Source organism: Dermacentor silvarum, chromosome 1, assembly GCF_013339745.2.
Source record: "Dermacentor silvarum isolate Dsil-2018 chromosome 1, BIME_Dsil_1.4, whole genome shotgun sequence".
NCBI classification, from domain to species: domain Eukaryota; kingdom Metazoa; phylum Arthropoda; class Arachnida; order Ixodida; family Ixodidae; genus Dermacentor; species Dermacentor silvarum.
Window position 1 is genome coordinate 343,032,080 of NC_051154.1, and position 72,089 is coordinate 343,104,168.

The 72,089-nt window shown below is 47.7% G+C and overlaps 4 protein-coding genes across 4 annotated transcripts; 2 read left to right on the plus strand and 2 right to left on the minus strand.

The window, feature by feature from the left end:
- Positions 1-27,341: 27,341 nt before the first annotated feature.
- On the minus strand, positions 27,342-27,911 carry LOC119444284 (CLIP-associating protein 2-like). The gene has a single exon (XM_037708710.1). It carries the CDS (start codon positions 27,909-27,911, stop codon positions 27,342-27,344), a length of 570 nt encoding a protein of 189 aa, XP_037564638.1.
- A 15-nt stretch (positions 27,912-27,926) lies between these two features.
- On the minus strand, positions 27,927-28,457 carry LOC119444295 (sex-determining region Y protein-like). Its single transcript, XM_037708719.1, has one exon. The coding sequence runs from the start codon at positions 28,455-28,457 to the stop codon at positions 27,927-27,929; it is 531 nt and encodes a 176-aa protein (XP_037564647.1).
- Positions 28,458-40,225: 11,768 nt separating this feature from the next.
- LOC119444301 (transcription factor SOX-18-like) lies at positions 40,226-40,996 on the plus strand. The gene has a single exon (XM_037708721.1). The coding sequence runs from the start codon at positions 40,226-40,228 to the stop codon at positions 40,994-40,996; it is 771 nt and encodes a 256-aa protein (XP_037564649.1).
- Positions 40,997-41,011: 15 nt separating this feature from the next.
- LOC119444309 (CLIP-associating protein 2-like) lies at positions 41,012-41,581 on the plus strand. The gene has a single exon (XM_037708728.1). The coding sequence runs from the start codon at positions 41,012-41,014 to the stop codon at positions 41,579-41,581; it is 570 nt and encodes a 189-aa protein (XP_037564656.1).
- The last annotated feature ends 30,508 nt before the right edge of the window (positions 41,582-72,089 follow it).

Genomic DNA, 72,089 nt, shown 5'->3' on the forward strand with positions numbered 1-72,089 from the left:
GCAGCAGCCTATAAATATTGTCTCTACCGAGTACTTGTGAATCCCCGTGACAATATTTCGGCTTTGATCTGCGTTATGCTAGACTGGGAACTGTAATTATAGAATGAAACGACTTGGGGCCCCTATTCTGAATTATTTCCAATGCGTCAATTAGGTATTTCTGATGTGGTGACCAAATGGGAGATGCGTACTCAAGCTGGGGTCGCACGAATGTCAAATAAGCCAGTTTACGCAAGGCAGATGGAACACTGCGCAAGTTCCGGCGCAAGAACTCCAATGATTTGGATGCATTGGCGGAGAAACACGTAATGTGCTCAGACCATGTTAGGTTAGGTGTAAGGTGCACACTAAGATACTTATAGTGTGCAGTCGGCGACATAATAATATTGTTAATGTGGTAGATAAACAGCGAATTAACAGGTTTACGGGTGAAAGACATTGTTTTACACTTTGACACGTTTAGTGTCATGAACATGTGTTACACCACTGGTTCACGATATCTAGGTCTCGTTGCAGTGCAATATCATCACTGTTGGTTATTTGGCGGTAGATTGTGCAATCATCGGCGAATATTCGTATGCAAGACGATACGTGGTTAGGCAGATCATTATATATTAAAAAAACAACAGAGGCCCAAGGACGCCTCCTTGCGGCACACCAGAAACGTTAGATTTGGGGAAATGGCAGTCATTACCAGATGTAAATTGCTCTCGATTAGACAAAAAGTTACGTAGCCATGACAATGTATAGGAGTCCAATTTTATCGCAGAAGTTTTGATATGAGGCGGCAATGTGCAACACGATCAAAAGCTTTGGAAAAGTCAAGGAATTAGCAGTCGGTCTGTAAGTAGTGATTCATGTTAAGGTGGATATCGGTTGTAAATTCGAATAACTGTAAAATATCATAAATAATAGTTTTGCTTGTATTGTTTTGTCTTTTAGCCCGTTTGTATTACTATTAACCTATTTAATCATTTTTAATCCAAAAGTAGCATGAAACAAATTTTGTGCACAGCTTTTTTTTTTCGCAACTGCCATGCCACCTGTCACCTCTTTCGAGTATAAACACCGATAAGTATGGATGTACTGCTAACCGGTCGGTGCTACTGGTATGTAGGTCACTTTTTTTTCTCGCTTTGATGTGCAATTATTGAATTGTGTTCGTCTTTGGTGAAAGCTTGGACGCCACCTTTCGTTGCGCGAGGGAGGCCGGCGGCACGAGTTAGCGAGCGAAGCGAAGTTCTAACCTCGCCACCGCGGGCGATGCGGCTGGTACGTGCCCACCTCTCGTGCCCACCAGGCAAGATGCTCGTCTCTGAAAAACGAAATGAGTCCTCGTGCTTCGGTGCCTACGCGCTTGTCCTACGACGTTGAGACAGAATGAGAGATCAAGCAATGGTGAAGAGAGCGCATTCCAGGCCACGTTATCGCTATCTCAAGAAACTCAAGTGATTTGCGCGCAATTCAGCTTGCAGAGGAATGGCCAAAATATCGACGTAGCGACAAGCATGTCTATGTGGATGCCTGCACAGCGCGAGTGTCGGCGCCAGCATCTCTCGTTGACGTTGTTCTTCAGGCGCATCACGTGATTAAAACTGCCTGGCGCCGCTTTGCGCGCATTTTAAATACATTTTGAAGGTGCTGCTTCATAGCTTCTGATGGTACCAATAGTCATTCATTTCAATCACAATACAAACGCCACAGTCAAAGGCGTGAAAAGTCGCTAAATGTTTCTAATCGTCAACCGCAACAAATATTGACTTAAAACGCAAATACCAACGCCACCCGATAGCGATGCGACCGTTATTAGCATCAATCTTGAAAAAAAAGGAATTTCATGGCCAGAAACAACAGCGAAAATGCGGCGTTACGCATCGCTCTCGGTCGCCATTGAAGATGACCGCTGATAAATTATTTCGCGCGGCTCGTTGAATCACCAGTTATGGCGGAAAATCGTAAAGTAGCGTTAAAGGTCGCTGAAGGTCGCCCTATACTTGTGACATTACTTACCTGATAATTCTTCGGCCAAACAACAAGCTAACATGCATATATTTCGGAATGTCACAAAGGGTTTTGGACATTTTAATTTCGTTGCAGGGTATTTTTTAGAACCATTCACTTTTTTTAAGCGCTAACATCGCAGTACAGCCAAGGTACAGCTGCCAAGGCCTAGAAAATGTTTTCTTTCGAGACGATGTGCAGCTCCACGAGCCTTGTAGTGATCTTGACGAAATCGCAAAAACTCTTTTGCCAAAGCAATCATTTCCCGGTACGAATTTGAAAAAAAGACTTATCGGCAGCCATTCAGAAATCCAACATGGTGGATAATGGCGGCCTTGCAGGCCCTATGCTCTTGTGAGCATCGAGCCTGCAAGGCCTATGCGATATGGCAAAAAATTGCCATATCGCAATTTTTTCCAATGACCCCATTTCAGCCAATCATAGTGGCCGTGGGAGTCCTCTGAGCGAATCAGAGCTAAGACGACGTCGAACTCGACAATATGGCGGACTTTGACAATGTCCCGAATACACGGAGAAGGAAAAAAAGAGCTAGGAGGGAGCATTACGAAACAAAACTCAAATCAAGGAAAGTCGACCCAACCCGGGGATCGTGTAGCGGTAAACGTGAGAGTCTTCCACCGCCGCGCTCTCTGCACGCTCTTCTGAAAAAGAATCAACGTGAGCCAGGAACGTGTGGCTGCCGCACTCGCACGTTGCAAGGCTACGATAAATGTGTACGCTGCAACATGAACGACTCAAGTTGCGTGAACTCGTCGGTAGAACATGCGCACAGAGTGTTTGGCAAGGCACCCAAACAAGTGCGCGTCGATTACAACCAAGCGCACAGTGCTGCGAGTCCGCCAAGCGAGGTGAGGCGACCTTTCCGAGGGAGAAACAATGCATATCCAACGCACCTGGCTGAATCTATGTGAAGTGAGACTTTGCAGACTGGTGATGCCCCTCTATGCGATGGCATACACAGATCGCTGTGGTTTGCTTTTGTTTGAGGAGTTTTATGAAGCGCGTAGGAAGTTTGCCCCATGTTCTATTATTTTGCCCCATTTCTTAGGCAAGAGCTTGAAAGTGTTATACGGCCGTTGAACGCCGTTTCACGGGCTCCAGGGTTTGACACTGAGTTTACGTTCATTGGAAGTGGGGGCCATGTTAGTGGGCACCGGTGGGTAAAAATTAACGTTTATGACTTAATTATAACTTTTGGGAATAAATACTGAACCCTCGCTTCCTACCTATTTTGATGCGTTGCACGAAGTTCATAGTAAGTTTTCCCGGTGTCCTCGGTGTACTAAACGAGCCACTTTGATGACAATCAATTCACTTCAGTTTATTCAACATCATCTTGATGAATAGTTGAACATAGGGGGCATGGTATGGGTAATGTGTATAGGCGAAGTTCATATTGTGTGAGTTAATTTCGACCTTTGCAGTACATTCCGTATGGAATGTCCCGGGAGATTATGAGCATGTTTTTTTTTGTAGTGAATTGTGTGCAACTTTTTTAAAGGTTCATGCCTGCGCAAAGGAAACGGTTCGCTGTAGTTCTAACCCAAGCGAACTTGTCTCTCAAATGCACCGCGCGTTTTTGTAGAAAGCAGAGGCACGCGAATGTACTTTTTTCTTCAAGCCCGTTTGAACCCGAATGAACCGGTTCACAAAGCTCCGAACCGGCTTTAACCGCTATAAGTTTCGATCCGGAGCTGAACCTCAACCGAACCGAAAAGCCTGAACGAGAACCCTAACCGAATCCGAAAAAGTTTCGGTTAGACATCCTGGTTGTAGCGCCGGCGGGCACAGCATATTGAGCGCAGTAAATCATCCACCGTTTCGTGTGGTATCGGCTGGAGTAAACATCAACCATGCGTGGGTAGAACCTCACGTCGAAACGATTAAAGTTCATTCACTGCAGAGGCTGCGCTTTCAGTGATTATAAGTGAGAGACATGGTATCTTTTCGTTCGTTTTCTATCCCGTCTTTGGTAATTTTAAGGCTGGCTTCATAGAGTGGTTTCTCCTCGGTGATGGTTTACAGATAGGCTACAGAGCCTGACGTCAGCCATTCATAGCAGCTGGCAGCGTGACCGCGCTCTCCAGGCGAAATATTTGTCAACAGTATAATTGGCGGAGTGTCTTACAGTAATACATTCATTGCCTTTTGCCTGTCGCATACTTGGGATACTTGCTGACTGAATACTATGTATGAAAAACAAATTCACCGACGATTACGATACTCACTAATGAGAAATTTGAGCGCAGCTGTATAGATGCTTTCATATTGGCTGGAGGAAGCGCGTGAGTGACGCGTGGGCGCGATTCACAGCAGCCGCCGCAGGCAACCTCCGCTCATGCAGCGCTTTGTTTCCGTATACAGACGACTCGCGCTACTCTGTCGCCATCTCGTAGCCATCGCCGCAATGCCCCTCGTGCGCGGCGCTATGCTTTTCTTCTCATGCTTTCGCCATATGTATGCAGTGTTCTTTCCAATGTATTGATGATCAGTGGTTTAACGGCCATGTAACAAATCGCTGTGTACTCGTTATCAATGTATTTCGTAGATTATTTTTTCTATGCTATTCTGGACACCTTGGTTCAAGTTAACTTGCTGTTTCTTTTTTCTTGTTTTCTTGTGTGTATTGTTGTCTTTTATATATTGTTTATATTTATGTGCTCACCTGAAATCCCCCCCTATGTAATGCCCTCTAGGGCCTTTAGGATATTTATATAAATAAAATGAATAAATAAAAATACCCTCCTCCGCTTTCCGCCTCGTGGTTCCGCTGCACCCTCCTCCTCGCACTCTCTTCGCTCTCGATGCTTTTTTCGTGCATCGCTGCGCTCCGCGTTCGCTCTCATCTTTCGCTGTCTTCGTTCGCTCGTTTACGCCGATGGTCGCCGCAGGAACGGCGCCTAGAAGATGCGCTCTAAAAAAGTGGCTTACAGTGGAGACGATCGCCTGAAAATCTGTGGGAGAGCACATCGAATTCACTTGGGACTCTGATCTGCAGGTTTAAAGCGAAACGCTTTCTCAATGAAGTTCCCTTTTCATTTGATGTTTTTCAGAAAACTCTAGTACTGTTTTTCGTGTAAACTAAAACTGCTCTTTACGTGAAGTTCCAGCAAATGATGACAATAAAAATAACGAGACATGGTGAAGACTTCTTTGTGCGGTTTTACGTGGCAAAATCAGTTCTGATTATGAGGCACGCCGTAGTGGAGGGTTCCGGATTACTTTTGACAACCTGGGGTTCTTTAACGTGCACTCCAACGCAAGTACACGGGCGTTTTTTGCATTTCACCTCCATCGAAGTGCGGCCGCCGCGCCGGAATTCGATCCCGCGATCTCGTGCTGCAGCAGCGCAACGCGTTAGCTGACTGAGCCACCACGGCGAGAATGGTGAAGACGTGTGTGTACCTTGAAAACGAACTCTGTTGACAAAACGAGCTGGTGATGTTACAAAATACCTAACGATAGTTTATGCTTCTCATTTCTTGCTACTTCTTTAAAAGGGCATCTCATCAGGTTGGGGTAATGCAAGCAGAAAATCTTGCTGTATACCCCGCACTGACGTTCGTGTCAGCAAAATATGAAACCGATGCTCAGCCCAATATCAGCTGCAACTTCATACGAACACCCGTGAATTCTTTCTCTCGAGGGAGCCCGTCTTTGTGTCGGTAAATGACGTCACACGCATAAACACCTCTGCGGTAAATGAAGTCACAGGCATAAACACCTCTACGTCAGACGCACTGCCTGCAACGTCACCGGTTATAGCAACTGATTATAGACATAAGTAATCACCCAATGCAGAACGCGCAAAACCGCCACAGCAATGCACATGTAGCGAAGAAGGGAGACGCTAGTGGGTCGAGCGCTCTTGATCGGCAACGGCTCTCGTGCTTGAAAGCTGTTACTGCGCTGACCGTTGACGTTGCGCTGCTCCAAGCTCTGCCGAATAGATGGAATCCTCCCCGATCCAGCCAAACTTCGTGCCGTTGCCGAATTCCCGAAAACGACGTCCGTCAAAGAACTGCGCAGTTTCGTAGGCTTGTGTTCCTACTTCAGGCGCTTCATTCGTAATTTCGCCACCGTCATATCGCCCCTGACCAAGCTCCTTGGAAGCAACGGACCCCTTCATTTGTGGTCATCCGAGTGCGACGAAGTTCGCAAAGCTCCGTCGTTTGCTGACGTCTTCTCCCATTTTGCGCCACTATGACCCAACGGCACCTATTGAGTTACACACGGACGCCAGCGGTGTTGGCCTCGGCGCTGTCCTAGCGCAGCGCCAACAAGGGTTTCCTGAGTATGTTGTGGCATATGCAAGCCGTACGCTTACTAAGGCCGAGACCAATTACACCGTCACAGAACAAGAATGCCTGGCAATCATCTGGGCACTTACTAAGTTCCGGACCTATTTGTATGGTCGCCAATTGATGTCGTCACGGACCACATGCATTATGCTGGCTGTCGTCATTGAAGGATCCCTCAGGCCGTCTCGCCCGCTGGGCACTTCGCTTGCAGGATTACGACATCCACTGTACCGCAACGGACGCCAGCATGCTGACGCTGACGCCCTCTCACGTTCGGCCCTGCCTGACGACAATGCATGCTGCTCACTATCCCAGCTTGACGTTTTCTTCCATCAACATCGGGACCATCGCTTCCGAGCAGCGCAAGGACCCCTGGATTGCCTCCATCATAGACTTCCTTGCTGATCCGTCATCGCAGCCAACCACTCGTGTGTTGCGCCGTCAAGTTCACCATTTCGCCATTCGCGGCAACCTGCTTCACCGACGCAATTACACCTCTGACGGCCGCCAGTGGTTATTAGTAGTACCTCGAAGCCTCCGTTCTGAGATCTGCGCATCGTTCCAATCTGATCCACAGTGTGCACACTCGGGACTTTTCAAAACCTATCAGTGCCTCCGACAACGCTACTGGCGAGGAATGTACAACTACGTTCTAAGTTCATTCGCTCATGCCCCGACTGCCAGCGCCGGAAATCTTCACCCCAGCTCTCGCCAGCTGGTCTGCAGCCTCTACCCTGCCCGAACCGGCCGTTCGGCCAGCGCTGGAATCGATCTGTAGGGACCACTTCCTTTGACATCAGCTGGTAACCGCTGGGCCATTTTTGCAGGCGATCACCTCACACGATACGCCGAAACGGCCGCCCTTCCGGCAGCTACAGCGTGCGACGTTGCCACATCCTGCTTCGCGATTCATTCTGCGGCATGGTCCACCTCAAGAACTGCTCAGCGATCGCGGACGAGTCTTCCTGTCGGAAGTAGTTGAAGCATTCTCAAACAGTGCCACGTTTGTTTATCGCACAACTACGGCGTATACCACCCTCAAACAATGGCCTCACGGAACGCTTCAACCGTACGCTCGGTGATATGCTTTCAATGTACGTCGCCTCCGACCACACGAACTGGGACGCCATCGTACCCTTCGTCACCTACGCGTATAACACCTCTACGCAGACCACCACGGGTTTCACCCTATTTCTTACTGTATGGTCGGCACCCTTCTCACACCATCGACACAATTCTGCCGTACCGGCCGGATGCATCCGAGTTCGTGCCTATTTCTGCCACGTCAGACATGCAGAAGAGTTCGGCGACCTCGCTCGGGCCTTTACTACCGAAGATCAAGAGCGCCAGAGGAGCACTCGCAGTGACGCCACTTCCACGGTCACCTCGATCCGGAGCGCTCGTGGGGCTCTCAGTCCCTCTCACTGCCCCTGGCCTCTCATCAAAACTGGTTCCGAAATATGAAGGCCCTTATCGTGTCATCGAACGTGCATCTCCTGTGAACTATGTAATAGAACCAGTAGAGCCATCTTCAGACATGCGCCGCCGTGGACAAGACATTGTCCATGTCGACCGTCTAAAAGCCTTATTATGACCCGCTCATCGTGACGAACTGTTAGGTCGCCGTACGGCTCCCTTATCGCTCCCGGGGGTGATTGTAGCGAGAAGAGAGACGCTAGGGGTCGAGCGCTCTTGATCGGCAACGGCTCTCGTACTTGAAGCTGTTACTGCGCTGACCGTTGACGTTGCTGCTGCTCCAAGCTTCTGCCGAATAAACACCTTTAGAATGAAAACAAAAAGAAGGGCCAGGGCTTGTGACGTAAGGATTAACGCGTCCATCGGCTGCGGTATAGTAGATAGCAGGAAACCTAATGTCGCTTGCGGACGCTTGTGGAGCCCAAGAAAAAGAATGCCTATGTTCGCAGCGAAGCATATCACCATGACAGCATGGTGATATGGATGCTGACGTGACATCCACACCTTGAACTTTTCAATCCAAAATTCCGTTGGGGTCTGGTTATGGTGCCCTTAAGATACCTCGGGAAAATGATGTTTTTCAGCAATTCCCAACTTTTGCTCAGAAGGTTGTCGATTGGAAGTGTGATGCTTGCAAAAAGAATGGAGACTATTGTGTGTATTAATCGTTGTGTGCTTTTACTTTCCCAAAATTCAGAATATTTTTCTTTTATTGCCTTGTTTGGGACAGTAATGTCCCTATCTATTATTCCAACTAAAATCTCGGTTTCCTTCAGCGCAGTGTCTCTTCTAGATAGGCTTGCTCCGATTTTTCGGGGCTGCTAGTTTTGCTCGGGTGAAGGCTTATTTCTGGGTGACTATCTGCTTAACTGAATTTGTCAAAGCTAAAATGCGCCGTATGATTTGAGTATTGCGTTCTTCAACACTCTGATTGCATCCAGTGCACATAAATTAATTGAGAATCAGTCATTCACATGGGCACTACGCCGTATACGGCGATATCACACTAGAGTGCACATGATATTCGATGAAAAAAATGGGACGGAACATAATTCCTGACATTTGCGTCTAAAGAGCTCCAATGAATAATGAAGAAAAAGCACCAAGTTAAATACGAACCATGATAACCATTCGGTAATTTGCCCAGATCTGAACTTGTTTATCAATCACCTTGCGCAGAACTTGCCCATCGGAGTAGCCGCAGCGCGACCACTGCAAGAACCCGGGCCAGGGCTCCCTCAAATTTGACCCTTTTGTGTCTTTCCCCTTACCGGCTTGTTTTCATCGCAGTGATAGACAAACGCAAGCAGATAAAACGTTGCAGTTTCGTCCGAAAGGCGAAGCATCGATTGCGATAGTGTGACGGAGGGAAGAAGCAAGACGGGAAAATATATTACAATATTTACACGATTGACAATGATCGACACAACCAGTCAGTAACTGAAGCGTCGTCTTCTTCGGCCCTCAAGCTCGTGCTCCTCTTCCTCGATATTGTGCAGAGCAGTGTAACATATACCCGCCCGGCGTGGGAGCGCCGTCCCGGTGCTTCCTAGGTAGAAGAGGACTGGTAGTTTCAGGCGGCTGACATGAACGATGTCATGGGAAGTCTGGAGGGAGCGAGTAGTAGGTGTGACCGGAGAGATCTCGTAGGTCACGTCAGTCAACTGGCGAAGGACCCGTAAGGACCGGAGTAGCGATACATTAGTTTTTCAGAGAGGCCGACGCGGCGGGTCGGAGACCATAGAAGGACAAGATCCCCGGGAGCATAGTCAGCGTGACGGTGACGACTGTCATAAATGCGTTTCTGTTTGATCCGGGAAGCACAAAGGCAATGGTGAGCAACTTGGCGTGCTTCTTCGGCTGGGGCAATGACGTCGCGGGCATACTCAGACACGGGCTCTTGAGGGATAGGTAGTATTGTGTCAAAGGCAATACGGGATCGCGGCCGTACACAAATAAAATGGCGAGTAACATGCAGTGTCGTGGCGCGATGAATTGTACGCGAATGTGACAAAAGGGAGAGCAGTATCCCAGTCACGATGGTCATCAGACACATACATGGAGAGCATGTCCGTTATTGTTCGATTAAGCCGCTCAGTAAGACCGTTCGTCTACGGATGGTATGCAGTAGTAAGTTTGTGTTTGGTAGAATAGGAGCGGAGCAAGTCGTCCACAACTGTAGAGAGGAAGTAGCGACCCCGGTCGGTAAGAAGTTGACGAGGAGCGCCGTGGTGAAGAATGATGTTGTGCAGCAGGAAGTCGGCGACGTCCGTTGCACAGGAGGTTGGAAGGGCTCTGGTGATCGCAAACCGAGTTGTATAATCGGTTGCGACGGCAATCCACTTGTTGCCGGAGGTAGATGTGGGGAAAGGTCCAGGAGGTCTACACCAACGCGAGAGAAGGGTTCGGCAGGAACGTCAAGAGGTTGGAGTCGACCGCAGGGAGCGCAGACGGCTTCTTCCGGCGCTGACATAACTCACACGAAGCGACATAGTGGCGGACAGATCGGTATAGACCAGGCCAAAAGAATCGTCGCCGGACACGGTCGTGCGTACGAGATTCCCCAAGGTGACCAGAAGTTGGTACATCGTGCAGCTGGGACAGAACAGTGGTACAAAGTGGACAGCGATTACGAAGTAAGGATAGTAGTTTTATCGGCCGTATGAACTAGCAAACATAAGCATACCAACTAAATTAACAAGGATGGTGTCGAGCGCGCCCAAGCAAACATGAACGCATCTCACTCGATGACCGCGGGAACTCGCTGTCAAAACGCTGTAGTGAGTAAGCGTGGCTGCCGCAGCGAGCAAATTGACCTTCATCCCGCCTCTTGCATCAACGCAACGAAGCAGCGAAAACACAGCGCAGGGAGGAAGGACTCTGCCCTAGTGACGCAAAACTAACGGTAAATTGGCTATCAATAGCAGCGATAGTTTTTTTGGAACTATCGATAATGTAAAAAAACTATCGCATAAACTATCGATAGTATACTATCAATAGTGTTACCATCGATAGTGCAATCGGTGTTACTATCGATAGTACCATCGGTAGTCCTATACGTCTTTGTGTGTAGGTATGTACATTCGTGAGCAGACTTGTCTAGAGCACTGGAGTGGTGTGCTGCGGAACAAATCATAGTGCGCAACTGCTGTGGCAAGGCAACGCGCTCGTTCCTTACTTTATGTCTATGCAGCTTCGATTCAGTTCAAGCACTGACCTTGAAACCCAGCAAGAATACGTTCTGAAGTAATAATTCGACTTGGAAACCAGCTCAGAAGCAGGCGCGCCAAACCTTGCGTCTCGTGTCGCTGTTGCCAGCACAAGGACATTTGGGACACTAACACTTTATCCAGCAACATGTGCGTACATCTGCCGAGCTCGGTGACGGGTAGAGTGCGATAACGAAGAGTGCTGTCATAGTTAGCACCACATACCACGCACTCGGGAAACCAAGTTTATGTTGCAATGAGTTCGCGCGGTTGATTTCATGGTGTCGGTAGTACTATAGAAATTACTATCGATAGCGCTATCGACAGTTTTTTTAGCATCTATAGAGGTGCTATTCTCGACACGCATGGCGGTTGCACGGCCGCCATTATCCGCCATGTCGACTCCTCATTGGGTGTCGAGAAGTCACGTGTTTTGAAATTTGTGCCGGGAAACGGTAGTTTTGCAAAATGCAATTTTGCGTTTTCATCAGAATGACGAAACGAGACGTGGAGCTGCAAATTTATCGATTAATACTTTTTCGTGGTCGTTGAACCTATATTGCGACTTTAGCGCTTTAAAGAGAAAGTGGACGGTAGCGTGCAGAAGCCCGTGCAATGCATCTGCAATTTCGCGAATATGTGGTGGCGTTCCAAGATAGCCGGCATGTCAGTTGTTGATTGGCTGAAGGAATATCCCGTGAAGAGAGCCACAGGAAGGGCCGTTTCGTAAACGTCAATTTGACGTTGCGTGACGTTGCGCTGGGCTGCCATTGCAGGGAGTTTCCGCCATAATTTGTGGTGCGACGAGCCGCAGGAATTATGGTAATGAGCGGCCATATGCCAAGGTCGGTCGAGAGGCATGCCTATCGCCGCATTTTCCCTGTCATTTGGGGCCATAGAAATCTTTTGTTAACAACGCGTGCTCATAGCATTTGCATCGCTCTCGGGAGGTGTTGGCATTTGTGTTTTGAACCATCATTTTATTAAAAACACGCTTATTTGAAATAATATTGGTTGAACATTACAAACGTTCTGCGACTTTTTGCAATTTTCACTGCTGCGTTTGTATTGTAATCAAAATTAATGACTTTTCGCATCATCACAGGCTATGACAATGGCGACTTTTTAATTTATAAAAAGAAATGTACGCAAGACGGCGGCTTTAAGTTTCCTCACGTGGTGCGAGTAAGTAGCGAAGTGAACGAGAGATGGCAGCGCCGGCGCTTGCGTCGCGCAAGCGGATGCCTGTGGCGCGCGCAACGTTATCGATGATATTCGGCCGCTTCTCAGCCAGACGAGTCGGGCTGAGTGACTTGCGTTTCACGAGATAGCGATAACGCGGCCTAGAGAGAGCGCTCATCCTCACTGGTAGGTCGCTTATGTTGTCTCAAGGAAGAAAACAAGCACGTGGGCGCCAATATACGTTGACTTATTCCGTTTCCCGAGGACACGCATCCTAGCTAATGAAGCAGACGACAGCATGTGCGCACGCAGACAACGGAAGCGAGAAACGATTTTGATGGAATAATCGTGTGCTTTGAGCTAGCTACTTTATTTTTAGTGGGGAGGAAAACTGTTTTGCTTTACCAAGAAGGCTAGGTTAATGCCTACATTACAGTTTCTTAGGTGAAACATCAAATTTGCGTCACGTTACGAAAGCAAATCGGGGCCATCAGCGCCATTTTGTATAAGCGTCGATCCTACGTCACGCCTCGAAGAAAATGGCGGAATGTCCTAAATAGCAGCTCTGCGAAGTGCTCGACGAGTGTGCGATTTTCTCGGTAGACGCAAGAGGAAACTATAGCACGAGTTCTGTTTGCTGCTACAGTCTGCATTATTCTAACGGCTGTCATTTTCAGCCTCTCTCTCTCTCTCTTTTTGTAACGACAATTTTCTTTTGTGCGTGTGGTTCATGTACTTAATAAACGCCAGCAGCACATCGGTTCTCGCTAAAATTTTACCCTATTCCGTTATGATACATGAGCCAGCATGCCATAGCCCGTGGCTACTGCGTTTCGGCAGGAAAATAACCGGCAGTGAAATGTGCTTTATTTCGCTATTTATTAGCAACTTTCGTACAGCAAGAGATACAATAGACAAAAGAATATTGCAGAGTTGAGTATCTCGCATCTACAGAACAAACTGCAGATTGTATACGCGCATATACATAAAGCTTCTTACAATTTCTGAATAGCAAGTCTTTTTTTTTTTGCGGCAGCAGTTATCTGCGATTACTCATGCAAAAAAAATATTAAGGCGAGACCGGTTGAAAGACTGAAGGCAGCACATTTCGCATATTCAAACACAGACAAGGTGGAGTAGTCCGTGCTGGAGCTGTTGTCTGGAAAAAAATGGAAGTAATAAGTTTTTGCTTACACACAACGCAATTGCAGGAACAAATTTCAACACTCTTTCCGCAAAACAGTGCTTTAATTTCATGCACGTACGTCAACTCTTATCATATTTAATTGTGGGACTTATGCTCAAAATATGGCACAAAAATTTAACAATCCAAACTCTTATTTTAACTGCTACTATATTCAACAGGTTTGGAAATCCTGCTTTAAAAATTTAAATTATGGGGTTTACGTGCCAAAACCACGATCTGATTATGAGGCACGCCACAGTGGGGAACTCCAGAAATTTGGACCACCTGGAGTTCTTTAACGGGCACGCAAATCTAAGTACACAGGTGTTTCGCATTTCGTCCCCATCGAAATGCGGTCGCCGTGGCTGGGATTCGATCCCGCGACCTCGTGCTTAACAGCCCAACACCATAGCCACTAAGCAACCACGGCGGGTGAAATGCTGCTTTCTCAACGGTTGTCTGAAAACACACATCAATTTCTTACAGCTATATTGATCACTGAATTTCTTATTCCCTTGTCAATAAGGCACTGACGGATTAGTTTGTTCAACCTTTTTATATACTCCTTGTTTTCCTAGTTCTGCAGAATGCCTGTTAATGGAAGACGATCTTCCAGAAGTTGTAAGCCACTGGTCAACGGTCTATGAGCATTTCCTACTATAGAAGAATTTCTTTTGCACAGGAGGAGCAATACTTTGCGGGAACACCGCAGCGCGTGGCTCGCTAAGGGCCGACGTAAGCACCTTCGTACGCATTGCGCGCCAGCGCGACTTGACCCGAAGGTAAATTTATTCGTTCTGAACAAAATCTGCTCGTACGTCTGCTTAGTTCTCAGTTAACCGCGAACATCGCACAACGCAGATGAATACTCGATAAAGACAGACAAGAAGGTGCTTTTTTTTCGCAACACAATTCGCCGCGCAGCGTAAAATGCACCCGGCGCCGTAGAAGGAACGCGAAGGAAACGGTGCTTGCAGTGCTTTCTGCAGTAGCGCAGTGCTCCTTCAATTGGTCTCTGCACCTTGTGAAGCTCTAGGTGACTTGCAATGTCTAACCAAGAACAGGCAAGTCTAACTTAACCCCTTCGTTCATGCAGGAAGCATTCAAGGATTTTTGCAAAATTATCAGTTTATTCCATAAAGAGACAGCAGTCGCCGAGATACAACGAAACGCTATTTTCGCCAGCGCTTCAGCTAGCACTCACTCGTCTCAGAAGCTGCTGTCGTTGTGTAATTTCAATGTATTTACACACCACAGAGAAATATACCGCATACGGAATACTCTTCCTTTCGTCTTACATCTTTTTCGATAAGGTTAGCGGATACTCGCTATAACAACTGCATAAAAAGAGTGCTTACCTTTCATTCTCTTGGAAGCGGAAAGAAGTGGCCCTGCTGTCCCTTCCCATGCTCGTCAACCGAAGGCCACAGAGTCTTGTGGCCTTTCTTCTGTTTTTGTACATCGCTGGAGCCACCGGCCGATACAGAAACAAATGTTGCAGCGCACAGTAGAAGGCAAAGGCGTGCACTTGTACAAAGGTGCAGAGAGCGACAGGAGCAGACGAACGGAATGACAGCCGAAGCGATAAGAGCGAAACCGCCGCCCGTTGGCGCAACGTGTGAAGCAACTAAATGAATATGTAGAATGCTAAAAAACGAAAATAGCCAGAAACACATTCCATTTCTACAAATAATTGATTGCATGGCTTTAATTTATTGCTATGTAGGTTGAAAAGATAGAGCCACATATGCAAAACGTTACTGAATTTTCCTTTGGCTACAGTGTCATAGCGACGCTTTATTGCCAATACCGGAACTAGCCCGACTGTCCACCGCCTGATTATACTGGCAAGCCTGAAGTCCTAACATTAATTTTCTTAAATAAGTGATTGTACTTGTAGGACCAATTTCATATAGGAAAGAAAGGAGATGTTCTGCACAGTTGCACTCCCATCACTTCGCTGCGCCGAGTCGTCCTCTCTCTGGCAAGAGCTTAACCGGTTTCACCGCAACAAAGTAAAGTTATGCGGTGAAGTATACACAATAAATTGCAGTGCAGGATATTGAGAGTGGAGAGGGGCACTGTTACGGGGCATAGTATGTGTTCCTGTATGGGCAACCAGCGCTGAAACTTCGCGTGCCAGCAGCAGCGCCGTAACACATAGGCTAGCGAGCGATGGAAACAGTTTCCAGTGGCACATACTGCGATTTCGCGTCATCAGTTTTACCACTCTTCTTGAGGTACATGTGTCCAGTTTTGGCCTGACTGGGAACCGGTGTGCTAGAACGCATGAGCGCATGCGCTTTTCCAGCGCGCATCGGTATGGCCGTATGGCCAGAGCTTGGCTGGAAACATAGAGCTAAAGTAAACGTTGATACAGCCGCGCGTCTGTTATCCAAAATGTGGTACCATTTTCGTGGCCTCCCTATCTGATGGTGTCAGCATATTTCAGCTGCGCACCCAAACTGCCGTATCGCCTCCTGGCCAGCGCTGGTTCCCCACTGTACATGCGCGAATGCGCCATCTCCAGTCATAGTACAAGCACTGAGACACCTAATAAGTGTGCGGACAGAACTTCGGACGTGGTGATTGAATCCTTTGTTTTACCCCCCTAGCTCACCCTGTATCTGAGATGGGGCCTAAAAGGCGCTTCTTAATTATACACGCGCTCACGTCTCGTTTCAATATTCTGGGCTGTTACACCCAGATTATTTTTGAAGCCACTACACGGAGGCACCTCGTACGTAGACTTCGTAGGCGTCACCATTGCCCATTAGCTTCTTCTTCTTTCTTTCCCTCCCTCCTTTTAACGGCTCCCTTTCGGGGCCACCGAAGTGATGCATCGGTAGGGTTCGTGCCATGCTCTCCGGCCTTAGCCCCCCAAAAAGGGGCTTAAATTCTTACGACAATGTCAGAAACAGCTCTGAAGGGCTGTCACTACAGTTAATAGACGTCTGAGTATTGTACTGCGACCGGAGGCTGCGCGTGCGCGTATAATACCGAGCTAGCCAGGTGGGCGAAACAAGTGGTTAAATCGCCACAGCCACGTCAGAAACAGCTCTGAAGGCTTTTCAGTACAGTTAAATCGATGCTCGTACTCTGAGCGGAAACGGCGTGTCTGCGCGTGTATAATTAAGGAACACGCACTCTATGTACCGCGAAAGTGGTCCCTTTCTTTTCGTGGTAGTCTTCAGCGCATAACACGGCTGCGTTGCAGCGAAGCTAATTTAAAACTGGCACACAAGGTAGTGTAGAGATGACTGATCATATATCTGTCAAACGTCGCAAAAGCTTTTACAATAGCTAACTGGACTAATTCATTCCAGCAGATGCAACGCTCAACACAAGATCATCTAACCTTTGACGGTTTGAACTGTAGGGTGGTAAGTCTCGAAACAAACTCGTGATTTTCCTGGTGGTGCCACATCAAATTCCCGCGATGAGCAAATAGGTTAGGCTCAATGCAAATGCCGCATTCAAAATTTATCGGCGCACCTTTAGCAAAAGAACTTGACTGTTCACCGTGCTTTGTCTTCAAGTGCCTCATTCGAGCTGACTTTCACTGATATTGTAGATTAAACAGCGGACATGGGATTTACCCCGAAGAGTTAGCAGGCTGTTCAACAGGTCAAAACTTGCCATGACGATGTGCGCCGTGAACACCGAAAGCAAAGCGAGAAAGTACAAGTGGGCTTCTAACACCTCCACAGAAGCAGATCCTGACCATTGGCGTAGCCAGAGGGGGGGTTTGGAGGGTCGAACCCCCCCCCCCCCCCTTTACCTTTTCCCAACGGAACAGAAAGTTGCAAGAGGTGGGCTCCAAAAGAGTGACTTGAATGAACGGGAAGGCGTCAATGTTAAAGCAAGGCGAGGGCTATACTGGCGGTCCCGAGGGGGGGGGGGGGGGGGCGAGTTGTCGTGGGGGCGATACTCTCCCCCAGCACAGAACATTGCGGCCTATTCCTGATTCCGGATTGTGTTAACCATAACTGCTGAGGGGAGACCAGCGCTAAAAATTCCACACGCAGATCCAAATGGCACGAGCGCGTGCATGAAACTTCGGGGCATTCTTGCTCCCCAACAGGCCTTCGTGTCGTCGGAGAGCTTCTCGTTTCTGGTGCTTGACCGAATTGGCGACCCCGCTGCGCGGAATAAAAAGCATTCCGCAAATATTGCGACTTGCTTGTCTAGGAAAGGCAAAATAAGCACGCCTCTCCCAACCCCCCCCCCTTTTTTATTCCTTCTTTTTCTTTCCTTGTCTCTGAATATCATTATGTTAATAAACTTGAGAAGAGCTCTTGCTATCTCAGGCTAGTGTGTACACGCTGTTAAGAATGAAAACAGGGCAATAAACGGGACAAGAAAGACCCACAGAACGCTGATTTGCGCACGGCAAGATATATCAAAGACGGGTGTGCTGGGCCAGGGAAGCTAAGAAACTGCCACGACAGACAGGTGGGTAGGCAGGTAGGTGAATGGCCTCGAAGTCCACGCAGAAACAGAACTATAGGATTTCTAGTGGCCGCCATGCCGTTAAAAACTCCGGGGAATGTTAAAGAGTGCGACAGTAGCAAACTTAACAGAAAATAATTTTAAGAATGGGAGTGGGGTGATGGATACGAGGAGGGGGGGGGGGGCGCATATATGGCGGCAAGAACGAGTCGGTGGATAATTATGGGCATAGCTAGAGAGCGTCTCGTCACTGCCAGATTGCTCAAAACCAGACGGTCGTGGCCAGTCACCTAGATGAGGTTCACCTACCCCGCTGTAACACGGGCTAACTTAGATTTGTCGGAAATCGTAGATTGAACGGTTCATTTAGGCGCGAATTATTTATTCAGGGTTCAATTCATATAATACACTCACACAATAACATAGTTTCATTTCTTTATTCACTTTCTCTTCAGAATAAGGTGCAAGTTTAAACCCGGCGCCCACGTTCATCTCCTGAGTGCACACACGTTGAAATCTGGCATGCAAGGGCGCAGACGCGCATGCACGGCTACGCGCGTGCGCGCGCACGCACAAGGCGGGGAAGGCGAAAAGAAGGCTAGTGCGGCACGCAGTCACCTGATTTCACTAGGGACATCTCCGCCTCGCAAATCTAGGGAAGCGCACAAGAGAAGATCTGACAACACTAGTGTGTTCTGGTGGGGATTTAGTCGCTCCCAATAGAACGTCCGCAAGTCTTAGTGTAGAGTCACGAGCCGAGACTGTTGGCAGAGACGTACTCTCTCTCACGTTCGCGAACCGAAGCATTTCCTCAGATCAATTTTTGATGCAATATGATGCACTTAATGCATTTGCGTATCGGCAACCTGCTTTCCTGAATCTGGCTTTCTCGCCCAGAAGCTGCATCACTGTAACCGACGCTGTAGGTACTTTGTCAAATTAGAGTTCACCTCCATATACAGTCCAACACGATTGTGCGGAAGGATATAGAGTAAATGTAATAGTATTTCGTTTCGTATCCCCAGCACTATCCTGTATCTAGCTGCAGCTACGTCACCCTCGTAGCTTTAAAGGAAAATAACAACGCAAGTCTCCAGTTTTGATAGGGGCTCTGTATCACTACTCCACATTCGCATTTCATTGCCCCCCCCCCCCCCCCCCAAGGAAAGAATTATTTATGTTTTTTCTTGTTCTCCCAACAGTTTACCATGACACACTTGCGGTAGTACAACAGAATACGAAATTTCCTTCTTTTGTGATGTAAATTATGCCTCAGTCTGAATGTCCACGTCAAGGACCGGAGCTCTAATGGATCACGCATTCGTAAAACAAATACAAAATTTGAAATTGACAAGATTTATGAATCTCACTTAAGTGTAGATGGTTCCCTACCTGCAGTCGTGCGCCGTATCATCTACGGCGCACCACAGTAGGCTTGAACGTCTTAGCAATAAACATATACACAAACTTACGAGTCCTGTCATAATGCACCGTGACGCTGAAATGCTACCCGATTCTCATTGATAGTCCACAGACGCGACTTGTCTGCAACAATTTTTCTGTTTCTCGTTTCTTCCATTTACAGTTCCTGGCGTACGTATAGGGTCGCAGCTGCTCTGTCCCGCGTACAATTCCAGCATTCGATTGGATGAGGCCCTTGAAAGCGCTGCTGCGCGGTCCCTTCATATATGAAACGCGATCGCAGTTATACAGGCAATCACTTGAACTGTGTACTCTATTGTTTTTTTTCGAATGCCAATGTGGAGTTCGTTGCAGTAATGCTGAGTCCCAATCTGCGGCGGCTACAGCATGCAACGGTATATACTCAGGTGACAATGCATCTGCGTTGATTCTCTCAGTGCTGATGCATATAAGCAGTGGCATTGTGGCATTCATGCTGGCATACAAATTAGAATGGCTGCAGCATTCGGCACTATAGATACTTACATGCTAGTACAAGTAAGCTAATGCACTTAATCGTATATTACATCTAATGCTAATGCATCTAAGGAGAGTTACTGTACTGTTGAGCTCGTGTTGAGATACAAGCGGCTATGGCTACAGCATGCGGCGTTGCTTAGGTACTAATGCATGTAAGATACTGCGCCTAATACTAATGTATCCAAACAATGCTACCAATTCTCATATCGTGGCTAAGCATGATAACATAGGTACGAAGTAAGGCAATCTGTACGAGTTACCGCAAATTCCGGCGATAGCTTTACATTGTTTTGGCTGATTAAACAGCGGAAAGGGATTTGGTTACACTTCTTGGCACGTCATCGCAGTACCATTACCACACCACTTGTATCATTGATAATCGTATACGTCCGTTTCGCGTCTCAACAGTGACCACAACTGGTACGTTGCGATGGCAGTGACGTAATCGATAATGTGATAGCGGTAATGTGGCAGCGTTCGATTCTTGCGAACGATGATGCTGGAATGATTTGAGACACCGTGTGGAAAGACAATGAACTGAGCTTCGCGCACCAGTTTGTCGTGACGTGACCGATTTTTACAACGTCTACTCGAGCCTTTTTAATTGTTTATTGGTACACAAGGACTATGCATTTCATTTTGAAGGAACCAACAATAAAATCAAGCCACTTTCGCAAACTCATCCTGAGCCAAAACCGCGAAAAATACGAAAAAAAAAGATATATTTTCAAATTTATAACGTCAAACTGACCTGTCGACGATCAGTTTCCGGCACGAAATTCGATAAAGGAGATTTTGGCCCTTTTTTTATCTCAAGTAAACAACATTTCTTCCCCCGCCCAATGAAGCAAATGTTTCCAAAGGTTACTGTAATAGTCTAAACTGACTCACTGTTGATCTATGGTGGCCCTTTAAAGGACACTGAAGGCAAATACTTAGTCGACGTGGACTATTCATATACCATTCCAGAAACCTCGCCACGCTTGTTTCATGCCAATAAAACACTTAGTTTGCGAGATTTCATTTGAAGGGTCCGACTACCTTTATCGCAACTCAAATCTCCCCCCACCCAAGCATTTCCCACGTGCAACCAAAGTTCCACATGTTCCACAGAGGGGTTTTAAATGCCACCGGTCATTCAGGCTGCCATTGTTGTGTGAAACAAAGTGTTCGATCTTTGTAGCTGAAAACGCTTGCAATGTTCACCCAAGCTCAGCCACAATTGCTACGCGAACTAGAACGTAGCTAGCTCAGTAATGCTACACAACCACGGCGGGTAACCAAAATTCAAGTGACGTATCAGGTGACGTCTCAGACACATTAAACAAACTGTTATCATGAGTAGAAGCAAGATCGAGATGACTATGAAGGCTACGAACAAAGCCACATTTCGGGACACATGCGCCAGTAAGTCATCAATTTCTTTAACAATAAAAGAGCTCGATTATCCCTGTTCGCGTTGAGCGGACACCCTTATAGATAATCAGCGTGGCCACAAAAGTGTCTACGTGTGCTTTTCCCGGTTTTGCTCATATTTGTCGAGCAATGTACACGTGTCTTTTGACGTTTTTAAGAGTATAAGTATGCCTTCGACAACTGGAAACAAAAATGTTGGTGAAAGTTTGGGCGGTGTGTTTGTCTAATGTGCCTTTCCGTGTCCCTGTCATTCTGGCGGCGCTACAAGAATGTAGACGAAAAAAAAAAGAGAAAGCCACGACCGTTCTAACGTGCCATTAACCACGCATAACCAGTGGCGATCTCAAGGCCACCGAAAAAGAGATGAAGTAAAGAGAAAACAAGTAATATGAAGTAACAACACATTCGAAGGAGAATGTCAAAGTAATTTAATGAATGTCTCGTGAGTGCGCAGGCTTTCGCCTTCATCTTCTTTATTGTCTACTGAAGTGACTGTCAACGTTTTTTGTAAAGGCTAACCAAGACAGCAAAAACATTTGAGGGAGTTACCCTTATGCAAGCAATAATCAAGAACTCACCCTTCAGCCACCCTAATGCGGAACCCACTCAGTATAGGCACGAATACTTGGCACGTCTGAGCCGTTCCTGAATGAGCGCTGATACACTGTGCCCATTCCCATACGAACAGCCGCCATTCTGTTCACGTTTCCTCGCGTATTCTGTCACAGCCTTCGTTTAAAATTTCATCAGTGGTGAATATTTAGTCCCGCTTTGGACGAGACTGTTTTCCTTATGTTCAAGGTATTTTCTGAACACGCGGCCTCTGGAATGTGAAGAGTGAGGTGTTTTAGCTCTGTTTGCCTGTCTTCATCTTTGCGATTTCTCTCCTCTTTCCTTTCCGAAAATTCTAAAATTTTCTAACCAAGGTCCGTATTCTCTGACGCTTCCGTTCTCGAAGAATTCGCTTTGCGAGCAGCGATTGGTGGCCACCTGGGTGACGCCATCGCCTCGGCGCGCGCACGCATATTATGATGACGTCACGCACATGTCAATCATGCGGCAACCGAATTAGCGTCTGCTACGAAGCGAAGTGGTGCGAGGTGCTTCGTTGGGATTTGTAGGCGCCATGTGACTCGTGCCGAGCCCGTGCGTGCCGTGTGCACCGGCGAGATCGGTGTTCCTGGCAAAATGACAGCGATGGTGATCCCTGTGGCACGTGTGTTCGTGCTTTTAGCTAGCATCCTTGAGAGACAATGACGACCTCGACATCGAAAAGACGCGTTTCAGATGGCAGACGAAGAATTCAGGAGGCAATTATTTTTATTTACCAAGAAGCGTTCCTAATTTGCTACATTTTACCTTGGTTTTTGACGTTCACTTCAAGAAAAAAAAAACTGCACACCGATTGGCCTCTGCCCTTCCTCACGTTCTAATTACGTCAGCGGACCGCCAAAACGTGACGCCACCGCCAAACTGAATTCTTCGAAAATCGAAACATTACAGAATACGGCCCCTGGAGCACACCACTTCTCCAAATTAAATAACAACTCGGGATTCTTTTTGGGTTTGTAGTGATTCCCGAACGCAAAAATGTGGCAGAACCCATTTCACGATGAATGTGATGCGATTAGCAATAAGGCAATGTATTGCGCCACACAGTATAGCCAATGCGGAGACGCCTCATGTATGGAGCGATTGTGCAGCTGCGGTACTTTCTGGCGCTTCCCTATATAAACAAGCTGCCTAATCCAGTGGCGCATCCGTGAAGTCCACGCTTTTGTCACAACCCCAGCAATTCCGGACATCGCATTTAGTTCACAGCTTTTACACCACGTGGCGTACGGACCTTTAAGATTCGAAATTCGCGCGATGACGCACGAAGTGTACTGGATGATAACAGAATACACGTTTTAACAATAAAAAATGAAAAAAAAAAGAACCGCTGACTAGAGCACTGCACGGGCTCGGGCTTAAACGAAAGCCCGGGCCCGGCCCGGCCCGTGGGCCGGGCCGGGCCGGGTAGAGGAGTTTTTTCACGGGCTCGGGCCGGGCTCGGGCACGGCGTGTGCTTTTTGACCCGGGCCCGGGCCGGGCTCGGGTTTTTAGACGCGGGCCCGGGCCGGGCTCGGGCTTTCTTCGAGTTATTCTCGGGCTTCTCAACTCTGAAAAACATGTATTTTTCGGTCTCGGGCCGGGTTCGGGCCGGTTTCGTGTCGGGCTCGGGCCGGGCTCGGGCTTAAGGTAAAGGGGTGGCGGGCCGGGCCGGGCGGGAAACGTAGATTATTTCCGGGCCCGGGCCGGGCCCGGGTCTCGCCATAAAAGTTTTGATCGGGCTCGGGCGGGCCGCCCAATGTAAAAACGGGCCCGGGCCGGGCCCGGGCCGCAAAAATCGGCCCGTGCAGTGCTCTACCGCTGACACCGTCGAGCATGGACGAGGGCGAATCAGGAATGGCTGATCTGATAACCGCCGCGCGTATAAGACGAGTGGCCCGCTAGTCTACTGTGAATCAGCAGTTTTGCTGCTATTGAGAGGCGTTTAGAGGCTCAGCCCTGCTTCGAGAAAGCAGATGCAGAATCTTGAAAGAGCGGCCTCCGCCAAGCCCCCCTTCCGTCCATCTTTTCCTCGTCCAACTTTTTGTCCGATCGAATCAAAAAAGCAAAAATGCCCTTTTTTCGCTTCATCTCTCGAAAGCTGATTGTAAAATAATAATGTAAGCTTGCGAAATGGTGGCGATAGGCGCATGTTTCAGGATATGCAGTCGCATGATTGACGCCCTTAATCTCGGTTGGCCTCAGTTTACGAGTCCATTTGCGCATTTGCGTGCAGATGCCTGGTCGAGTTATGTTCACTGCCACGGAATTTCCTTTTTTTGAAGAAGGCGAAAGCCTTAGGTGCATGGCTATATTTTCGGTGCACTTGGCGGTGACCTTGGCGAAACCGCGCTGTAACGAAAATGGCCGACGCCGCAAAGAGTAAAATCACGTCAACAAATGCTCGGATTGACGTCAGTTTTCTCAGGGAGGTTCCTGTGAACAAAGTAAGTTAGTGGCTTTGTAAAGAAAATTTGGTACATTTCAGCCGAACACCTTTTCTAAGCTCTTGGTAAGCGACGGGTGTAAATGCAGAAAATCATTTGTAACTGGTCAGTGTTCAAAGACCTGCTTCACTGCACAATGGCATAGCCAGAAATTTTGTTCGGAGAGGGGGGGGCTCACGTTGCAGCGCGGCCTCCTCCTTATAGAATTTGTCCAGGCATCAAATACATCAATAATAACTGGATTGCCATTGCCAATGTCATTGTATATTAGAGGCTGCAAACAAACTACCGAATGCTACCCACTGTCAAGTAAAATATGTATTTTTTCATAAAGGAATATATTCATATGTCCCAAAAATTGTGGCAGGAATAACTGATATCAATGCTTCCGCGTTTTTGTTTTGTCGATTTAATAAGTAATCAAAATATCACACGAACTTTAGAACTATATCAGTTCCAAACCAGCAAAGCAGTGCATACAGCTGGTGTGAAAAACGTAAAGGGCATGTAAAGAACAAGCTGAGCACAAATATTTTGATAAATCTTTGTCATTCACGAACCTTGTTTACTTTTTTGTACAGTCGCGAGCAGAAGTTTGGAGACCATGGCATCAGCAAAAAACTTAAATATATTAAAGTGCAGCTGCGCGGCCCCGAATTGGCTTAATACGTTTTATTGGTCCAACACGCGCACGTAGGCTTGCGCTCTTGATTTCCGCCGGAATACCCAGGCTGCGAAGGAAAATAAAATAAAATCGTGGCAGCAGAGAGGCTCGGCCTTTCTGTACCGACGTGGGAGCGGCCCGCTACGTGCTGACGCGCGTTCCGAGGGACCGTAATAAAGTTTTATCATACCATCATACCATACCTTTGGTCCACAAACTTTTGCTCGTGACTGTTCATATGCAACGGCCAGGGAAAAACCTCAATGACGCTGTCCTTCGCTGCAATAGATTGCGCATGAGCAGTTGTTACCGGTCGTGTATTGTAATTACACCGATAATATAGTCGCAACAGTGAGTACATATAAGAAGGAAAAGTTCTGCAAGATGTAAATTAAAAATGCGAAAATAGAATGGAATATACAAGAGCGAAGATACAAGTTGATAAAGGGCACAAAAGTGTCACTGGAAACAAAATGCACTGTTTGTGTACACAAAGCCTCGCAACAAGATGTTTAAATATATGTATTAGTTCCCAATAAATCTACGTATTTAAGCAAACGTCACTGTATGTAATGCGTCAAACAAGACAAATAGACATGTTGCGCAGTCACACATAGTAGCTTTGCGCATAGAAAGACAGACGATCCAGGCAAGAACAAAACTATGATCGCAGAAATCGTGGTATGTTCCGGAAGGACCGCCTGTTGGGCTAGTTGGTCTAACATAGTTACTTTCAGTTTGGCAGAACAGTTTGGTTCTCCTCGAAGCTGACAAGGAAGGTGGATTTGTTGTGATGCAGAAAGGCATGTTCAATGAAAAAGCCCAAGCGGCAGTTGACAAGAACTTTGTGGCTGTTTAGAAAAGTGCAGTGAGGGTTAAGACTAAGTTCATCAAATTTTTTAAGGACTTGGAATTTAATGTTCTTGCTAGTGGTATTAGAAATAGTAAGGGGAACAGTCTGAAGGTTTTCTTTTCTACAAAAACACAAAAGGTAGATGTCCCTTTCAGAACCATTGTGAGCGAAGGGGGGGGGGGGGCTTGGCAAAAGAATGTTAGTCAGTTTATACTGAAGAGCCTTAAGTGACTCACGGTTGTTGATCCTTTCCGCGTGAGGAAATCTGAAGAAGTCACGGAATATGTGAAACACAACGAGAGTATAGATTATGGCTTGTCTGTCGACGTTGAGGACTTGTTTTAGTCGGTACCTCAAGATAAGCTTTTAGTTGCTGTTAGGTTGTGCATTGAACAGAGTGGCGAATGCGATTTCCAAAACTCCGCTTGCTTGTCGGTTCATAATTTAACGCTTATAGAATGTTATCTTAGTGTAACATTTATTGTTTTTAACGAGCAGCCTTTTCTGCAACGTAGAAGAGTGTGTATTGGGTCTTGCGTGGCTCCTATTCTATGCGACATATTTTTAGCTGATATTGACACTGCGCCTGATTTGGCTTTTAATGAATGGAAGGTATTCAAAGTCTTTCGGTACGTCGATGACTTTTTAATTCTTTTAAAGAAAGAGGACGGTTTCACAGCCCCTGGGAGTATTCATTCAAGCTGGGCAGGGTTTGAGTTTCACTCATGAATCGCTTGGAACTGAGGGGTTACAATTCCTGGATGTCAGGCTAAAATTTAGTGTAGGCCAGGTTTGCTGAGAGTACCTCCAACAGGTTAAGAAGTGTCTCCTGCCTTTTGACTCTGCCCACTCTAAAGTAGTAAAAAGGGGCATCGCATTACAATCTCTCGATGCTGCGCTCCGTAAGTCAGGCCCGCATTATTCAATGCAGCATAGCTTTGACAATCAGATTGGTCGCCTATTAGCAGCGGGATTCCCTGAGTTGCTTGTTGCTGCGGTGGCCGAGTCTACCCTGCAGAGGGTAAAGCTTTTTACTTGATGCATCGACAAAGGCTCCAACCGCCGCCGTACACTCCGCCTTTCATCCCTTACAACGACATCCTGTGGCATTGCGCGGTCACATCTCGTGGCAGAAAGAGGCTGGATCGCGTCTCAACATTTCAAAACGGCAATGAAGGAGGGCGGTGTTTCACTGGACACATCGATGCCGGGTGGTGGGCGCGGCTAGTCTAAAGATTGTTTTAGAAATAAAAAAAATACGCAAAAAAACCCTGCGAGTTGAATTCCAATGTGAGGGCATGGAGCCAAAGTCCTGCACTCGCGCAAACTTGTATACGGTAACCGTGGAGAAGGGAACCGTTTTCAGCAGCCTCATGGAACGTAAGAACCGCTGTACCCACGGCACTTTCTTTGTTCTCCTCATGCAATAACGGTGGCGAATGTCTGCAGCAGCATTGCACGTTGTAGGGCACCGTTGTAGGCAACAACTAAAGCTCAGCATGGGCCACAGTTTTTGGAAAAGCAGCAGCGTAGCAATGGTGGCAGCCCAAAGGGAAGCATTGGCTTAGGAGGTGCTGCTTGGGCAACCCCCTCCCCTCACTTTAGCGATTGCCGGAGGAACATGCTGTATTTGTAGGGAAGCCAGGTGTGCTTCTGGTGCTGTTGCCCTGTGCCCTCTTGCATCCCGTAAGGGAAGCCAAGTGTGGCTTCATCAATTCAGAGCCGACAACGCCATGCAGCGTCACCATGCCAAATACTGCCGCCTTCCGAACAGAACTTTCGCTGTGATCATACCCCTTCAGAAAGACAGCTATTATCTGAGGCAGCAGCTCCACAATAATCCTTTGATGCACTTCCACTAGTCGGGACATGGCCTTGATGACAGCGATCACAACGTCTTGGTCATCCGACTCCCCGATGAGCCGGAATGTTTGCTCGGGGTGTAGCGCAGGCACAGATTCTATAGAACACAGCTCAGCAGCACGCTTCACCTCTCTTTCAGGCTCCTTCAATGTTCCGAAGATCTTGATCAAGGTGAGCTCAGCATAATTGTGGAAGTGTTGCGGTTGCCTCTTCAACAATTCAGTCAAGGCTCTGAAAGCAACCACTTTTACAGGCACCACTTGTTCTTCCAGATCCTTGGTCGTGGCCGGGACAGCGGTTGTCGGCATACAAACGCATGTCGGCTACTGATGGTCAGCATGTCGGCTACTGATGGTAGCACGGCGTTTGCTCCGTGGCGTCCGCGACAATGGCGGCAGCTGCTGCTGGAACTTCGGGCCGCTTCGACATTGGGCCGCGACCGTGGAAGTAAGCGGCTGCTGCTCCTTGTCCCAGGAACTGTCAATGTTCAGCTTGCTGGTAACCTGCTTGGCAATGCGCTCCTGCTCCTTGCGCTGGTGGGCCTCGCGCGGGTTGTGCGCGTAGTCCGGGTACTTCCTTCGGTGGACGGCGACAGCTTCGGCTATCTTGGGCTGGAGGGGCTCCTTGTCGGCGCCGCGGAGAGGACGCCACAGCTTTGCCAGGTGGCTGCTAACGCACCGGTTGTGTTCGTTCACGTTCATGGCGGCCACCGAACGCCTCTTTTCCTGTGCGAACTGCGTGATGGCGTTTGAGGGTGGGTGAACACGTGTTCGCCGCTGGTAGCAGTATTGCACCTCGCTGCTCAACGATGCACCCGCCATGCCTGGATGCGTGGCCACATCGGGAACTGCCATCGCTGCTTCTGGTGCTGGTGCACAGCCTGTACCAACAAACCTTGAATGCTTCGTAGACACTTAATGGCTGAAGCGGAGCCAGGGGCACCGATGATGGCTGGCCTTTGCAGGGAATGCTGTCTGCTGTACCGAGAGCGGTCCAGAAAGGAGTCGTCGTCTTTCTTGTCTTGCATAGGACCGTACGTAATAGTGAATATAATAGTGATGGTAACGACGATGAAGATCCCCATTTATGGCGAGTAGTCACTAAGACAATGCCAAGAACTGGGCGGCAGGAAGTAGCTGTAGGTAAACTTATTAAAATCTTATTCTATGAGCAGAAACGTGAGCAGTCAGACACCTTACGTTTACGTCATGAGTGAGCAGTTAGATTAATTGAAACAAAAGTAATAATTACGTAATAATGAAGAACAAAATGAAAACACGATCATAAATTATTTGCGAAATCAATATAAGTGAAATAAATAATGAACACAGAGGTAGAGTGAAGCTAAAAAAAAGGCGGCAGATACCACGCCCTGTGGGAATCGATGTTATGCGAAGCAGTCTGTGGGGAGCCTACCAAGTTAACAAAACGACCATGAGAGCGCCAAGACGTAGGTGGTTCTTTCATGAGCTACATGACACGCATGTCATGATATTCATGTCATGAGTTCTCAGGAGCCCCCTTAGCTACACCTAAAAGACTTTAGGGCGAAAGCCTTAGTCATGCTCATGATTATGAATCGACCATCAAACTTTAGCCTTTTCCTTCTCTTAGTACGACATCCGAAGCCATTCCATTGGTTTTTGAGTGTTAATCTTTTTCGGTGAGTGATTCTCATTTTTGCTGAGTCATGGTCATGACTTTGACTTCTACCACAATCGTTTAGTGTTTCCTTCACTTAGTGCCCGAATCCATTTCAGTGGTTTTTGAGTGTTTATATTTTTTCGCTGAGTCATTGTCTTTTTTGCAGGGCCATGCTCATGACTATGACTTCTACCAGCATACTGTTGTGTTTCCTTTACTTAGTACCCACGTCCGAACCCATTTCCGCGGTTTTTGAGTGTTCATACTTTTCGCTGAGCCATTGTCATGACCTACGTGACAGGCATGTGACGACATTTATGTCATGACCAATCACTTATGTTCGTCATACACTCTTCTCATACTATGCCAATTTTTGTACCTACCAAGTTAAACAAACGACCATGAGGGCACCATGATGTAGGCGGCTGTTTCATGACCTACATTACACGCATGTCATGATAATTATGTCATGATATATCATTTATGTTCGGCATATGCTCATGTCATAGTATGCCAATTTTTGTACATACCAAGTTAACGAAACGACCATGAGAGCACAGAGACTTAGGCTGCTTGATTGATAGATAAATAGATAGATAGATAGATGGAGAGATAGATAAATAGATAGATAGATAGATACTTTCAAAGTAGCAAATGTTCGCCAAGAAATGCTTCACACTTAAAATTCACACGGCAATTGTTTTGTTTCGTTAAAAAAAGGCGAAAGCCTTGCACTAGGCCGCGCAAAGCTCAAGACACAGTGAAGCGAGCCGATTGATTGCGTCTCTTGGTTGTATCTAGGTTATCTCTCTCTCTCTTACTTTCTTTCTCTTACTTTCTTTCTCTTACTTTCTTTCTCTTTCTTTCTTGCTCTCTGTCTCTCACTCTCATTTTCTCTTTCTCTCCCAAAGGAAGTTGTGTTGCAATCGTCAGTACAATGCGACCATATGGTTCCCATAAATGCACGTTCTCCAAGCGTGGGTGTATAGCGCAGTAGTTATGACGCTCGCAAAACTGCCATAAAGCGCCTTTTTCACAAGCAACTAATTGAGGAGTGCTGTTGTACCACTGCTTTGAGCGGTTTTGCGATGCCACCGTGTGACGACGTGCTATCCGTCGGGCATCTAGGCAAATAAGAGTGTCTTGGGGATTTAATGTTCGCTTTAGGGAGAAAACGGCAGGATGGTGTCGAGGTAGGTCCGCGGCGATCGGGCATAAAAAAGGTTGAATGGGCTGTAGTCTGTTGTTTCATGCTTCGCTGTTACGTGATGAATGGCAAGACGTCATCCCACTTCTTGTGGTCAGAGGACACGTGCATGGCCAGCTTGTTCGTCAGAATTCGGTTCGTCCGTTCAACAAGACCGTTGGTCTGTGTACGTTGGTCTGCGTTGGCATTGATCACAGCTAACCACGTATTTCTTTGTTGTGTGACGCATCTGTGGCCAATAAAAGCGCTCCTGGACCCGCTGCAGCGTGCACGCGAATCCCAGATGACCAGATGTCGGGTCCAGGTGACCAGGTGACTAGATGTCGAGAACCGACCACTGGCTTTAGGAGTTTGGGCCGTGACAAAAAAGAGATTTCCAGCTTACTTCGTTAGGCTGTTCCTGTTGGAATGCGGTGAGATCGGGAAATTCAGGAGCAATAGTAGCCAGATAGATACTCATCGAAGCTGTCTTCATCGGAGTTTGTCGTTGTCAATGGTAGGTGAGAAATGCAATCGGCGTCAGCATGATGGCAGGCACTTGTGTAAGTTACCACAAAGTCACGTTCGCGAAGTCGTAAACCCAGACGAATCTCGAAAACTTACAAGCCAGCATAATGAATGGTGTTCGGTGACGATCTTGAATGGGCGAGTTTCTACAGGCCACAAAGCTAGACGAGCGGCTCTAGTAGGGCCACCGTCCAATGTGCCGGGTCGACCACATCTAAGGTGAACACCTCATTAGTATTCAAGACATCATAGAAGGGGATGTTCAGTACATAATTCGAAAAATTATTATTGTATTTATCGACACCATGATTACACATCGTATAACGAACATTTCACTCGTGAAGTAGAATAAACGCTGTAGTTTTACCGGCTTGAATACTAATCAGGTGTTCACCTTAGATGTGGTCGACCCTGTACATAAGCAGTCACCACTCCTCTTATCATCATCATCCATCCCAGTACTTTCACTGCCCTTCCCTCTTCCCCAGTACAGAGTAGCAGAATAGAGCACACTAGCTCAGGTCGACCTCTCTGTCTTTCCTAGCAATGAAATATTTCTATGCTCGTAGCAGCTTACGCTACGTAGAAACTGCGCCACGTTGTCGGATGATCGCCCAAGTAAATAAAGTTTTAACATTTCTTCACCGAAGTAGAATGTCGTCGTCGCTTTAAGGTAAACCACATGAAACAGCCATATGTACCCACTATTGTATACCACGTAGTCGCTGATAACGTCACAATCCGAATTTCTCTTGTTATACTATGCTGTACTCCCAACAATCGCCCTGTCGTATGCTCCCGACCCACAAACGCAACTACTCAATTGTGCAGGAACACGTTGGTTCACCTGGAATCGTTTTGCGGAATCTCAACCAATGCTGGACAGCCCGGTGCCAGCAAAATGCCTCGCATAACAAAGCTTCCCACTGTGCGTGGAACCTGCACAATTTTTTGAAGAAAATGCTTCGTCCATAGTCATGTCCGGCCAAACAGTCATGTGTTTTCACAGCCCTACGGTATATCATTGCATAGAGGAAGCTAATTAGTTTAATTTGAATTCTATAGTCTTACCAACTCTCAACTATTGAATGTTTGATGTCATCGCTACTGAAATAGTGACACTCGTGCGGTGAGCGTATGATACGATTTTTATTACGTAATAAACAGGTATCTTTACTTTGCGCAAGGCTCCAGCTGCCGCCATCCACTCCGCCTTTCATGCCATGCAGCGACATCCTGTTGCATTTCGCGGTCACATTTCGTGCCAGAAAGAGACTGGATCGCGTCTCCATATTCCAAGACGGCACTCAAGGAGGGCGGCGCTTCACCGGTCGCATCGATGCCGGGTGGTCGACAAGACTCGTCAAAATCTCGTTAAAAATACGTGAGTATATTACAGTGTGGCCTTGAATTGCAATGCCGCCGTACATACGTCGCTTTTTTTGTTCGCCCCATGCAGTAACGGTGGCGCATGTCTGCAGCAGCGGTGGAAGTTGTAACGCGCCGTCATGTGTTTTCGTGAACCTGAAGCAATGGCAATGGAAACCTTGAGACGTGCACTTTGCAGCAAAATGTGCTGTAGTCACACACTCGAAGAAAGAAAAATGCGCACAGCACATGGAAATCAAGTTCGTGTTTGAGTTGCTGCAACACTAAAGCTCAGCATGGGGCCACAGTTATTGGCAAAGCAGGAGCAAAGCAATGGCGGCAGGCTGCAGCCCAAAGAGAAGAATTGGCTTGAGAGGTGGTGCTTGGGCCGCCCCCCACTTTAAGGGTTGCTGGAGGAAGATGCTGTACTTGAAGGGGAGCCAGGTGTGCTTTTGCTGCAATTGCCCTGTGGTCTCTTCAATCCCGTAAAAGAAGGCAAGTGTGGCTTCATCAATTCACAGCCGACCACGCCATGCAGCGTCCCCATGCAAAATACTGCCGCCTTCAGCACAGAACTCTCGCTGTGATCTTACGCTTTCAGGAAAGCAGGCATCATCACAGGCAGAAGCTGGACAATTATCCTTTTTTGGATGTGCTTCCACGAGTCGGGACATGACCTTGATGACAGCGATGGCAACGTATTGGTCATCCTACTTCCTGATCAGTTAGTGCAGGAGCCGCATTTTTTGCTCAGGGGCTAGCGCAGCCGCAGCATCGATAGAACACAGCTCGGCAGCACGGCTCACTTCTCTCTCGGGTTGCTTGAATATAACGAAGATCTTGATCAAGGTGAGCTCAGCATAGGTGTGGAAGTGTGGCGGTTGCCTCTTCAACAATTCAGCCAATGCTCTTAAAGCAGCAACTTTTGCAGCCACCACTTGTTCTTCGAGATGCTTCGTCGTGGCCGGGACAGTGGCCGTCGGTATACAAACTACAGTTCCCTGACCGGCGCCCGAAGCGCTGACTGGAGCAGCACTGATGGTAGCATGGTGTTTGCTCCTTGGCGTCGGTGGCAGTGGCGGCGGATGCAGATGCAGCTGGAACTTCCGGCTGCCTCGACCCTGGGCCGTGACCGTGGAAATAAGCGGATGCTGCTCCTTGTCCCAGGAACTGTCGTTGTTCAACTTACCGGTAACATGCTTGGGAATGCGCTCCTGCTCCTTGCGCCGGTGGGCCTCTCGCGGGTTGTGCGCGTAGTCCGGGTACTTCCTTCGGCGGACGGCGACAGCTTCGGCTACCTTGCGCTGGAAGGGCTCCTTGTCGGCGGCGCGCGGAAGACGTCACAGCTTTGCCAGGCGGCTGCTAACGCGCCATTTGTTTTATTCGCGTTCATGGCGGCCACCGAACGCCTCTTTTCTTGTGCGAACTGCATGAAGGCGTTAGGTGGTGGGGGAACACGGGATCGCAGCAGGTAGCAATACTGCACCTCGCTACTCAACGATGCACCCACCATGCCGGGATGCGAGGCCAAGTCAGCAACCACTTTCGCAGCTTGTGCTGCTGCTGCTGCGCAGGCTAACATGCCCTTAAACCGTCGTAGGCACGTCATGGCGGTTCTTTGGAACCGAGAGCTGCCCAGGAAGGAGTCGTTGTCTTCCTTGTCTCGCGCAAGAGCGTGCATAATAATTGTTGTTGTTGTTGTTTTGTTGTTGTTGTTGTGCTGACAAATAAGATTGCAAAATTTGATGCAACCTATTGACATCCCGTGATGAGGAGAAAAATGCAATGTCATCAGCATAGAGATAGAGTTGCACATCCTGATGTTTTGATCATAATGGTGATGGTAACGACGAGGCAGATCCCCATTTATGGCGCGTGCTCACTAAGAGAATATGCCAACTGGGCGGCAGGAGATAGCTTCAGGCAAACTTCTTAAAATCTTATTCTAAGAGCAGAAACGTGAGCAGTCAGACAGCTTACGTTTACGTCATGAGTTAAAAGTCAGACTATCTGAAACAAAATGTTTATTACGTATTAATGAAGAAGAGAATAAAAACACAATGATAGATCATTTGCGGAATCCGTATAAGTGAAGTTAATAATGAACAGAGAAGTAGAGCGACGCTAAAAGAATAACACGGTAATTGTTTTGTTTCGCTTAAAAAACATCATACGCTGCACCGCATATTGTCGGAGCCATGTTGTCGGTGTCGTGTCGATGCGAATACAACATATTGACGCGTGCTCTATGTAGACATGTATACTACGATGACGATATGTGCTTTAACGTACTCCGGGTAGTGGGACAGGCGGATTCGAAGACGAAGACTTCTATTGTTCTGGTGGTTTTTTTCAACAGGCTGTTCCGCCGCCGTCTTGTTCCGCCATTGTTGTCTCTGGTTCGCGTTGAACCGCGACAATATTGTCAAAGCACTATATGATAGTAATAAAGGAATATTTATTCCTACTCCAATCTTGCAATGTCCACCTTCGAGCAACTTCTTTCTCTGGTTTGAATATCGTTGGCTGGATAAAAACAAAAAGAAAATCAGGCCCACTGATTCAAGCTTATTCCACGTATGGCCTCAAAGAATCTCTCCTTTATGTTTCGCCTTTTAAAGCCGTTGGTTGCGGTGTTTTTCGGGCAGAAGTATCGTCCTGCGTGGTGCGGCTCCTCGCTGTCGCAGAGCACTGGTTGCCCACTGCTGGGTGACATTCACAGAACGCCGTCTCGAGAGGCGCGGCTCTGCACTCGCGGCAGCCTCGCAGTTTCGGTATTCTTGCCCTTGACAGCCGAATTTCTTCGTGCCAAAGTTCCGCTGGTAATCGCATTTTCCCAGACACAAAAGTTGATGTGACTTGTACGGAGAGCTCGCTTCAATTTCGCAAGTACGATGAGCCCGCTGAAATTAATAGTTTAAAAGTTCATTAATGGATCTTTCTTTATTGGCGTCTCATTACTTCATATGAGCCGTCACTCCGTGGTCGCCACCACTGACGGCATGTCTCCCAAGGAACCTTCCTATTATTTCAAAATGGGGATATTTAATATTGCTTAACGTCTCGGTAGAAACGCCGGGTGTAAAGCCGACGGTCTCGACCCGTTGATCAGATTTCGACGACGCATGGCTGTGGTCGCCGCAGATGTTGTGCTTTGAGTGTCAATTTTTTTGGCACAAGTTCTTCCACTAAAAGGTTTTGGCTCGACCTTGATCTCCACAGCCACCACGGCATGATAATATGGATCTGTATCGAAGTGCTTTCAGCGTTACTTTTTGGGAAAATTCACGTCAATTTGGCCTAGATGGTTTTTTCTTCGCAGACGACGAAAAGCGCTCGTCAAGTCCTTCTCGCATACCGCGAGTTGACGTAAAAATCCAGGATGCAGTATCAACATGACATGCAACATACCACGCGATGTTACATCTTCATCTATGTATTTAGGCTCAGAAAAAAAAAACGGCAGATCCCACGCCCTGTGGGAATCGATGTTGTGTGATGTTATTCCTGTCATGACCTTTCATTTATGTTCGTCATGCACTCTTGCTATACTATGCCAATTTTGGTACCTACCAAGTTGACGAAACGATCATGAGAGCACCAAGACCTAGGCGGCTGTTTCATGACCTGCATGACACGCATGTCATGACATTCGATACATGACCTATTATTTATGTTCGTCATACACTCTGGTCATACTATGCCAATTTTGGTACCTACCAAGGTAACGAAACGACCATGAGAACACCAAGACGTAGATAGATAGATAGATAGATAGATAGATAGATAGATACTGTCAAAGTGGGAAATGTTCGCCAAGAAATGCTTCGTATTTAAAACGCTGTTTACAAAAAGGATCACGCGAAGACAGATACTTTCCCCGCTGACATAAAGATGCTGCCTTCACCATCGCACCTGGTTATTTACACAAAAATTAGTAGTCATTTTTTTATTCGTAACGTTCCGGTCAGTATGTTACGAATAATAAGAATCGGCGTGATAAGCAATAATGTCCCTGAGTGGTATTTGGCTCTGAGGAGGCTATGTGAACGTTGTAGAGCGTAGGGTCGCGTTGTTGCGCGAATTTTCTTACTTCAATTTTTATTTGTTTCTTCTATCACCTTTTATTCCCTTTACCACTTTCCCCAGTACAGGGTAGCAAGCCGGTATTTACACTGGCTAACCTGCTTGTCTTTCTTTCCCTTTCTTTCTATCTCTCTCTCTCTCTCTCTGAGGAGGCTATCTCAGAATACAACTCTCCTGCCCGCAAATTTTGAAGGACAGATACAATAATTGCAGTTCATTTACATGTTAACAATTCCCTATCGGTCAACAGTCATTTGTGCTAGATTAATGTCCGACTGACACAACCTACCGTCGATATATAAAAGCCACCGAAGATGAAATCAACTTTATAAATAACGCCTACACAGCGTTCGACAAGCTCGATAGCATGCGATGCATAACACCCGCCAGGTACTAAGGAAAAGTTTGGATAGGGAAAGAACATGGAAACGAAGAAAGAATAGTCAAGATAGAGCGTCAACTTCCGACAGCATTTTATTTCTGGAAACAGTGACGTGTATAACTCGGCGGCGATATGCGACATGCATGCATCACCTTCCAAGAAATGCACCCAATTGATCGCTCATAAACAGAAAAGGGGTGCACACAAAATCTGACTTAAGTTGACTCAGGTATTGGCTGGCTTCAAAAATTTCGCATGTATGCGTGTCAGTTTTTACTTACAATTGTAAATGCATTAAAGGGCATAGGCTTCCATCTTTTTACATTTACTGCAATTCCATGTGTGTTTTATTGCGCACCAGACATATCGTTATGATTAGAAGCCCTTCAACTAATTACCCCATATCTGCCGTCACCCGTGGTCGCCACCACTGATGGCATGTCTCCGAAGGAATCATCCTATTATTTCAAAACGGCGTTTTCATTTTTTAGTAATATTACTTAAAGTCTCCGTAGAAATACCCGGTATGAGGTCGCGGGATCGAATCCCGGCCCCGGCGGCCGCATTTCGATGGAGGCGAAATGCAAAAAGGCCCGTGTGCTTGCGTTGTAGTGCACGTTAAAGAACCCCAGGTGGTGAAAATTAATCCGGAGCTCTCCCCTACGGCGTGCCTCATAATAAGAAGTGGTTTTGGCACGTAAAACCACAGAAAGAAGAAGAAATACCCGGTATAAGTAGCCGGCGCTAGTTGCGCGGTAGTTGCGGGCTAGTTGTTGTTAAAGTTATTTTCCTGTTAGGCTGTTAGGCTTGTGTTAGGCGGATAGGCATCGAAGCCATGTTCGTACAACTTACAATGATGCAGAACACGTTGTTGCTTTCTCTCAGCAATTCTGAGAGAAATTACACTGTCACAGAGCAAGAGTGCCTCGCGGCTGTTTTTGCTGTTCAGAAATTTTGCTGTTATATTTACGGTCGCCCATTCAAGATCGTCACCGAACACGATTCTTTATGCTGGCTTGTAAGTTTTGGAGATCCGTCTGGTCGTGTAGTACGATGGGCTTTACGACTTCGCGAACGTGACTTTGTGGTAACTTACACAAGTGCCTGCCATCATGCTGACGCCGATTGCATTTCTCACCTACCATTGACAACGACAAACTCCGATGAAGACAGCTTCGATGAGTATCTATCTGGCTACTATTGCTCCTGAATTTCCCGATCTCACCGCTTTCCAACAGGAACAGCGTAACGAAGTGAGCTGGAAATCTCTTTTTTGTCACGGCCCAAACTCCTAAAGCCAGTGGTCGGTTCTCGACATCTAGTCATCTGGTCACCTGGACCCGACATCTGGTCATCTGGGATTCGCGTGCACGCTGCAGCGGGTCCAGGAGCGCTTTTATTGGCCACAGATGCGTCACACAACAAAGAAATACGTGGTTAGCTGTGATCAATGCCAACGCAGACCAACGTACACAGACCAACGGTCTTGTTGAACGGACGAACCGAATTCTGACGAACAAGCTGGCCATGCACGTGTCCTCTGACCACAAGAAGTGGGATGACGTCTTGCCATTCATCACGTAACAGCGAAGCATGAAACAACAGACTACAGCCCATTCAACCTTTTTTATGCCCGATCGCCGCGGACCTACCTCGACATCACCCTGCCGTTTTCTCCCTAAAGCGAACATTCAATCCCCAAGACACTCTTATTTGCCTAGATGCCCGACGGAAAGCACGTCGTCACACGGTGGCATCGCAAAACCGCTCAAAGCAGTGGTACAACATGCACTCCTTAATTAGTTGCTTGTGAAAAAGGCGCTTTATGGCAGTTTTGCGAGCGTCATAACTACTGCGCTATACACCCACGCTTGGAGAACGTGCATTTATGGGAACCATATGGTCGCATTGTACTGACGATTGCAACACAACTTCCTTTGGGAGAGAAAGAGAAAATGAGAGTGAGAGACAGAGAGCAAGATAGAGAGAGAAAGAAAGTAAGAGAAAGAAAGTAAGATAGAGAGATAACCTAGATACAACCAAGAGACGCAATCAATCGGCTCGCTTCACTGTGTCTTGAGCGTTGCGCGGCCTAGTGCAAGGCTTTCGCCTTTTTTTAACGAAACAAAACAATTGCCGTGTTAATTTTAAGTGTGAAGCATTTCTTGGCGAACATTTGCTTTTTTGAAAGTATCTATCTATCTATTTATCTATCTATCTATCTATGTATCTATCTATCTATCTATCTATCTATCTATCTATCTATCTATCTATCTATTTATCCATCAATCAAGCAGCCTAAGTCTCTGTGCTCTCATGGTCGTTTCGTTAACTTGGTATGTACAAAAATTGGCATACTATGACATGAGCATATGCCGAACATAAATGATATATCATGACATAATTATCATGACATGCGTGTAATGTAGGTCATGAAACAGCCGCCTACATCATGGTGCTCTCATGGTCGTTTCTTTAACTTGGTAGGTACAAAAATTGGCATAGTATGAGAAGAGTGTATGACGAACATAAGTGATTGGTCATGACATAAATGTCGTCACATGCCTGTCACGTAGGTCATGACAATGGCTCAGCGAAAAATATTAACACTCAAAAACCGCGGAAATGGGTTCGGACGTGGGTACTAAGTAAAGGAAACACAACAGTATGCTGGCAGAAGTCATAGTCATGAGCATGGCCCTGCAAAAAAGACAATGACTCAGCGAAAAAATATAAACACTCAAAAACCACTGAAATGGATTCGGGCACTAAGTGAAGGAAACACTAAACGATTGTGGTAGAAGTCAAAGTCATGACCATGACTCAGCAAAAATGAGAATCACTCACCGAAAATGATTAACACCGAAAAACCAATGGTATGGCTTCGGATGTTGTACTAAGAGAAGGAAAAGGTTAAAGTTTGATGGTCGATTCATAATCATGAGCATGACTAAGGCTTTCGCCCTAAAGTCTTTTAGGTGTAGCTAAAGGGGCTCCTGAGAACTCATGACATGAATATCATGACATGCGTGTCATATAGCTCATGAAAGAACCACCTACGTCTTGGTGCTCTCAAGGTCGTTTTGTTAACTAGGTAGGCTCCCCGCAAACTGCTTCGCATAACATCGATTCCCACAGAGCGTGGGATCTGCCGCATTTTTTTTAGCTTCACTCTACCTCTGTGTTCATTATTTATTTCACTTATATTGATTTCGCAAATAATTTATGATCGTGTTTTCATTTTGTTCTTCATTATTACGTAATTAATAATTTTGTTTCAATTAATCTAACTGCTCACTCATGACGTAAACGTAAGGTGTCTGACTGCTCACGTTTCTGCTCATAGAATATGATTTTCATAAGTTTACCTACAGCTACTTCCTGCCGCCCAGTTCTTGGCATATTCTCTTAGTGACTACTCGCCATAAATGGGGATCTTCATCGTCGTTACCATCACTATTATATTCACTATTGCGTACGGTCCTATGCAAGACAAGAAAGACGACGACTCCTTTCTGGACCGCTCTCGGTTCCGCAGACATCATTCCCTGCAAAGGCCAGCCATCATAGGTGCCCCTGGCTCCGCTTCAGCCAAGCACTGTCATTACGTGTCTACGAAGCATTCAAGGTTTGTTGGTACAGGCTGTGCACCAGCACCAGAAGCAGCGATGGCGGTTCCCGATGTGGCCACGCATCCAGGCATGGCGGGTGCATCGTTGAGCAGCGAGGTGCAATACTGCTACCAGCGGCGAACACGTGTTCACCCACCCTCAAACGCCATCACGCAGTTCGCACAGGAAAAGAGGCGTTCGGTGGCCGCCATGAACGTGAACGAACACAACCGGCGCGTTAGCAGCCACCTGGCAAAGCTGTGGCGTCCTCTCCGCGGCGCCGACAAGGAGCCCCTCCAGCCCAAGATAGCCGAAGCTGTCGCCGTCCACCGAAGGAAGTACCCGGACTACGCGCACAACCCGCGAGAGGCCCACCAGCGCAAGGAGCAGGAGCGCATTGCCAAGCAGGTTACCAGCAAGCTGAACATTGACAGTTCCTGGGACAAGGAGCAGCAGCCGCTTACTTCCACGGTCGCGGCCCAATGTCGAAGCGGCCCGAAGTTCCAGCAGCAGCTGCCGCCATTGTCGCGGACGCCACGGAGCAAACGCCGTGCTACCATCAGTAGCCGACATGCTGACCATCAGTAGCCGACATGCGTTTGTATGCCGACAACCGCTGTCCCGGCCACGACCAAGGATCTGGAAGAACAAGTGGTGCCTGTAAAAGTGGTTGCTTTCAGAGCCTTGACTGAATTGTTGAAGAGGCAGCTGCAACCCTTCCACAATTATGCTGAGCTCACCTTGATCAAGATCTTCGGAACATTGAAGGAGCCTGAAAGAGAGGTGAAGCGTGCTGCTGAGCTGTGTTCTATAGAATCTGTGCCTGCGCTACACCCCGAGCAAACAATCCGGCTCATCGGGGAGTCGGATGACCAAGACGTTGTGATCGCTGTCATCAAGGCCTTGTCCCGACTAGTGGAAGTGCATCAAAGGATAATTGTGGAGCTGCTGCCTCAGATAATAGCTGTCTTTCTGAAGGGGTATGATCACAGCGAAAGTTCTGTACGGAAGGCGGCAGTATTTGGCATGGTGACGCTGCATGGCGTTGTCGGCTCTGAATTGATGAAGCCACACTTGGCTTCCCTTACGGGATGCAAGAGGGCACAGGGCAACAGCACCAGAAGCACACCTGGCTTCCCTACAAATACAGCATGTTCCTCCGGCAATCGCTAAAGTGAGGGGAGGGGGTTGCCCAAGCAGCACCTCCTAAGCCAATGCTTCCCTTTGGGCTGCCACCATTGCTACGCTGCTGCTTTTCCAAAAACTGTGGCCCATGCTGAGCTTTAGTTGTTGCCTACAACGGTGCCCTACAACGTGCAATGCTGCTGCAGACATTCGCCACCGTTATTGCATGAGGAGAACAAAGAAAGTGCCGTGGGTACAGCGGTTCTTACGTTCCATGAGGCTGCTGAAAACGGTTCCCTTCTCCACGGTTACCGTATACGAGTTTGCCCGAGTGCAGGGCTTTGGCTCCATGCCCTTGCATTGGAATTCAACTCACAGGGTTTTTTTGCGTATTTTTTCTTTTCTAAAACGATCTTTAGACTAGCCGCGCCCACCACCCGGCATCGATGTGTCCAGTGAAACACCACCCTCCTTCATTGCCGTTTTGAAATGTTGAGACGCGATCCAGCCTCTTTCTGCCACGAGATGTGTCCGCGCAATGCCACAGGATGTCGTTGTAAGGGATGAAAGGCGGAGTGGACGGCGGCGGTTGGAGCCTTTGTCGATGCATCAAGTAAAAAGTAGCTGTCTATTACGTAATAAAAATCCTATTATATGCTCAGCGCACGAGTGTCACTTTTCAAGAAGTGATGACATCGAACATTCAATATTTCAGAGTTCGTAAGAGTGTGCAATTAAAATTAAACTAATTAGCTTTCTCAATGCAATGATATACCGTACTGCTGTCAAAACACATTATTGTTTGGCCGGGCGTGACTATAGCCCAAGTATTTTCTTTTAAAAAAATGTGCAGATACCATGCATAGTGAAAACATTTGTTATGCGAAGCACTTTACAGGTACCTGGTAGTCCAAGATTGGTTGGGATTCCGCAAAATTATTCCAGGTGAACCAAGGTGTTGCTACACAATTCAGTAGTTGTGTTTGTGGGTCGCCAGCATAAGACAGCGCGATTGTTGGAAGTACAGGAACGCTAACGAGAGGAATTCGGATTGTGACGTCATCTTTGACTACGTGGTATACAACAGTGGATACATACGGCTGTTCCATGTGGTTTACTCTAAAGCCACGATGACATTCTACTTCGGTGAAGAAATGTTAAAACTTTTTAAAGCGAAGCTTTGTACCTCTACCAGCCAAGGGTTCTGTCGTGTCCGTCGTTGTCAGCAAAAAATGATCCCGACGAACCGCTAACAATTGCAGGTATAGCAGTATAGCTTACTTGAATTCAGGCATTCAGCGTACAACCAAGCACTCGTTTTCGCAAGAAAAACCGCAAAAACAAGCTTCAAAGTGATGAGCCAACATGATGGATGATAAGGGCTGCGGGAAAACAACGGAAACAGGCTCGGCGCGGTCCGTAAGATGAGATTGCAGCTGTTTAAAGCTTATGCAGCTGCTTGAAAGAGGGTTGACATCATTCGAAACCCTTCCAGCCTAGTAACTTCTTCGGTTCATTTTCTAGACTACCCCACTATGGTGTAGTCTAGTAGTGTATATCACACCGATCATAAAGCAGTAGTGAACATTGTTGTGAAGTAAATAATAATAAAGGCCGTGGTTAAAGTTACGTTGTAGTGTGTGAAATATCAAGTGCGCCGCAGTCACCGTGAGGGTGGCTTCGCTTTCCAACCACCTTCACAGGGTGGATTGGCGGGCCATTTTTTTACTTGGGCGATAATGGTACAACGACGCGCTGTTTCTACGTATGGTAAGCTGCTATGAGGAAATTACAGTACAAAGTGGGCTGGACATGGCGATAGTGCAGTCAGACGGCGCCTCAAAGCGCGAACTGTCACAAGGAAAGAAGACAAAAAAGTAGCACTGGGTGCACTAGCTGAGAGTGTCAAATAGCTGGCCGGCAACGCGAGAAGCACGAGTGCGATCTTGGCTATAAGGAAAGAAAAAAAAAGTTGCAGTGGCTTAGCTCGGCTATGCCAGAAATACGTAGCGTTAGCAAAGGTTCAGCTTATTATTCTTAGCTTTCCTGGTTGTCTAGATTGTCAACGATTAGCTTGATTGTCATGCTTACTGCTGCTCCAATGATACACACGCGGTATACGTATTATGTGGCACATGTATTCATCCCTCCTACGCTCAACCGCTAATTGCCAGGCAACTACTTCGGGATCCGATGAGTCAAGCTTCTCCGTTCTTCTGCGCTGTTGAGCAGCATTTGAGCTCTCCTTCTCCATGGCTATACCACACTGGCAAACGCCAGTCAGAAGCGAAGCGGCTCCAGCGCAGTGTCAGACGGCGACTGCACAGCGAGTGCGCGCCGGCGCCAGTGCGTCTACCACGGCTACGACGTCACTCCTCTGGAATGCGCAGACCGGCGGCGGTGAGTCGCGCGCGGCGGTGGCGGAGTGCGCGAGAGGTGCCGGCTCCGGTGGCTCCGGTGCGCAAGCCGTGTGACATCACTGATCCTTGCGCATGCGCAGCACGGCTCTTGATGTGCAGCGCGAAACGGGCTTGGCTAGGCCAGTGTAGCTAACGCTATGTCGCCGCCCAAGCACTCCGTACAAAGGGTTAACCAGCGATGCTGAAACGTGTGGCACGAGTGTTTATCACTGGGTTAATCGCGACGGTTCATTCTACGACGGCTTGGTAGCCTGCCGGATCCTCGTTACGCAGTTGCTGCTTGCGCTCGGCCACCCGGGCCTGTTTTTGCGCCCGGACTGCAACATCGGCACGGCAAACACCAGCTCTCTCACGATGCTGTTGTCGGCGCTGTTCTTCGTAAGCTGCCTGCTGTTCGGGAGTTCGTACGATGCGTGGCCGACCCATGTTAAGTCGGAGAGCAACTGCTGCACGCGCGCTCGGCTGCGACGGAGAGAACAACGGCATTGAGGGTGTAGCCAATGACACGCCTCTCTTTCTCTTTTAGGTGTGGCAAGGGTAGTTCAAGGACGCCTTACAGGTGTAGTGTTACTACAGACCATGTGCTCGTGGTGTGCCCCGAGTATGCGCGCGAAAGACTCACACTGGCAGCCACCTTGAGGCATTTAATTAATAGACCACTGTCGGAGGACCTCTTGCTAGGCGCAGGGCCACAGAGTTGGCAGACGATAAAGGCAATGCGTGCTTTTTCACGTTACTTAGGCGACACGGGCCTGGACTCACGCTTGTGACAATCACTTATGCAATGTGTCCTTACACCTAATTCCTCTCATTATCATCCCCCATGGTGACCCTCTTTCTTCCCCTCTTCCACTTCCCTTACGTTGAGTAGCAGGCCAGATGTTCCATATTCCGGCCGACCTCTCTTCTACAGGTCCCGGAGCCCACCACCCGGAGTCCACAAAGGTATATGCGCTTGCACCCTTTCTGCACTATCACCAGGATTGGCCCACATTTCTGCGTACATCGGACGGACGGATGTTGGTTTCGCCCAACGTTACTACACTAGCTAGTCTAGTCTAGTAACCACCACTATTACCGCTTATGCCTTGCTTCCGCGCAATCACCTGTCGGAAATGCTACTGAGTTTTCGCTAACGCACTGTGCTACAATCATGCTGGATTGAATCATGTGGATGTGGAAGACATGTGCAGTGGTAGGCTGCAAATTAGTGACTGACATATAAAGGAATGTAATGAATATGTATGGCCAAGTTCGCGGACCGCTGCTGAAACTGTCCGTACGTGTTTCCGGCACTTCGAGTTACGGCTTTCCTAGAGGATACAGAAATTTTGCTCACCCGCCAGCGTTGTATCGCTAACATTCAAAGAAAGGACTTCAGGCTAACATTCAAAGAAAGGACGTCGGCAAGAGTGAGTACCACTCGTTAAACAATGACAAATTGGAGTAGCGTCTTTTCCTGTCATAGTAATCTACACACATCTACCCCAACTGGCACGGAAACTCACGTCCACTCTATCACCAACGTGTAAAGAATAAGTGAATGGACGCACACTTGAATATATGCATATTATATACGCACAATAAATCCCGGACTACACTGATAGCGAACGAATGGTCGAAGCGGAATGTTTCGTTACGGTCCACAAGAGTTAGCGAGTTACTAGCAGAAAATAATAAGATAATGACCACGCACCGAGGAAGTTTACTGAGTCGGAAACGTGACAAGCCGCTGCTTTAAAATGTTTGCCAAACAAGGAACGAAGAGCAAAATGCACTAATCCTGGTTCAATTCATGAGCGGAGTGTTTGGATAGCTTGTAATACATATTTAGCCCCGCTTTTTGTGTGGGCGTCAAAATCGGAAGTATTGGCGTCTACGTTAATATCCACAATCAAATTTGAACTGCTCGCCATGGTGACGTTCAGTAGGAGGAGCGTTGTGCCCCCGCCCCACTCCTCTGTAGCCTTCGCAGTGCAAGACATTGAAGAAGGAATGGAAGCACCGCGAAGGTCGTGTTTTATTGCGAATTACTCCGCTTCTGCTGAATGCAGTGAAGTACTTTTTGAGGCGAAGTATTTCTGAAATAGCACGTTTTAACTTCAAATGCATTTCTCCACTTCGATAAAAAGGGGTTTAGGGCTCCTTTAACGGCCTCGTGAATAACTACAGCCGATCATGAGATGAGTCGCGGTCGTTGTGTGGTTTGAAGCATTTGGGACAATATACATCGATGAAAGGGCTTTCAAATCGATAGCGCCAGCGGTTTATCACGCTAACGTGGAGCATCTACGACACCAATAGGCGAAGTAAGAAGTCGCCAACAGTCACCGCTCGTGAGCAGGTTTTTTTCGAGCCGCGTTGTTCGTCTAACCGATGAAGTCGTACGAAAGGGCACCGGTCTTCCGTCGCATGCTAATTTGAAACGAAATAACAGTCCTCCAACGGTCATGCAACATCTTTTCAAGTATTGCATCGTGGATATTTTCAAAGTATTCCACGATCGAGTTTGTTTATTTGCATTCACATTTCGAGTTTCTCATCAGGAATTTCTACACAGTTTACATAGCATAACAGCTAGCAAGAAAAGAACGTATTTGTGGCCGAGTGTCGAAAGTGCTTCCGTGGATATACTTCTTCTCCCTTCATCCTTTTTTTGCATATTTCATTTTTCCTTTGTGGGTACCGCAGTTGGATATCAACACTGCATTGAATTTTCCTTGCCAATGTGTTGCGCATGATTAAAAACGCCGTTTTCGTTGCTGTTTTGTGTGTCGTATTTACTGCGACCATGCGTCAAAGTTGCGTCGTGTTCTTTCCTATGAATAATAGAAAAGAACACAACGACACCTGTTAATAATAGTTGTCGGCCAAGTACAAACTCAACGCCTGTTTAGACGACGTGTATTGCAGTGCTGTATCAACTACTTTTGGAGTGGGGGGGGGGGGTGCAAGCCACCTTTCTCTCACTCTAGATATATATACATACTTCACAACTCTAATATAAGCTAAAGTGCAGTGAATCAACCACCCAAACGTTTCATTTGGTATAATGTCCTTGCAGCTGAAGGAGCACAGTGAATTTTCCAGCAGGGTATCGAGGGCTTCATCTACACAAATGTATTTAGTAGCGGATGGGCGAATATTCGAAGGTTAGAAAACGAATAGTTGGTGCGTAATATTTTATTAGTACTCGAAAATTGACTATTCTGTATTTTCGAATATCAAGACTAACCAAATATTTTGCAACAACCGACTGTTAAAATCGGGTTACTTAAAACGGACAAAGTATCGCAAATTATCATAATTGTCAGAGGTAAAACAGCGACAAAGCTTTTCAAGCAATGTAGAAACAAGATTGGTAACGTAGCTTTGTTTCCGGTTTTGCGGTGGAAGTGTGGCGCTGACTAAAACTCCTTGGGTTAGACCTGGTTCACGTACATAAATACCCAAGAATGCATCGACGTAGGAGCTGCCGTCGCCGTAACACAATTGGTAGCGAAACGCGGGCGTAATGCGGAAGTTGTGGGTTCGGCTCTCATCGTCAGCAAGTTATTTTTTCCTCCATTTGCCTGTAGCTTCTCATTTTTACATTTCCATTAAAAACTACAAATGATTCCACCTATGCCATTCTCTTCATTGTCTGTTGGTTTCATATGGTTCTGACTAGCAAATATGTGCGAGCGTTCTTACAAAAACGGTGCCCTTACAAAAATGGGCCCCTCGGTTCCCTTTATTTTCGTCTAATAAGTGACCAACAGCCATTTTTGCTTCTGGTCTGCCAATTTGCCTTTCTTGCAGCCTATTCACGTCGCAGTTTTATCTTTTACGTTACAATCTGGCATGTTTTCCTTGTAACAGGCGCTTTGTTGTGCCTGGCTACTGATTTGTGTTTCTGATAATGTTTGAACTGTTTATTTTGCGTATTGCCTCTCATTTTTGGAAAGATTGTTTGCCACCAGGTGCTTTAGGTGTCTAGTGGGTATTCGTGTAGTTCGTTTCATTACGGCTGTAGTGATCTTGTGTTTAAAGTGATCCTAGTTGTCCTGACGGTTCACTGTGTAATGAATACAACCGTGTTCCTAATTATGCCGAATTAAATATTCCTGTTGTAAACATGAGTGTCTGCGTTTGTCTATTTGATATTCCATTCGTATTCGAAAAAGTCGACATTCGATCGCCCACCTCTAATGTTTACATAGCGGATTATGACAGCTTAAATTTTTTTATTACCTTCAGATTCGAAGGTTACAAATACAACCCGATTCAAAAGAACACAAGCAACGTACTTTTCCGAACATAAATATTCACTTAGTCTACGTATTATCCCTAAATTTGTTGTGCTTCTCGGTGTTCGTGGCCGCCAAACTAGATCATGTGGAATGCGCTTGGCCGAATGTTGATTACACGGCGATGACACATGCCCGAGCTTAGTACCGATCAAATACAACATTTTCGCCCTCGATCTAGTTGAAAGGCGCCGTGAAGTGCTCATTGCCCCGAAAGCCGCGAGAAACGGAAGCGATTTGTTTAGGCGCGCGTGAACGAGCTAAGCCGTTCCGATATTTACGCCCTTTTTACGCAGTCGATATGTCTTATTCGTCCGCTGTGTTCTCAATCTGAACACAAAATTTATGCCATTTGGATTTGGTGAATCCAAATGACACGCTAGCGCACGTCTTCCAATCAACTGCATTTAGAGACATCGCTGAACGTGCAGTGTTTAAATGCATTCAAATAGGTTTTATAAATAATAAGGTAACTTCAATTTTGAGAGCACTGTGACAGCTGTGATGACTAGTGTGCTATGAAGCACAATCACAATCTGAAGGCAAACATTGGATAATCATGGTCACGGACCCTAGCTGTCGTACAGCGAGTTTCGGCCACTCAAATGCAGCTTTAGATTATTAAACGGCGTTCTAGAAGGTAATTTTTCAAGCAACCTTTCCAACTTACAAGTCTTCTAAATATCAGCAAACATTCATTCAAGTCACTAAAAAAAAGTCACTAAAAAATTCAAGTCACTAAAAAAATCTCCCTATAGCTATAGCGACAAAATCGATAAAATGGAAACACTGATTAAATACCGGTAAATTATAAAAAGGAAATCTGATGGTGTTGTGTTTTGCAAGATGACTAGGTCACAGCCCTATCATATACACGGGGTGATACAAAGAATGGCCGAATCAACTTGTGTTGGACTGCCTAGCGACATCTTTCTCGGCAATGCAGGGTCGCAAAGCACGCCACGCAGGCGTCTCGGCAGGCCGAGCGTCATCCACTAGAGCACGTGGCTGCGACGCTCGAAAGGCAATCCTAGCTGCCCAAGCAGGGGAGACGTAATAAAGAAATCGTGTCTATGTGGGCGCAATTTAGAGCGAAAACTTGGCATCAGCTGTTGTTCAGTGTGCAGCCGACAGTGCCCGCTTTCACAAGAGTGTGTGTGTGTGTGTGTGTGTGTGTGTGTGTGTGTGTGTGTGTGTGTGTGTGTGTGTGTGTGTGTGTGTGTGTGTGTGTGTGCGTGTGTGTAATGGGGGAGCGGGCGCAAATGGCCTGCTTTGCCCTTTCACTTCTCACTAAGGGGGGAGGGGTGCGTGCCTTCCCAGCCCACCAGTAGATACGCCTATGAGAAGCGTGGTGATTCGCACGGACAGGTAAATATGAACACATCTCAATCGATGACTTCGAGCACTCGCTGTCACAACACTAGCGTGATAAAGAGCGCTGGAATCGAGAAGCGAATGCTTCGTGCTGCCTCCAGTTTATCGCGGGAACATCTTTCACGGCCAAATAAACGAAAGCAGTCTTGAAAGTACTGGGAACCGTAATTCCACTACTGAGGTTGCTAGTACGGCAGGCCAAATCACCCGAATGAATGCCTATATCAAGTTTTGAAATATTACTCGAGGCGTGCAGAGGTGAGGAAATTTATCAGCTCGAATCGAGTAGACCTAGGGTGCTATACCGGGGATGGGCGCCCTGAAGGACCAATGTGACCGCGAATCCTAGTGCAGCTGGTGGAGAGAGGCCAAACCGCCATTGTCGTGGCATCAAGCGGCTCTCTGTAGACTCGAGTGACCTTGGTCTGGACTCCAGGCGCCGTATTTCCGCCTTTCCGCTTTCAAAAAGGGGGGGGGGAGCAAATGGCCGATTTTGCCCTCCCCCCCTGCCCCGCCTATGGGGCCAGATTCACAAAGGTTTTCTTTCGTAAGTTTGCTTTGCCATTGGCTGGCCACCACCGCTAATGGTATGTCTGGCATCCTGATTGTCAAAAATTTTTTCTTACGAAAAATTCTACCGTAAGAAGTTTTTGTGAATTCGGGCCATGGTGTATTGACAAATAAATGTATAAGCTGCTCGTCGTTGTCTATATGGCTTGCTCGCGGTAATGCAAGAAGAACTCGAATGACATGCAAACTTTATATATCCGTTAGGTGGTTTCCAACTTAATAAAATTGCGAAAAATAGCTCCGTGTTCATTAGACGGTGCATGGATTCCACGATCGCGCTGTCCTGCGGTTGCCACGTAAGCTCAATACGATACTATCACTGAGCCTTTCCTTTTGGGACGCAGCAATTTCGCCGTTGGTTCCAAAGCTAGCTAGTAGACCGATTCTGGTACCGTTCATTCGTCCGAAAAGCGGAAGGCACTGCGCCCAAGACTAAAGGCATCGAAATAGCAGAGTTCGATCTACTGAAATGAATTTAGAGCGTTATAGGCTTGGTTGCCATCTGAGACATTACAACTGGCATAATTTACAGCGCGTCGACATTAAACGACTAGTTCTGGAGAAACAGGTGGTGTCCAAATCGCAACTCCTGCGACAGCTCGCGTGGAATAGCGGAAACCTAATCTCGAAGGCCATGCGTTTGTGTTTTGAAAGCACCGAAAGCAAATGGCAGGGCCAGAAACACGGAATGGTAAAACATGGTAATCATGATGTGTTTCCGCCTCTTGCATTTGCTTTTGGCCTATGCTGTCAGCAAAAGCAATGCCTTGAGACTCGGTTACGCTACTCGCAGGTAGTGTAACCTACTCGAAGGTAGCGTAATTTGGACACAACATATTACTGATAGAGCTTGCCGCAAATGCAAGGGCTCAAAAAAACGAAAAAAAAACGTCACAGGCTTGCGCGGCAAACGCAGCACAGTCACAGCGTAAGCTGGTGGTGCAGCTCAAGAGTAGCTCCAATTTGGGCACCACGCGCAACAGGGTCTTCGCGGTAGTCTGTTCGCCTCGTTTTGACGAGAACGATCTGAACTGTCCGCCCGGCGTCGACGGCGAGCTGCGGCTTGTAATGGTCGCTGCACAGCAGTCTGCTGAGCACGGCGCGTTTGCAGACACCTTTGTGGTGCACGATTGAAGCGCGACTAGGTGTGGGGTTGACGAACACAAACTAGGGAACCTATGTAAAAAGGGAAATGTTCGAAATTTTTACTCAGAATACTGTCATACGAGTAAATATTCCGTTACAAATATTTTTGGTGTACTAAAACAACAAATGCTAATTTTGTTTCTGTTTACCAATTTCTTAGTTCGTTCTTGGTGACCCCTACCAACCAGTGATTCTAGGCACAAGACTTGGCAAGACTGTGCAAACCAGCGATTATGTAGTACGGAATGGCGTTGCTGACTTGAACGCGGCGGTTTCAACCGAGTTCTTTTTTTTCCTTGCGCATTTGTACAAAGTGTGGCGTGTGCTTCACTTCAAATTTTGCGTGGCCTAGCGCTTGGCATTCGTTGGCGAAGGGTGTGAGTGCAGGTTTTTTGTTATCGTGCAAGTTCACGGCAGCGGCATCCGACGTACTGTGTCTTGTCTTGACAATAAATGCGGAACGCTCCGCGAAGAAATGTCGCGCAATGTTCGTTCACTCTCCGTAACACAGACTTACTGTCCGACGGGAAGCAAAATTAGTAAGTCAAATGTTTTCTAAATAATAATGTGGGACAATGTTGTCTGATCTGATAAGTGTTGGATATGAAAACAAGGTGTTGCATGGAATCGTGAATGATTCTGTGTGAAGGTTTCGCATATGTTGCTATACAATACGAATGTGTATTGGCCATAGTACTTTTTATGCATTGAAACAAGTTGTGGTTGGTCAATTGCAACGATGATGAGAGAAGGAGGATGTAAAAGATATGGCAAGCACTTTGGCTTGCTCAAAGCCTGCAGTCCAGGCCCGTACTTTTTAAAAAGTTCAGTAGCGCCTGGATGGCCTTGAAACTTGATTGAACGTCTTGCCAAGGGCCTAAAATAACGTCCTCCGACAACGGTGGGCTGTCGAGACGCATAAGGTCATTATTCAACCTTCGACGCTCTTGCACGTACCTAGGGCAGTCACAAAGCACATGACCTATAGTCTCATTGACATTGCACAATTCACAGTCTGGAGACTCGGTGCGTCGTATGAGGTGAACGTATCCGCGCGTAAACGCTACCCCCAGCCTTAGTCTGTGCAGAAGACTGGCACAGCTGCGTTGAATTTTCGGTGGTAGCCTAAATTTCATGGTAGGGTCCAATCTCTGCAGTCGTCTGTGTCGATTATCCGGATTGTCCCAGTGCTTTTATGTCGATTTTCGGATGACACTGGGGAGAAGGCAGTTGGCGTCCGCTCTTGAAAAAGGAATTACAAGCATTGACTCTGGTTCTTCGAGTGCTTTCTTCGCTTCGGCATCAGCCAATTCGTTGCCGTGTATCCCACAGTGACTGGGAATCCACTGAAATGTGATTTGGTGGCCGTTTTCTTGCGCTAAAGTGCATAGCTCGGCAGTTTGAAGAGCCAACACTCTGTAAGCTCTTTCTTTCAACACCAGTCTAAGTAGTGGCAGAGCCGATTTTCCATCACTGAAGACGGTCCATACTTGAGGAGGCTGTTGCAAAATATATTGAACGGCTTCTGTGATTGCCACTAATTCCACAGATGTTGTAGTCGTCTTGTTACACAGACGAAACCGTCGAATGACTTGATGCGCAGGCACGACGAAAGCCGCACCAGACGCATACGACGAGACCGATCCGTCTGTATACACATTCACCGAGGACAGTGGCGTAGCCAAGGGGGGCGTTCGGGGGGTTCAAACCCCCCCCCCCCCGAAATTTTTTGCACCCCCCCTCCCCCACTAACCCACCCTTTTCTCTCGTCGCTTCGCGCCGACATATTTCAAGAAACCGGTGCTCCTTTCACACTTTCATTCCTGGGCGCTTCCGTTTGGGTTGGTAATTTACAGCGAATCATGTTTGCATATGGAAAAAAACTGTCACGGTGTTTGTCAAGACCTTGACACTCTGTGAGGTTTTGGGCGCGAATGTGGCGTCCGCATTCTGAAACAACAAATGCGCAACAAATGCGCAACAAATGAAGCAACAAATGCGGCAGCCGCATTTTAGATGAAGGCGAAAATGCTCGAGGCCCGTTTACTTAGATTTAGGTGCACGTTAAAGTACCCAGGTGGTCGAAATTTCCGGTATACATTTCCGCCGCTTCCCTTCAGGTGCCGGTTAGGCCGCGTTCGCGTAGGAACTTGGTCTCGAAGCTGTCGGAAGCGGCAAAATGTTGCAAAAATCAGCCCGCCTAAGCGGCAAAACAGGCAGAAAAACAGGCGGCGAGCCAAATTGGTCTCGGACCGATTTTTTCGCCAATGCGAAGCGGAAACGCGGCGGAAAGTCGTTCTGCTCGACCGGAAGCTACACTAGCATGTAAACTTCCGGTCGTAACATTGAACATGGCACCAAAAGTGTAGGCTGTAATGCTGATCGACGCGATCAAGAACCACCCCTTCCTCTACGACAAGAGTGGCACTCAAACGTACTGTCAGCAATACTCGCGATACTATTCAACGTCGCGCGACAGGAGGTGCGGCAACGAAGCCTTGGCGTGACCCAACTTCTTACACTTTTGCAAAGCCAGGGGAACCCACCACTGCCGTTTCCGAGGTTTTCTTGTCTTCCGTTTATTCATTGTCGATTTCTAGAAAACAAGTAGGTAGAAGTATAAAAGCAATTTCTTCTTCCACTTCCATGGAAGACAATAGTTAGGCAGATTCCTCGTTGGCGCTCCATAATTCTCCTCGCACGTGCACGGTATGTTGCAGAAGTCGCAGGTTGCTTTTCTCGTCGCGACGATAGATTGGGAGCGTAGGTTTCACGTAGGACGCGCAGGCTTCGGCGAGCCTCAACACAAGGGCCAGCCCGCGTTTTAGCTTTGGTGTTCCCGTTGCCGCTTTCGTGTCCTGGAGGCGCCGAAAATAATACGAAATGATGAAATGTTATTACAACTTGTAAATAAAAGCTATTAAAGAAATATAATCACGCCTATAGGCAGCAACCTGTGACACAGCGCTACCGCGCCCGTGTGAGGAGAATTGCAGAACGCCAACGAGGAACTTACCGAAGGTCGCAGATGACACGCGAACTTGCGCAAGATGATCACTTTTGATGACGGGTGGGTCAGTGAATGAACATACCGCTCGAAATAATGCGATAATGAGCGCCATCACGCCGACAAACGTACGCAGACTAGATGGATGTGGACGAAAGCGGCAGCGCGGCCGCGGTGGTAGCAAAACAAATGTGAACTTGGACATGCGCGGAAAAGATTTTCCGGCCGCTTTGGCCTCTCCACCCGCTTGCCGCTTCCCAAATGTGAACGTAGCCATAGTCTGCAGCGCAAAACGTCTCTCGTTTGCGATTGCGCCCCTACGGAAGGCTGGTAGTTACTGTTGTGTTGCTGAATCCCAAACCAGCAATTATGAAAGGCTGGTAGTTGCTGTTGTGTTGTGGAATCCCAAAGCAGCAATGTACACACGAAAGGGTTGATGCCAGCAGTGAAAGTCCACCGACTCGCAACAGAATGCACGAAACAGACAGCCGACAAGCATGGATTACTACTGTGCGCAGTACAGCGTAAGTAAACTGTTGTTGCAGGCGCTGACAGTTCTCGTCGGAGTTCACGCGTCCTGAGAAATTGATTATGTGCACTATGCACTGAACAAGACCGGAGTTCATTCCTGCATCACTAGTACACCAATCAGTCGAGATTCTGTGAGGTACAAGGCCACTTCCTGTTTGCACCGGCCTAAGTGAAGCAGAAATGACTCGCACGCACTACTTAAAATGCGTACACATGCCATAACTATGCAGTGCGGTGAAATATTCTTTACAATTCTGAATCTGTTGACGTAAAGGCAAATGACGGCTGCACGCTCGCACACAGCGGAAGACACAGCGGCCCATGCACTTGCCGCAGGAAATGCAAGGCGACGAAAGCTTCGTAAAAAAAAGCATTACTCGTTTTTGCGCGTATTTAAGTTTTCTAGCGCAAAGACGCAGCGAACAAGCTATTGCTATGGGAGTAGGTATAGCCTGGTAACACGTGCATTTTCACATGTATAGCCGTCCTTGACCTGTGAAACGCACTTCGCCCCGACGAGGACGACGCCATCTACGCTTAACGGAGATTAACCATTAATGATGTCTTCTCCGATCGGGCGGGTCGTCTCAATGATGCGTTTTCGAAGACTGGTCCATTCAGTGGCGCGATGAGAGACGGTTGCTCCAAACGCCCACTGTACCTGTCGTACTTACTGTATTTTACTGAGCTTACATTACTTTTTACTTAATTTCTTCACAAGCACACAGTGCCACACACACACGCGAGGGGGGGGGGGTCCCATGTCTTTGATATACGTGCATAGAGTGTGCTTAAACTGCCGATACTTATTATCGATCACGTCACGTAGTGGAAAGCAGACGCTTGCCCCCCCCCCCCCCCCCCCCCCCCCCCGGTCGGGCCGATGAACGCCCTCCGAAAAAAATTTCTGGCTACGCCCCTGACCGAGGAGTCATATTCTTTCGACATATATTCAAGTGTTAAATGTCTGAGGCCGACGGTAGGTATTCGCGATTTTTTCAGAAATTCCGGGAATAGATAGACGCACCCGTAATTTGGAGATTACCCATGGGGACATACGTGGAAGGTCAGCAGGGGCAAAGTATGATGGTATGGCAGATTCTTGGCATTAAAATGCGCCTCTTTCTTCCCTCTTTCTTTCCCTTTTCCCCTTCCCCCGACGCCGAGTAGCTGGCTAGAGGAATATACCTCAGGCCGACCTCTCTGCATTTCGCATCATTAAGCTTCTCTCTCTCTGGTCAATTGTATTGGTTGCATTGTTCTAGACGAACAAAAGTGAAGTTTTATTGTAACCTCTGTGGAACTGTCATTTATTAGCTATCCTATTCGCTCACCTTCCTAAGGCTCCTACTGGAGCAATTGCCGTCAATAACAGCCTACTTATGATGAAATTGAGACATATTCCACTCCTGCAGTTTTATGACACACTGGCGCTTGAGCCTCAAAACAAAAATAACTACTGGCGTAGTGGTCGAAATGCCGGACGCTGAAGAAACTCAAACATTCGCGCCAAACAGCCTAAGATCTTGACGTCACTGCCATTTTCGGTTGTGACGTAACTTTTTATTTTTTATTTTTTGTTGGCTGTTAGTTGTCCCCCCGATACGTAGATGGCGATGGAACGAGCCGCCATTTACTTGACATGAGGGCTTCTATGGAACCTACGCTACGAGTTTACATATACCTTGACACGGGGACCTTAACGTTATCGCGTTACACTCAGGTATAGCACCAAGTGCGCCCAGCCGCCTCCTATTCCAGCAGCTGCAGCAGCGCCTCTATGCTGTCCACAAGGAAACCAAGGAGGCGAGAGCCACGCGCACGGCCGGGCACGACTAGCGCGCGCTCGCTGTCGCGGGAGCTGCGTCTTCGGCGCCCATCGTCCCGGGGCTTCGCCGCCCTAGCCTCGGCGCGTGGGCTGGGTTGCCGGTATTTCGTGTCCGTTAAGGTGTGCTGCCTTTCAGAAGGGATGGATATATACACTGAACAATTTACTGGTATACTTAAAGGGCGTTTAGGTGACTACTACGCTGATATATCACTTCCCGTTCGCTGGTCGATATGCCCGGTAAATGTTCGAATGGATAGAAAGCTAGGCAGGCGTCACAAAACAGGCAATGGATCGCTTTACGTTGTCATTGTTCTATTACGATAGCAATTATATGGACACTCCAAGCGCATTTTTGCCGTCACCGTCGTCGTCGTCGCCGTGAGGTTCCGTATAAGGTCCAACGGCGATAAAACCGTGGCCGCGCACCGTACGCAGTGTGTGCGAAGGTGAGCCGGCAACCGTAGCTCAATCTCGCGCACGCGAGAGAGGAAGGCGGCCGGAACCGCGCGGTCTTCGTTCGCTCGCGAGGCACGGGGAGGAGGCGATGGCGACGGTGGGGGTGGCGGGAGCGTTCTGCTCTTCAGGCTGCTGCTGACAGAGCTGCCACGCGGGCACCGTATCCAATTGAAAGCGATCTGCGATCGGTACATAGTGCATGCGCCGAGTGCCGGTAGCTTTGTATGCGCTGTGCTTTCGACGTTTAGTTCGCGTTGAAGCGAGACGAGAGACAGCGCGAAGATCAATTTTCCCGCTGCTGCTGGCGCGCTTTCTCACTCCAGGTTTTGACGAGTTTCCGCGGTCATCGAGCAGTATGTGTTTACGTTTACCAGTGCGCGCGTGACACCATGCTTGTTTATTTAGTTAGTAAGCGAATATTTAGAACTTTATACGGCCGATAAAACTGCTATCCTTACTTCGTATTCTACTAATTTGCTGTCGCAATGAATGCTTCGGCTTTCGGGCGAAACTGCGGCTTTTTAGCAAGCCGTTTGCGCGAGGTGTCGAGAACACTAAAGACGACCCGATGCACCGATCAAGTAAAAAACGCGAAAGCGAGTGGACATTCAAAATAGTGCTTGCTCGACCTTCTAAAAACGTAGTGCGTCACGTTTGAAAACCTGCGATTTCTCAGCGCCGCCGAGCTTACCCGGATGACCATTGCCAGTGCAGTGGCGCTGCCTTCTGGAGCGTCAACACTGAGCGAGTTTGCATGCAAATACACTCGCGTCCGGCCCTGCTTGCTCGCGTGAATTGTTTTTGCCACTACAAACGTTTTGCTGACTTCAATCGTCTATCAAACGATTCCATGACAGGGTGTACCCCTAAGTGAGTGAACAAGTGGTAACCGCACCATCGGCATAAACCTGTCTGTTGAAAGCCCCCGAAATAAGGAGGTTTCTTTTTCAGGGGCTTGATGTCACGCATCTAAACACACTGTGAACACTTTTCTATATTGTCTGGTTGAATACAGCATGTTGTTGCACTTTCAGACACGACAAAAATCACGCCACTTGCTTCTACATACATTCCAATGTCGTACTCAATGTTACCTTTTCGAATTTTTCTTCTCTCGAAATTCTCCCACTACAGTATTCCGAACCGCACCGCCCTGGTTAGCCACCCTACCCTGGTGTGCCCTAGCGGGATAACTGCACGAGCGCATCTTCCAGGCCAAAGGTCACGCTCCACGGTCTTCGCACTTCAACTAACTTGATTTGCAATCTGCTAAACGCACGAGAGAGGAGGCGCCTGCACAGTTACAAGAATGATGCTACTTTATTTTTTTTATTTTTTAGGGGCTCTAGTGGCCAGAAAGCTCGTCGCGGCAGTCCTTTGTGGACGCGGTATGTACGCTATACGCAGCACGCGGGTGCGATTAATGACGCCGTGCGCAGCAGACGCAGCTATGCGTGACTGCGTGTGTGGACCGGAATTGCAAAGATTAGACACTTTTCTGGTCTTTTTGAGAGCAACGACATATATATTGCGCATTTATTTCACTCAATCTTAGCAACAATAGTGTTACATAGAGTGTTCTCGCGATTGTGAAATCCGCGAATACCGGTTCGTTGGCTGCTTCGTTACTTCCGACGTAGCTGCTGACTTGATTGCGAAGGAGAGTGCAAGTGATTTTCGACTGTTTCTGTGACGAAATTGTGAATTACCTGCTCCATGCAGTTGAGTAATATTGGGCTAACATATTCACAGCAGGCTCTTCTACAGATCAGCAACGTTTTCTTCATACGTTAAAAAGGGTGCAGCGGAACCATGAGGCGGAAAGCGGACGAGTGTATGGCGAAAGCGTGAGAAGAAAAGCGTAGTGCGACGACGATGGCTGCGAGATGGCGCCACAATGGCGCGCGTCATCTGGGAGGTCTTTCGGCGGCTGCTGTGAATCGCGCCCACGCATCACCCACGCGCTGGCTCTCGCGAACTCCAGATTTACGAGGCGGGCATTCCACACTTCACTCCGTTTGCAACGCGCCGCACGAGTCAGATTGTCGGCGCCAGCCAATATATCGCGAAATGAAAACATTTATATAGTTTCGCTCAAATGTCGCATTAACGAGTAACGTAATCGTTGACGAATTTTTTGATGTAGCAAATACAAGTTTGCAAGATGTCAGTTTAACGTTGGAGATGTACGCGTTAGAAGGGCTTCATCAAGTTAAGCGACTTAGACCGACGTTACTGTAATGCGAAGCATTCTTTGGCTCATCTTCGGCACTTTGCGAAATGTAGGTTCCTGTCTCGCCTCCCATTAAAAAAATGAAACAATGAGAGACCAATGTGGGTGTGAGAATCGAACCTCTGCCGTCGAGCACATCAGCCGAGTGCTGCATCCATATGCTTGCTTGCTTGCCTTCAAAAGTGGCTCGTACCCACTATGGGGGACTGGCCAAGAATCGGTACATGGCCACGATCTTTATCCTTTTTCTTTCTTCATAGCCAAGATCACACGCGTGTTTTTAGCGTTCCAAAGCCGGCCATCTCTTTGAAACACTCGGCGCGTGCACCCCGTGCAACTTTGTCGTCTTCTTTCCTGGTGATAGCTCGCGCTTTGAGGCGCCGTCTTATTAGACTGCACTATATCAGCGGGACCAACCCTCTTTTTACAGTAATTTTCTGCTAGCATCTTACGCTGCGCATAATCTACGCGATGTTCTATGGACTTCATGATTCCGCAAGTTAATAAAGTGTCAACATTTCTTCACCGAAGTACAATGTTACCGTCTTTTTAACGTCTTACACATGAAATAGCTACAAGTACGCGCGATTGTACGCAACGTAGTCGCTGATAACGTCCCAATCTGAATTTCTCTCGTTTGTGTTTGTCCACTGCTTAACCCAACGATCACCCTTTTCTACACTCGCATCCAACGGCCGGCGCAGAACTCATGCTATTCCTGTCATAGGATCGATTACAACGTGGTTGTCATCGTACCACTGTAGTCAAACACACGTATGCTCGCTCCTCACACACACCACTACTCAAATGCAGGAACACGTTGGTCCACCTGGAATCGTATTGCAGAATCGCAAGCAATGCTGGATGACCAGCTACCTGCAAAATGCTTCGCACAACGTAGCTTGCCACAGTGCGTGTGGGATCTGCACAATTTTACAAGCTTAAGCATTTCTATGTCGACTCACTAAAGGAAACCGTAGGTGACGCCGTGACGCTTTCACTGCATAAAGAAAATCTTGTATTAATAAAATAAAACGAAATTTAAATACACGAAAAATATTTAGGTATTAAACTAAAATAAAAACATACAAAAAATAATATCAGCATAAAAACTTGGTACCGTGAGCTTCGAACAGACGACGTTTTCATTCAAATACAGGTATCTTAATCACTGCGCTGCCCATCCTTTTTCCTTTTGTTTGTTCATTAGATGGAAAGCAAAACTGAAGATATAACAGAGTGGACAAAGCTACACACTTAAAATTCGGGCAAGCACACACATACGTCACCCAGACAATCGGAGGTTCCGGCGCAGCGTACACACTTCTCACATAAGCTGCACTTTCACGATAGAAGGATCTTGAATATCGCTCTCTTTGTTCATGACGATGACATAGTCTAGATCTCCATGGGTTGTATAAACCCAGTACTATGAACATTTCATACGGAGACCCGCCACTTATGTCAATATCCTTTTTCAGCGTACGTGGGAGAACATCCCCCAAAAATATAGCGTCCGTGCAATCTATGAAACAGTTATCTATGGTTTCAGCACGTGGACAGAGTCAACAGCTCGTACACAACGACACAAAGCAGGCCCTGGAGTTCAACCAGGTTCTAACAGGAAGTGTTTCCGAAGGCGATTTCCGAAGGACGAATTAAGTAAGGTGCACAATACAAAACATCTTGGAAAATCAACTCCGCCAGTGCAGCAGAAATTCCTTTTCGACTCGTAGCGAAAATGTACTCCCGGCTGGATCTAACCTTCAAGAAAAGACATGAGTCAACTACCTCCTCGAAAAAGCCCCAAGAAGCCTGTGGGACATCTTTGGTATCTGGTGACACGACTACAGTAGGAAGATAATGAACTAATCGGAGTGCAACATTTCATGCAAAAACGGATGGTCACTGTCTGAAAGAAAAACAGGCGAGAAACAATTTGCCGGCCCATCCGTTCTCACAGGGCGGCGCAAAACCACACGTCTATCGTCTATCCCAACTGTAGCAAACATGCAGAGCGTCAGCGGAAGTTGAGGTTATGACAGAAACAACTCATGGAGGCACCTGGGATTAGCGAGAAACAACAGCAACAGGAGTAATGAATGATGATGATGGTGACTAAGAGCTACAGCAACAACGGAAGAAGAAAGAAGCTCACGCTGCCCGACCCTACGCGCAACATGACCCCGTCATCTTATGCTGGTCTAAGTAACATCGTGGCGTTGCAACCGCGTTTCTCCGTTTGTCTGTATGACTTTCGGGGCGTTTCTCGTCATTATACGAAACACAGCATCATAACACGGCGAAACGCCTGCTTGAGTAGCAAATGCTTACGCATACTTTAGGTGACTCCCACAGGCGTGTCTGCGTGATTCTTTTAAATTAAAATGCTTTGTCCATGTTCATGTCCCGCCAGAGTGACACCTGTTTTGACAGCATTACGGCATTTCACTACAGACAGGAAGGTAATTTGTTTCATTTGAATGTTATATTCTTACGAAGTTCTAAATATTTAATGTTTTATGTGAGGACTACTTTAACAGTGACACTCGGTGCGCTAGGCGTAGAATACTTTTTTATTACTTAATAAAGCGGTACTTTTTACTAACAGGTACGTGTTGTAGTTGCTTCAAGAACTAAATCACGGGGCGACAGTTATTGGCAAAGCAGCAGCGAAGCATATAGTCGTAGCCCAAAGGGAAGCACTGGCTCGGAAGGTGCTGCTTGGGCCGCCCCCCCCCCCCCCCCCCACCGCTTTAGTGGTATCTGGGGGAAGATTCCGTATTTGAAGGGGATAGCCAGGTCCGCTTCCGCTGCTGTTGCCCTGTGCATTTTTGCATCCCATAAGTGTGGCTTCATCAATTCAGAGCCGACCACGAGATGCAGCGTCACCATACAAAATGCTGCATCCTTCCGTACAGAACTTTCGCTGTGATCATATGCCTTCAGCAAAACAGCCATCATCTAAGGTAGCAGCTGCACAATTATTCTTTTAGGATGCACTTCAACGAGTCGGGGCCATGACCTTGATTGCAGCGATGACAACGTCTTGGTCATCCGACTCCCCGATTGAGCAAGTGCACGAGCCGCATTGTTTTCACGGGGGGTAGTGCAGCAGCTGCCTCCAAAGAACACAGCTCGGCCGCACGGCTCAACCCTCTCTCAGGCTGCCTTGGATGTTCCGAAGATCTAATTGCGGAAGTGTTGCGGCTGCCCTCTTCCACAATTCAACCAAGGGTCCTTCAAGCAGCCAAATTTACAGGCACCACTTGTTCTTCGGGATCCTTGGTCGTGGTCGGGACAGTGGGCGTCGGCATACAAGCCTCCGTTCCCTGACCGGCACCCGAAGCGCTGACTCGAGCAGCGCTCATGGTAGCACTGTGTGTGCTTCTTGGCGTCGGCCGCAGTGGTGGCGGATGCAGCTGCTGCTGGAACTTCGGGCCGCCTCGACCGTGGGCCGCGACCATGCAAGTTGTCGCTGCTGCTCCTTGTCCCAGGAACTGTCATTCTTCAGCTTGCTGGTAACCAGCTTGGCAACGCGTTCCTGCTCCTTGCGGCCGGTGGGCCTCACGCGGGTGGTTCGTGTAGTCCGGGTATTTCCATCGGTGGACGGCGACTGCTTCGGCTACCTTGCGCTGGAGGGGCTCCTTGTCCGCGGCGCGTAGAGGACGCCACACCTTTGCCAGGCCGGCTGCTAACACGCCGGTTGTTTCGTTCGCTTTATGGCGGCCACCCAACGCCTCTTTCCTGTGCGAACGGCATCGATGCACTTGGCGGTGGGGGAACGTGCGATCGTCGCTGGTAGCAGTGTTGCACCTGGGTGCTCAACGATTGCACCCGCCACGCCGGGATGCGAGGCCTCATCGAAAACTGCCATCACTGCTTCTGTGCTGGTAGGCGCTAGGCCTGTATGAACAGGCACTGAAATGCTTCGTAGGCACGTAAATTGGCGGTGCTGGCTGAAGTGGAGCCTGGTCCCACCGACGAGTGGCTGGCCTTTGCTGCGACTTCACTCTGCGGAGCCGGACCGTCCAGGAATCAGCCGTTGTCGAAGAACGAGCTGCCAGAAAGGAAGTCGTCGTCCTCTTTGTCTCGTGCCGGAGCGTACGTAATAGGGATGATTATGATGATGTAACGACGATGAAGATCCCCACTTATGGCTTGTACTACTAGGAAATATGCCCAATATTAAGATGAAATTTATTTAAAATGTTATCTAGAAGAGAAACGCAAAAAAAGCAGGACCTGTACGAAAGACAGGAGAAACGAGTGTAGTACATAAGTGCGCAGTCGGACTAACTGAAACAAAGGTCTTAACCACTTATTTATGAAGAGAATAAAAACAAAACAGTACTGAATTTCCGCGATTCACTGAAATTAAATTCAGTGGAATAAATTATGAACAGAGAAGTTGTGTGAAGCTACACAAATTTGCACGGACTTGTTTCTTTAAAAAATCACTGACGATTACGAAACTGCGAAATTTGAGCTTAGCACTATACGTGTCTTCATTTCGCGAGACATTGAGGCATCGCACCGATCACCGCACCGACTGGCAGAGCTGCGACGCTATACCACATAGACCGGTCACACAGTCGCCGGTTCTCGGCAACTGCAGCTTATGCCACCGTAATATTTACCGGGAAACACCGCGAACGCTATGCGAGAAGGCGAGCTTTCTGGTTCTTCTTACTTCCCCCGCCTCGCCCGGCACCACCGCTTCCGCGGAGGCGCGGACGTGAGCGCGAACTGGTGGTGTTTCAAGGTGGCTTCCCCCGTTTCATCCTCGCACTCTCTTCGTTATCGCTGTCTTTCCCCGCTATCCCCCGCTGCGCACGGCTTTCGCTCTTTCATCACTCGCTGTGTTCGTTCGCTCCGTTACGTCGCCGAGGCACGCCGACGCTCAACGCAGGAACGGGCGCCTAAAGGCCTGCCGACTGCCATTATATATATAGGCGGGCTCAATACGATCGTCAGCGAAAATAGTGCACCAAATAATGATAGCGGCAACGCCCGTGCTTCTTGTATGTATATTTTCTCGTGCTCGAAACGACTGGAAACATGCTTTCGAAGTCCTTAGTCTCGATAATAAGCACTTGCCTACCGCCGATGTTGTTTACATTACGCGTTGGCCTAGCGCGTCTGTCGACTTTGTAACCGGCGAGTTAACGAGCCCAGCTGAGAAACTCTGCCAAAGAAAATGAATTTTCAGTTCCATTTAGCGCTGCAGCGATTTGAAATATGGCACTCCTCACTTAGTGTGGTGTGTGGTGGGGTAATGAACCGTGTGGAATTCGGGGTGGGAACCAGCGGCGTGCTTTCGTGGGCGAATTATGTGGTCTCAGGTGCCTTAAGTTTAGCGGCGATGCTCTGCACTGTTTCCAGCGGCAAAGATAACTTTCGAAAAGCGAAAGACACAAGTCGCCGAAAGGTGGGAAGTGCACCTTCAACTATGCCCGCCGCTGCAGATGACAGTGCACTTTCGATTAGGCAGGTGAAATGTAATTATGCACAGGTCACAGTACTCCTTCACTCATGTCTTTCAAGTACAGGCGCCTTATGGCTAGTTGGGGATAAATCGCTCTAGAACGCTTACGCAGTGAAGGAAACCGTGACATAGCGCTGTATTTTCGAGTCTGTGTCTTTGTACTTGAGCACCGCAAAAGAAATGATCTGTTTCGCAATATTTCAACGTGTGCAATTCATACGAGGACCCGCCATCATACAAGACCTATGCATGCACCCGCGTATACCAGGATTGCTTCGATGTCTGCTTGAAAAGCAGCACGTACTGAGTCAATGAAACTGTAATTGGCTTTTTATGCTTTTTTTTATCGAAAGAGCAGATGTAAGTGCATTGCGAGGAAGAGCATAGGTGTCATCAGTGCTTTGGGCAGTCGGGCAGGGACTACAAGCTAAAGCCCTAAGGACGTGTCTCGGTCTTCCGAAGTTTGCGTCTACGGCGGCAACGATTGTCATAGCGCAAGACCACCCAATATCAACGTACTTAGCCACCGACGCCCTCAGGGCGCATATTCAGCACGTTGCCCGACTACCTTCCCACCATCTTGCATCTTTACTTACAGAAAGGCCGCACACAACTTTCAGTCGTATAATTGCAGCCAATCATACCTCGTTGCCATCGAACTACATGCCTGCAGCAAGACCATCCTCACCGTTATGGTGCCTACACAAACCTGACATACGCCTCACCCATCCCAGGAATCATGAAGAAAGCTCACATGCCGTCATTTGCCCTGAAACAGGCAACATTATGAATTTTACAAGATGTTCACAGTGGCCGCGTACATTTATGTCGATGGCTCAGTCACACCTACAAGTTCAGCTGCTGCAGTGGTTTTTCCAACAAGATCCGTGAAGATACAGCTAAAGACGTCACATGTCTCATCAACGACAGCTGCTGAACTGGTAGCCCTCCGTGCGGCTCTTCATTTCATTCTGGAGGAACCACCCCATCCATGGTCAATCTTCTGTGACTCCAAGGCAGCCCTCCAGAGTTTACTCTCAGTACTGCGCCATGGATCACATGAGCAGCTCGTCGCAGAGATAAGACAAGTACACCATTGCATAGTTGATGAAGGGCACAATATAATATATCAGTGGTTGCCTAGTCACTGTGGCATACATGGCAATGATCGAGCGGACGCAGCGGCCCGATCTGCCCATGACGGTGTCAACTGCGTTGCCATTCCTCTTTCGAGAGCCGACGCAGCGAAAAAACTTTCCGCGCTTGCGCGTGAGCTAACATTGATGCAATGGAATTCCTCCGATTTCACAAGTGCACGCCTTCATGCCCTGGACCCTAATTTACAGCTTCGTATTCCATTGAACCTTCCACGACGGGACTGCACACTTCTAATCCGTCTATGGCTTGGAGTAGCATTTTCAAGTGCGTACTCCTTTCGTATCGGAATGGCCAATAGCCCACTTTGTGAATCCTGCGGGTGCAACGAAACAATCGCACACCTTCTTTGTGAGTGCCCTCGTGTCAACCCGCAGAGAGCAGCTCTCTCAGCGACGATAGATCAACTGGACAAACGCCAATAACAGAAAAGAACATCCTTGGAAACTGGCCTACACAAACAATGGCGCGAGCCGCCCTGAAGGCACTGCTGCGTTACTTGAAAGACACCGGACTCAGTGCCAAATTGTGACTCTGCATTGTGTTACGTAGGACGGAAAATCACACTATGCAACACGAGAACGCCTTCGCGGACTTCATGACAGTGCCCACAGAAACAGTTCTGCTTTGTGTGCGTGTGTGATTTTCTTTCTTTCCTTCCTTTTTTGCTTATTCTTTCTTTTCACTTATTTCTCTCTCTCTCCTTTCGCATCCCTTTACCCCTCCCCGGTACAGGGTAGCCAACGGAGATAACCTCTGGTTAACCTCCCTGTCTTTCCTTTACTTTTTCTCTCTCTCTCTTTGGGCAGTCGGTATGCCTAAACTGCCCAAATCTTTTCAGCTTGCACTAAAATGATTCTCACGTGATACTATGCACTGTAGTCGGGAAAAAGATTGCGTACTAACTATGTGTGGTGCCCGAAACATGGCCTCAATGGCGTGTTTCCCGCTCCGCAATCACTTCCGGCACATGGATTTAACAAAAACTTTAGATATCGGTTTTGTTACTTTGATAGATTTCTGTTATCGGATTTTGACGCCACCTATTGCAGCCGCGCGCGTGCCGTTGTGAGTGCCCTCGTTTCGACTCGCAGAGAGCAGCTCTCAGCCACGATGGACCAGCCGGACAAACGTCCAATAACGCAAATCAACAGCCTTGGAAACTGTCCTAGACGAACAGCAGGAGCGCCCCTGAAGGCACTGCTGCGTTACTTAAAACACACCTGACTCAGTGACAAATTGTGACTCTACACGGTGTGACGTACGATGGGACGTTGACACTATGCAACACTAGAACGCCTTCACAGACTGCGTGACAGTGCCCACAGAAACAGTTCTGTTTGTGTGTCATTTTCTTTTTTCATTTTCCCCCTTTTTTATACTTACTCTTTCTCTCTCTCTCCTGTCGAATCCCTTTACCCCTCCCCCGGTACAAGGTAGCCAACCGGAGATAATCTCTGGCTACCCTCCCTGTCCTTCCTTTACCTTTTCTCTCTCTCTTGCCAAAATGCACGATAGCCTAACACGGAAATAACTTAAAAAAAACTACTAGCGCGCAATAAAACGTGCATGACATTGCAGTAAATGTAGCAAGATGGAAGCCTGTGCCCTTTAATGCATTTACCATTGTAAGTAAAAAGTAACATACTTACAGGCAGAATAATGAACATGGCCGATACGATTTTCAAACTTATGTCAGATTGTGTGTACACTCATTTTGTGTTTCTGAGCTATATATAGGACGAATTTCTTGGAAAGCTATGCATACATGTAACATATCGTCGCCGAGTTGTACAAGTCGCTGTTTCCTGTAATAAAGTGCTGTAGGAAGTTGACGCTCTGTCTTGTGTACTCTTTCTTCGTTTCCATGTACTTTTTCGATCTGCAAACTTTTCTTTAGTACCTGGCGGGTGTATGTAACGCATGCTATCGAGCTTGTACACTGCCGTAAAGGCGTTGTTTATAAAGATAATTTCATCACCGAGCACTTTTATGTATGCAAGGTAGGCTTTGTCAATCGGAGATTAATCTAGCACAAACTATCTTTGACCGGTGGTGGGGGTTAACATTTAGGTGGACTGCAATAATTGTATGTGCTACAGATAACAAGTCTGGGCCGGAAGACGCCTCTGCGCATGCGCCTGTTTTTCTCTCTCTTCCTGCTTCTCCCTTAGTTTACATATATTTCCGAGCCGGAAATAAACGGTGTTCTTTTGGTGCCTGCGACACTGGTCTCAGGTTCATCTCGTAGCTGCCGGCCAGGGGCAGGTAGGACGTAACAGTGGCGACGAGGATTCTGCTGCTGCAGGAGACCAGCATAGGCCTACACACGACGGCGGCAGCAGAACTGGACATACCACGGCCATGGCCCATAGGCTGCCGGAATTCGAAGACGAAAAGATAAGTGGCAGGCGCACTTAGTCAAGATTGAAGCTTACTTTGAAGCGAATGATGTGAAGGATGATGCTAAAGAAAGAGCCTGCTGGTAGCTGCGCTTGGAACAAAGACAATAGAAATTTGACCGGGAAAGTAGCGCCACAGAAGCCTAACGCCATGACCTACGAAAAGTTTTGCAGTTTTAAACAGCTACTACGACCCGGTGCCGAATGAAATTTCTCATAGCTTCAAGTTCTTTCATCGATGTCACCAGAAGGAGAATCAGTGCATGCATTCATAGTGGCTATACCGCAGATGGCACAGAATCGCAAATTTTCTACGATGCTGGACAGAATGATTAGAGACCGTATTTGTGCGGTGTCAGGTCCAAAAATGTGCAGAAGCAGCTGCTAGCAAAGAAAGACCTGAATCTGCAAGAAGCCGAGGCTCTTGCCCTTGCCGCGGAGAGCGCTGAACGCGATTCGCAAGGAATTGCTACGGAAACGGAAGAGGCGAGACTGCTATAGCTGAAGAATCAACAAAGTCGCGTACAAAGTCGCCGGGCTTGCAACAATGCAAATGTTGTGGGAATTAACGTCACGTGACGAAGGCGTGTCGACTAATCAAGAGTAGATGCTTCAAAAGTGCACGGCCAGGGCATTTAGCCAGAATGTGTGCGGTAAACGAAAAAACAAGCAGAATGCTTGCAGTAACGGCGCAAGCGGTGGAAACTGAAGATAGTGATAGCAGCGCATCGGTCATTGACAACTAAGCGCACCCTCGTACAACCAATCAGAAGATCATTCGCGTGGAATGGCATCGAAATGAAAATGGATGTCGACACTGGCCCTCCTGTTTGCCTCATTCCTAAACGCATTTACGAGAGATATTGTCATCCATGGCCGCAGCTATACAAAGGTCAGAGCTCCAGCTTTCATGCTATCTTGTAAGGCTTCCGCTCCTCGGTGTACTGACAATGCCAGTTTCATATCAAGGTACAACAGTGCAATGTAGTCTGACTGTTTTAGACGGCAATGCCCCATGATGATTATTGTGTTTATTGGCGCAAGGGCCAGATGTGGCCAAAGAGCGCCAAGACGATGGTAATGACTTGTTAGTGGTACATGAATAATGAATTACATGAACATTAGATGTGGCATGCCTGTAAAGGGGGCTAAAAAACAGTCGCTGTAAAGTGCGTAAAATATATACGTAATAAGATTATGGCAATGACTAATTATGTGTACTATGGGCATGAACAATGCATTGCGAAGGAATGATAGGACTTGCAAAATATTAAAGATGCGAGGATTGGCCAGAAGCACAAGTGCCTAAACAGAGCCCTTGAAACACAAGCGCCTGGAGGCATGTGCTATAAAAAACTATCGCAGCAACGTCCTCTGGAGGGAGGATGCGCTACGAACTTATTGGGCTAATAACATGTAGCACAACATCTTTCAAGAAAGCATGCAATGGCCCCAGTCGTTGCGGCCGGGACCTACTGCTAAAGTTAGCAGACGAACGCATTCAGGTGCTGAGCGTGTACCAGCAGTCTTCATTATCAAGCCAAGCCCTGACGGATGTGCCGAAGCTACTGCAGCAAAACGCTGACCTTTTCAGTGAGGGTACTGGTCTCATCAAAGGCCCGCCAGCCCGACTGCACATTAAGACCGGATCAAGCCCCAAGTTCTCAAGGCAAGAAAAATCATTATGCACTTCGAGATAAAGTGGAAAGGAGCTTGACAGACTAGTCTCGGCAAGCATAATATCTCCAGTGTCTCATTCCGAATGGGCAACGCCCATTATTCTCGTTTTAAAAAAGGATGGAACAGTGCGCATTTGCGGCGACTTCAAGGTGACACTAAACCAGTATACGATGTGGAACAGTACCCCTTGCCTGTGACATTTTCGCAATTTAGGGGCAGGAAAGAAATTCTGTGTTTTAGACCTTCGCGATGCTTACAATCAGGTAGAATTGGATGAAGACTCGCGGAAATTAGCCATAATAAACACATAAAAAGGGCTGTTCTGCTACAACCGATTGCCATTTGGCATCGCGTCCGCCCCAGCGATATTTGAACGGAAAATTGAATCATTGCTGCAAGGCCTGAAAGGAACCCAGGCATATTTAGATGAGAGAGATGAGCTGAGAGTGGCGACGCTCAAAAGGAAGCAGAAAGGTCGGATGAGCGTTCCACGAAACAGTGACTACTCTGCAGTGGAGGAGGGGGGCCGGTGACATAAAGGCTGGATTGGGGTGAGGAGACATTGAAGAAGGATGTACAATGGTAAAGGCAACTCAAGCTCCTCATGGCTATCAACAAAGTCAAAAAGATCCTTCAAAAGTGTCATCAACTATCCAGAGCTGGGACGGAGTCCCGAATACAATGTAAAGTTCACAAAACCGCCGCGAAGAAGTTGTGTATGGGCTTCCCTGCTCGGAGCAGCAAAGGTGCCAAGAAACGGTAAATTAAATTATGTAAGAGCAGCGATCGTTCTCCAGTACGGCGAGGACATGCACGCGGTTTGCGGCCGGTGTCTGGAGACCACAGAGAAAGAAAGTCGCAAATTGAGCAGGCGTTTCAGATTTTTCAACACGTTCTTGTCACCTTTTCAGCTCCTTGTACCGTAAGGTCATTTGCTTTACTAGCCTAGAATCCACTGACGGAGAGAAAAACTACGGCATGGTCTCGTTCGTGGATTACGGGTAGCAAGGCACTCCGTGTCTGTGCCACCCAGGGGCGACGAATGTGGCGCCTGATGCTCTCGGAGATCCGAATTGCTGTAGGCGCTGTTACCGTCATCGATGCCGGCACAGGCAGCGGTTGTCGAAGAACCAGCGCCCCACAATCCGGTTTATGGAAGTCATTGGATGGTGCTGAATCAAGTGACCTGCCAGCGTTGCGGGGGGCAACATAATACCGCCGACTGTGAGGCACCTTCATTGAAATGTCCCAACTGTTCCTGGCCTCACGAAGCAACGTCGAAGGATGCCCGAAGATGCAGCAGGAATTTCGTATTCTCCGGAAAATGGCAAAAAACAAGTCTTCCATAGAAGGCTGCTCAATCTGTTCGCCGAGACAGACAACGCTGCGTATATTGAGATGATGTGTTGATAGCTGAGAGTGGCGACGCTCAAAAGGACAGTCCCCAAGCTGTGATGCAGCGTTCCCACGAGAACAGTGACAAAATTCGTTCTGACAAGTGCAGGTTTTGTGAATCATCCGTGACGTATCTGGCCATCGCATTGATGCTGAAGGAACTGCACCCGCTGGAGAAGAACGTTGACGCAATCAGACTGGCTGATTGCCACGAAATGTTGTCGAGTTGCGACCCTTTTTGGGAATGCTACTTTCTAGAATAATACAATAAGTTGTTGCCGAATCTATCCACGGTGCTGCACCTTGTTCAGTCATCTGAAAAAGGTGCGAAATGGACTTGCAGCGCAAAAGAAGACGCGGCATTTAAAAGGCAAAAACTGCTTTGTGTTCGGCTGGCGTGCTAACGTACTTCCATTCTGAGCTGGAGTTGCTGTTGGAATACGACGCTTCGCCTTACGGTGCCGTCCCACCCTCTTTCACCGTATAAATGGCGAAGACAGACAAATGGGTTCAGGTCGCGAACGCTCACCTCAGCTGAAAGAAAGTAGTCTCAAATTGAGCGAGAAGCGTCAGCGCTAG

Excerpts from the sequence above, each read along its gene's own strand:
- LOC119444309 (XM_037708728.1), top strand. The coding sequence starts at position 41,012 with ATGCCGACAACCGCTGTCCCGGCCACGACCAAGGATCTGGAAGAACAA.
- LOC119444295 (XM_037708719.1), bottom strand. The coding sequence starts at position 28,457 with ATGGCAGTTCCCGATGTGGCCACGCATCCAGGCATGGCGGGTGCATCG.
- LOC119444284 (XM_037708710.1), bottom strand. The coding sequence starts at position 27,911 with ATGCCGACAACCGCTGTCCCGGCCACGACCAAGGATCTGGAAGAACAA.
- LOC119444301 (XM_037708721.1), top strand. The coding sequence starts at position 40,226 with ATGGGGATCTTCATCGTCGTTACCATCACTATTATATTCACTATTGCG.